This window comes from Lipophrys pholis, assembly GCF_963383615.2.
Source record: "Lipophrys pholis genome assembly, contig: SCAFFOLD_24, whole genome shotgun sequence".
NCBI classification, from domain to species: domain Eukaryota; kingdom Metazoa; phylum Chordata; class Actinopteri; order Blenniiformes; family Blenniidae; genus Lipophrys; species Lipophrys pholis.
In genome coordinates, this window is record NW_028291924.1 from 1,805,291 (window position 1) to 1,877,379 (window position 72,089).

The 72,089-nt window shown below is 42.8% G+C and overlaps 3 protein-coding genes and 1 long non-coding RNA gene across 4 annotated transcripts in view; all 4 read right to left on the minus strand.

Annotated features, from left to right (window-relative positions):
• Positions 1–28,783: 28,783 nt before the first annotated feature.
• LOC308128363 (ribonuclease inhibitor-like) lies at positions 28,784–35,979 on the minus strand (the record flags this gene model as incomplete). The annotated part of the gene is made up of 3 exons (XM_080494064.1): positions 28,784–30,913; positions 31,218–31,391; positions 35,963–35,979. The coding sequence occupies 3 exons, from the start codon at positions 35,977–35,979 to the stop codon at positions 30,844–30,846; spliced, it is 261 nt and encodes an 86-aa protein (XP_080350190.1). The 3' UTR covers positions 28,784–30,843.
• Positions 35,980–38,581: 2,602 nt separating this feature from the next.
• Positions 38,582–41,513, minus strand: LOC308128384 (protein NLRC3-like). Its single transcript, XM_080494095.1, has 3 exons — positions 41,324–41,513; positions 39,162–40,965; positions 38,582–39,081 (listed from the first exon to the last, which is right to left on the minus strand). Exons 1-3 carry the CDS (start codon positions 41,502–41,504, stop codon positions 38,901–38,903), a joined length of 2,166 nt encoding a protein of 721 aa, XP_080350221.1. The 5' UTR covers positions 41,505–41,513; the 3' UTR covers positions 38,582–38,900.
• A 337-nt stretch (positions 41,514–41,850) lies between these two features.
• Positions 41,851–44,524, minus strand: LOC308128390. Its single transcript, XR_013936563.1, has 4 exons — positions 44,448–44,524; positions 43,022–43,141; positions 41,999–42,100; positions 41,851–41,922 (listed from the first exon to the last, which is right to left on the minus strand). It is a non-coding gene; the product is annotated as an uncharacterized lncRNA (long non-coding RNA).
• Positions 44,525–71,411: 26,887 nt separating this feature from the next.
• LOC308128385 (uncharacterized protein) overlaps positions 71,412–72,089 on the minus strand; it is a 7,797-nt gene continuing 7,119 nt past the window's right edge. Inside the window, exon 6 of the mRNA XM_080494096.1 lies at positions 71,412–71,687. Within this exon, the coding sequence (XP_080350222.1) occupies positions 71,549–71,687 (139 nt within the window). The 3' untranslated portion in view covers positions 71,412–71,548. The remainder of the gene's footprint in view (positions 71,688–72,089) is intronic.

Genomic DNA, 72,089 nt, shown 5'->3' on the forward strand with positions numbered 1-72,089 from the left:
CCGCCTCATTTTAAAACGTGTACGCAGTGGGGTTACACTGTTTTCGGTTCATGTTGTTGTGGTTGACTTTCTGTTGTTATGTTTATTGTTTTGGTTTAATGTTCAGTTTGTGTAGATAACCTCATTTTGTTTAGTTAAAATATCATTTCCTTTGTACTTGCTGTATAATATGATAGGTGGCTGTTTGTCATCTATCATATGGTCTTTGCTTTTCATTTCTTTTCTTTTCCTGTGTTGAGTGTTCCCTATTCATTATATCCCTCCATTTCAGACACTGAGCCCCTATGGTGGTGGACTAGAGTCCGTGGTGGTGGTACCCCTCTTCTTGTGTGTGCTGTGCCAGTCCCGGGCCCACTTTTGGTTTCTTCCCGTCACGTGTGTGTGTGTGTGTGTGTGTGTGTGTGTGTGTGTGTGTGTGTGTGTGTGTGTGTGTGTGTGTGTGTGTGTGTGTGTGTGTGTGTGTGTGTGTGTGAGAGAGAGTGTGTGTGTGTGGGGCTAGCGTTCACCCGGTGACCTCCCCCTGGGATCCACTCACCCCCGTCGACACACTGCCCCGAGGTAAGCCGGCTCTGATCTGGAACACCTCCCCCTTTATTTTACGAGTGTTTTTATGGGTGATTTTGTAAATTGTTAATAAAAAGATATTATATTGTCAAGGAACCACGTCTCTTGCCTCTTGGTATAACGGACCTGTGTGCCTCTGAAGAAGTGATCAGAAGTGGAACAATTCCCGGGGTGAAATTCCCCGGGTGGCGTTTGTCAGCAACTTGCTGAGTCTTTGGGAACAAGTTTCCACTCGGCTCTAAGCTCCCCCACAATCTTAGTGATCTAGCCCCCATTTGGCCACATGAAGCTTGCAGTTCTAAGTCTTACAGGTACAGAGGTCTCCACGGTACGTCTCTGACCCCGTTGTGGATGCTTCACCTTGTCTACAACTCCTTCATATTCATTGTGTTTGAAATAAACAAATGTCTTGTTTCCTCCACTCAGTATGTGTCAATATGTTATGATACACTTCAGGTTTTCATGTGTTTTCACTGACTAAAGTTGTGGATCGTACCGAAAGTACCGTATCAAACAGTTACCCTCCGTGGAGGTACCTGGCACCTTGGGGGGACGGGGTGTCCACATGATCATGCTTGATGATGTGGACTTGTTGGGTTTCTCCTGTAAAAACACCAAGAAATGACTGTGTTGTATTTGATGCTATATAAGTAAAGTTAAAGTGAATTGATGTCATGAGGCAATGCTGGGATTTGAACCCAGGACCTCCTGTTTACTAGACAGGTACTTTGACCAGCTAAGCCACAGCGCCTCCTTTGGTGCACTTTTAGTGTTGCATTACCTGGTGTCAGATGTACTGCAAACACATCCTTATATTCAATAACAGTCTGAAAAATCAGAGTCCATCCATCTATCCATCTGTCATTCATCCGTCATTCATCCATCAATCATCTGTCATCCGTCCATCCACCCATCCATCCATCAGTCCATCCATCCATCCATCCATCCAACCATCCGTCATCCATCCGTCATCCATCAATCCATCTGTCATCATTCCATCCATCCATCCAACCATCCTTCCATCCATCTATCCGTCATCCATCCATCCATCCATCCATCCATCCATCCATCCATCATCAATCCATCCATCAATCCATCCATCAACCCTTCCATCGATCCATCGATCCATCCACCCATACACCCACCCATCCATCAATCCTTCCATCGTCCATCCACCCATCCATCTGTCATCCATCCATCATCCATCCATCTGTCATCCATCCATCCATATTCAGTCTTTTATCGTTTCATCCATCCATCCATCCATCCATCCATCCGTCATCCATCTGTCATCCGTCCATCCGTCATCTATCCGTCATCCATCCATCCATCCATCCGTCCATCATCCCTCCATCCATCCATCCATCCATCCATCCTTCCATCCATCTATCCACCCATTCATCCATTATCCATCCATTAATCCATCCATCCATCCATCCGTCATCCATCCGTCATCCATCAATCCATCTGTCATCGTTCCATTCATCCATCCATCCATCCATCCATCTGTCATCCATCCATCCATCCATCCATCATCCAACCATCCATCCATCACCCCTCCATCCCTCCATCCATCCATCCATCCATCCTTCCATCCATTTATCCACTCATCCATCCATCCATCCATCCATCTGTCATCCGTCCATTCTTCATGTTTCCATCCATCCATCAATCCTTCCATCCGTCAATCCAACCATCCATCCATCCATCCATCCATCTGTCATCCATCCATCCATCCATCCATCCATCTGTCATCCGTCCATTCTTCATGTTTCCATCCATCCATCAATCCTTCCATCCGTCAATCCAACCATCCATCCATCCATCCATCTGTCATCCATCCATCCATCCATCCATCCATCCATCCATCACCCCTCCATCCCTCCATCCATCCATCCATCCATCCTTCCATCCATTTATCCACTCATCCATCCATCCATCCATCCAACCATCCTTCCATCCATCCATCCGTCATCCATCCATCCATCCACCTGTCATCGATCCATCCATCATCACTCTTTTATCGTTTCATCCATCCATCCATCATCCATCCATCCATCCATCCGTCCATCCGTCGATCCGTCGATCCGTCCGTCCATCCATCCATCCATCCTTCCATCCATCTATCCACCCATTCATCCATCCATCCATCCATCCACCCATCCATCCATCCATCCTTCCATCCATCCATGCATCCACCCATCCATCATCCATCCATCCATCCATCAATCCTTCCATCCATCCATCCATCAATCATCCATCCATCCATCCATCAATCATCCATCAATCCTTCCATCCATCCATCCATCCATCCACCAAACCATCCATCCATCCACCCATCCATCCATCCATCCATCCAACCATCCATCCATCATCCATCCGTCATCCGTCCATCCGTCATGGTTCCATCCATCCATCAATCCTTCCATCCGTCCATCCACCCATCCATCCGTCATCCATCCATCCATCTGTCATCCACCCATCATCCATCCATCTGTCATCGATCCATCCATATTCAATCTTTTATCGTTTCATCCATCCATCGATCCATCCATCCATCCATCCATCCATCCATCTGTCATTCATCTGTCATCCGTCCATCCGTCATCTATCCGTCATCCATCCATCAATCTGTCATCCGTCCATCATCCATCTATCCATCATCCATCCATCCATCATCCATCCATCCATCCGTCCATCATCCCTCCATCCATCCATCCATCCATCCATCCATCCATCCATCCTTCCATCCATCTATCCACCCATTCATCCATCCATCCATTCATCCATCCATCCTTCCATTCATCCATCCTTCCATTCATCCATCCATCCATTATCCATCCATCTGTCATCCATCCATCGATCCATCCATCCGTCATCCATCAATCCATCTGTCATCGTTCCATTCATCCATCCATCCATCCATCTGTCATCCATCCATCATCCATCCATCCATCTGTCATCCATCCATCGATCCATCCATCCGTCATCCAGCCATCCATCCATCCATCCATCCATCCATCCATCCATCCATCCATCCATCCATCCATCCATCCTTCCATCCATCCATTTATCCACCCATCCATCCATCCATCCATCCATCCATCCATCCATCCATCCTTCCATCCATTTATCCACCCATCCATCCATCCATCCAACCATCCTCCCATCCATCCATCCGTCATCCATCCATCCATCCATCTGTCATCGATTCATCCATCATCAGTCTTTTATTGTTTCATCCATCCATCCATCATCCCTCCATCCGTCATCCGTTTATCCGTCCTGTTTCCATCCATCCATCAATCCTTCCATCCGTCATCCATCCATCCGTCATCCATCCATCCATCCATCCATCCGTCATCCATCCATCCATCCATACATACATACATCCAACCATCCATACATCATCCATCCGTCATCCGTCCATCAGTCATGGTTCCATCCATCCATCAATCCTTCCATCCGTCCATCCACCCATCCATCATCCATCCATCCATCATCCATCCATCCGTCCATCATCCCTCCATCCATCCATCCATTCATCCATCCGTCATCCATTTATCCGTCCTGGTTCCATCCATCCATCAATCCTTCCATCCGTCCATCCACCCATCCATCCATCCATCCATCCATCCATTCCACTGTCTTCGTTCCATCCATCCATCCATCCGTCATCCATCCATCTGTCATCCATCCATCCGTCATGGTTCCATCCATCCATCAATCCTTCCATCCGTCAATCCACCCATCCATCCATCAATCCATCCATCTGTCATCGTTCCATCTATCCATCCATCCATCCGTCATCCATCCATCCGTCATCCATCCGTCATCCATCTGTCATCCATATGTCATCCATCCATCCATCATCCATCCATCCATCAATCCTTCCATCCATCCATCCATCCATCCAACGATCCTTCCATCCATCCATCCGTCATCCATCCATCCATTTGTCATCCATCCATCATCCATCCATTTGTCATCGATCCATCCATCATTTGTCTTTTATCGTTTCATCCATCCATCCATCCATCCATCATCCATCCATCCATCATCGATCCGTCATCCGTCCATCAGTCATGGTTCCATCCATCCATCAATGCTTCCATCCGTCCATCCACCCATCCATCCGTCATCCATCCATCCATCTTCCATCCATCCATCATCCATCCATCTGTCATCGATCCATCCATATTCAGTCTTTTATCGTTTCATCCATCCATCCATCCATCCATCCATCCATCCATCCATCCATCCATCCATCCATCCATCTATCATACGTCCATCCGTCATCCATCCATCATCCATCCACCAATATGTCATCCGTCCATCATCCATCCATCCGTCATCCATCCATCCATCATCCATCCATCCATCCATCATCCCTCCATCACTCCATCCATCCATCCATCCATCCATCCATCAATCCATCCATCGATCAATCCATCCATCCATCCATCCATCCATCCATCCATCCATCCATCCATCCATCATCCATCAACCCGTAATCCATCCGTCCGTCCAATATCCATACTTCTGTCATCGTTCCATCCATCCATCCATCAATCCATCCATCCATCCAATATCCAATATCCATCATCCATCCACCCTTCCATCCATCTATCATTCATCCATCCATCCATCCATCCATCCATCCATCCATCCATCCATCCATCCATCCATCCATCCATCCATCCAATATCCAATATCCATCATCCATCCACCCTTCCATCCATCCATCCATCCATCCATCTATCATTCACCCATCCATCCATCCATCCATCCATCCATCCATCCATCCATCCATCCATCCATCATCCATCCGTCATCCGTCCAGCCGTCATGGTTCCATCCATCCATCCACCCATCCATCCATCAATCCATCATTCTGTCATCGTTCCATCACTGGACCTTTTGAAAGCAGTCAGACTCTCATACTGTACCAGTAGCATCTGTGTTATTCACAACCCGTCTACATTTTAACTGGACTTTCTGTGGTGGACAAAAAATCAAAATCATGCTATTTGGAAAATATGAAATCAATAAACAGGTAAAGGTTCAAGTAGAGGGTGTAGATAGAGAAAAGGTGACTGAAGACAAATTTCTAGAAAAATGTAAGGATGAGTACGAGCACATTACAAAGCTGATTTCCTTTGATCAGAGCGTCTCCATGGCTCCAGTGCTGATCTCCTATCAGATCAAAGGAGATCAGTGCCTTTTGCCATGGAGATGCTCAGATCCAAGATTTCCTCCGGCTTTGATCTCTGTTGATCTCCATCCGGTGCCTCTCCCATCCACTTTGTGATGAAAGGCTCATTATTGTTCTTTTTCACAACCTTGGTGATGACGTCATCATTAGAGTCTTAATGTCAGTAGAATGATCAGCCACCAACTAAGAAAGCAGGACTTCTAGTCCAGGATATACGGTAATGAACAATAGAAAACATTGTACCGGGACTGAAACATGTTTATCCTGATTGATCACAGAGTAAAAGAAGGATAAAAAATGTTAAGAGAGTCTTCAAAACAAAAGGAGAAATCTATGAAAGCACTCATGTGTGTTCTTTAGAGACTGAAAGACAGAATGTTTGTCACAAGACGTGGGGAAGATCCTCTAACTTCCTGACATCCCAGCTGCTCTCTAGTTGCTTTGTCATGTTAGAGAAACATTGAGTGAAGGAGCTGCAGTGTGATGGTGACAATGAGCCTCTTCAACCAACACTTTAGCCTCTATCAATTTCAACACCCCAGATGGGACTCCAACCCACAACCCCTGGACATTCTGACCTACAAACATAGCAAAGCAAAGATAAGTTCTAAGTCCAGTGGGTGATGTTGCTCTCAGACCCTCCTTGTGATTCCTGCTCTGAGCAGAGTGGAGCAGTGGAACCCTGCTGGGCCCAGAACCCAGAGCTCCATGGATCCAAACCTTCCTCTGCTACTGACACTTTCTGGACTATGTCTTCCAGAACTTTCCCAGGGAGGCTGTGAAGTGTGATACCCTGATGGTTCTATCTGCTAACTCTGTTTGGTGATGTCACAGTGATGTCATAAAAGAATAGAAAAGATCAAAGGAACAACATTTCTTTCTTCAATTTGATCTCCACTCTCTCTCTCTCTCAGCAACAACATTTCACATATACGGTACAAATCCAGCTTTTAGACCTTTGACACCTCACTTGGGTTTGAGGGAATCACATCCAGAACAGGATGGAACACAGGAGCCATCTTGGATGGTTCTACTGTCCTTCACAGAGATCTGGAAACTTTTGCATGTGTTATTGTAGAATAATGTGAAGGTTCCAACAACACCAAGGGAAATGTTGTCTGTGAAGTTTGCTAGAGGGTTATCAAGGTAGCCAGGAGTTGAACCTGGAACCTTCTGATCCATAGTCAGACGTGATCTCAATTGCACCACTAGCTCCTCAGTCAGGTAAGTTTCCACATGTTTAACTGTACTGGACAACATTGACATCATTAAGTTGCTGGTTCAAATCTTGCTCAAAGGAGGACTTTTCATAAAACTGAGTATGAATTATTTCGAAGAGAAACTTGACTTTGTGACATAAATGTTGAGTTGAAAGGTCAAACTTCAGAGTCACGACATCTTACCACAGTCCTCAAGGCTTCAAAGGAAGCTCTCTGAAGTGATGACATTTATCAATGATGCACTTTTAATCTGAGGATCCACCGTTGAAATCCAGAGGCTTTTCAGAAACATGAGTCAGCACAATGTAAATTATTGATGTGTGTCTTTTCCACTGGAATTATTTCTCCCCTGCTAGGAAACACAGTTTACACCCTTCGATAGCTCAGTTGGTAGAGCGGATCCTGGATTCATTTACCAGAATGACTCTGAGCCGATGTTCATTCAAGACTTTTGAGGCGTTACAATGGAAGGAAAGTCCTCCTCAGGACTACATCAACCAGGTGGATGGAGAGTCTTCACAGGTAGTTGAGGAAGTATGAGTTAGCACAATGGAAACCAAGCTGATCCTGTGGTGATCCAGTAGTTAGTACAGGGGTTCTGATGTTAAATTTTTATATCTTCATGAGAAATCACCTCATGTAGGCCGAAATAGCTCAGCTGGGAGAGCGTTAGACTGAAAATCTAAAGGTCCCTGGTTCAATCCCGGGTTTTGGCAAAGATGAATTGGTACATAACCAAACAAAGTTTTCGTAGTATCTAGTCATATTGACCCCCAGTATGGGTGATTTATTAAAAGTTGATAGTTACTGTACTTAACTTGGAGAAACACAGCAGGAAGATCTACAGTTGTCTCCTCTCCAGTACTGTCTTTTGTTGAGGAAATCAAAGTTATTAACAATATACTGTAGTCAGATTCAGTGCTCTCAGTATACACTCAGTAATCTCCGTCTGATCTCTCCCTACATGTACTTGCCGGCCAGGCAGAGAAAAACAATCAAAATGTTTCTACGATGAACAAGATGGTCTGGATACTACTGAAATAAACAACACAACAGTTGCAGGTCACTGGGTCTGGTTCTTCTTCTGGTGATCCCTGATGGTTCCTGGTTCTTCTGGATCAGTCATGTGATTGGCTGGTTAGCTCAGCTGGTCAGAGTGTGGTGCTAATCACACCAAGGTCTTGGGCTCAATTCCCAAACTGTCCTTAGAGCTGACTGCTAACAAGTAAACCTATGGAGTTCAGTTATCTCAGCTCTGTAATGAAATATTAACTTTTCTTTTTTTTAACATGAGGAACTAATGTGAAAGAAACTTTTGGACATGAACAGTCTGAGAGTCCAAACTCCTTTGTGCTCACATCTTCAGCTCTGTAATGAAAGAGGGACTTTTTTCATTGATTGATTTATTTTTTGTTGACATCACTGGTGTTGCTCTTAACAAGTTTTCCTGGTATTTATCAGACAGATCATTTTCTGTTCAGCTTGGAGAGACCTCTTCCTCTTGTGCTGCTCTTTGTTGTGGTGTCCCTCAAGGCTCTGTTTTGGGTGGCCTTAATGTTAACTTTCATTTTTATGAAGACGACACACAACTGAACTTCCCTATAAAGCCTTGCTCTACGGACTCTGCCTCTATCCTGTCCTGCCTCACAAAAGTAAAGAACCAAAGTCCAAAAACTTTTTACAGCTGAACGGTTTAAAACCTGAAATCATTTTGATCGCCCCCAATGGACCCAGTTCTGCTGGTTTTAACAACCTTTGCTCTAGTCTTGGTAGCTCATTGAGCAATGTTTGAAAAGAGGTCCACGATTTAGGTGTGGCGTTCGACTACGACCTGTCCTTTGACTGTCAGGTGACCAAGGTAGTCCAATCCTGCTTTGCTCAGCTGAGACAACTCGTCAAGATCAGGTCATTCCTCTCCCAAGCAGACCTGGAGAAAGTAATAGAAGTCTTCATCTGGTCCAGGCTGGATTACTGTAACTCCCTTTATTCTGGCATCAGTAGGCTCAATGTTAAAAGACTGCAGTTTCCAGAAGAAAATGCAAGTGTGAATGCTGAAGGTTGAATAAAGCTGATTTCCTTTGATCTCAGTGTCTCCATGTCTCCAGTGTTGATCTCTTATCAGATCAAAGGAGGTCAGATCCTTTTGCCATGGAGATGCTCAGATCCACTTTGTAATGAAAGGCTCATTATTGTTCTTTTTCACAACCTTGGTGATGACGTCATCATTAGATTCAGGTATGCTGAAGCAGGCAGAGAACTAAAACATGCAGGACACCAGCACTCTCTGACCCAGTTTGGACACCCTGTCGTAGACCATCAAGAGACAGCTTAGTTTTATCCTACTGATGACGTGTTGCTGCAATAGTCATCCTGCTCTGTTTCAAGTTTGTTCCCACAGACACCAGAGCACTCTGTAACAGGATTTGACAGATAGTGACGGGACTTTTTGATGCTTTAAATGTGCTGTGGTGTTTTTGTTCCTATTACAGACTGTCCTGCCTTAGAACACAGTCTGTAATCTGCCTTTTCTTTCTCCTCTTCTCACCTCTCGTCGTCTCTCTCTTCTACAAGCTTCACATGAAATTTCGCTGTACTTGTACAATGACAATAAAGTGTGATTGATTGATTGATTGATTGATTGATTGATTGATTGATTGATTGATTGATTGATTGATTGAGTATTTAATAGTCCACAATGAATTAGAATTTACCATTTGAAGTCCATTTTTTCTAAATAGAATCCACTCTCTCTGTTCTGCCTTCTGTCTCTGTTTCCATTATTAATCCTACTAATTGATCAGCTGTGTCATTACAGGCTGTCACGGTCACAGTTTCTAATGTTGGATTGACTTTGTTTTAAGTAAAATCTGGTCCTTTACCAATTGCTTTTGATGGTCCATGATTTTATTTCATATTTTGATGGTTCAACGTGTGAGAGTTCATTTTTATTTTTGAAGTTAAAGCCGTTGATTCAGTCTCTTTTTGGCAGCGACCAAATTCAGCTCAGATCCAGATCAGATCCATAATGTGATTTATTAACAAGTGAAACAGGAAATGGTCTGTAAGGTGCAGTACAGCATGGCTCCGCCCCCTCCACAATGTGACAGGGTCTCAGTTATTTGGTGTATAACTAGTCCTGCACTGCTGGAGCACAGATACAAAAAGCTCATCAGGAACAGGTTGCTAGGACTTTTGTTAATGATTCAGATAACCGCTTACCAAAAAAAACTGCAAAACAATGTCCCATACAAAGCAGATGGGAGAGGTTCCTCAGGGAACAGATGAAAGGAGATTAAATGAGATTAAAGGGGATCAGCGTATGTTGCCATGGAGATGCTGAGAACAAAGGAGAGGTAAGCACACATTATTTCATCTGGAATGTTCTTGTTTTAAGCACCTAAGGTATTTTAAAAACCTCAAGTGAGAACTGAGCAGTGTTGCCACATTAACCTTGAAAAGTAATCTGATTACCGATTACTAGTTACGCATTTAAATGTAACTAGTTACTTTACTGATTACTTGTTTTTTCAAGTAACTAAATTAAATTATAAGTAACTTTTACTTACTTTCAGCATCTGCTGACAACACACCCCCACCATCTCAAGATACAAATGACAACTGTTTTTCTAAAAACTCAGTTCTGTTCACTGCCTGGCCTCCTGCTGATACATATTTAACCTTTGACCTTCATTCTTTGTTGTATTTATATCTGACTCACGCTTTTATTATCACATTTTTACTATTACTGCTATTTATTAGTACCAAGTTGTAGTCTGTTGTTGCACTATTTATCTATTTATTTATTTGCACAACCTGCCTACCTGCTCTATGTGACCTTTTAGCCCCCCCAACCCCCCTCAATGGGACAAATAAAGCACTTCATTGATTGATTGATTGATTGAAAAAAGGGGGCTGATTCCAATGTTAAAGTTTATTGATGACAGTAGTTTGTTCTCATTCGTTTGTGTCATCTGAACGCACGTTAGAGTGAGTTGGCCTGTGATTGGCTGAGAGTGACGAAGGGGGCGGGTCAGGTGAGTGTGCAGACTGCATCATGTGCTGCTTGTGTCTCTGTCAGTTTGGAGGAGAATGGAGGAGCAGCTGGTTCTGTTTAATAATAAAATAGGGATTTACCGATACTAGTATCGGGTATCGGTTCGATACCAGGCATGAGGATGTTACCACTCTGGATCTAGAGCAGAGGTCTCAAACTCCTGGAGGGCCTCAGCCCTGCATGTTTTCTATGTCTCCCTTCTTTAACACTCCTGAATGGTTCATCACCACATTCAGCACAAAGCTCCATAAGGAGCCACTCATTGCAATCAGCCATGTTGAAGCAGGGAGACGTGGAAAACATGCAGGGCTGAGGCCCTCCAGGAACTGAGTTTGAGACCCCTGATCTAGAGCATGATCTTTGACCCCATCAGCTCCCTGGGAGCTTCACCCTGTCACCAACTCTTTCATACTTATCCTGTTTGAAATAAATGGTTCAATCAGGGAGGAGGCATTTGACAGGATATCCATTCTGAGCAGAGTGGTGCAGTGGAGCAGAGAGCCGTCTGCACTCTTTGAGAAGGTAAAGATGGTGTTGAGGTCATGAGGTCACCTTCAATGACTGGGAGGAAGTGGATCTGTGTGCTCTGCTCTGCATCATATGCATGGATTCTCTTCATCCAGCCAGTTGGAGTGTGGGAACTCGGGATGGTGGGCTTTGATTAGCCCCCCTGCTGCCCAGAGTGAGGAGTGACTGCTCATGAGCCAGGCAGGAGGAGAGAAACATGATGCTGTTTAATCCTATCTGTTTCCTGATGGCAAATGGAAGAATGTTGACTTCAGCTCCTCTCAGGATCTTAGCTTTGTCCATTTAGTTGGCAGATTTTCATGTTTCTCTTACTATTGACAGTTTGACTCTTATTTTCCAGCAGGAGACAAAAAGTGTCCGGTCACAGTTTGGTTCAGTTTCACTCAGTGACAGTGAGAATCACTCAAACTGTGGGGGAAGGGTTCATGGAGCACTGAAGGTGGAACGCTTCACATTTCCTGGCTGGAATGAGCTGAAGTTTAAGCATTGGTGGTTCAGTGGTAGAATTCTCTCCTGCCATTCAGGAGCCTGGGTTCGATTCCCGGCCAATGCAATTGAGCTTTTCTTAACCCTCCTCATTTGTGAGCTTTCACAACCCAGTCACATGTTAATGGGTCGCTTTTGAAATTTAGAAATTTTGTTGGGCTGTGCTAACCATCTGGACCAAAGTATGTCTTTACCCCACTGCCAAACCTTCAGCACTGCCATGTGCTGCACGTACACTTTCCAGCTCACTAATGACTGTATATCAATCATGTTTAGCATGTAGCCTCGTTACTATATGAGCCCTGCAGCTCATTAACATGTTGGAGGGTAAATTTCCGTGATGCCCCTGAACGCATCACTCAAAGCTCTCTGCTCCTGCAGTTAAAACCAGACCAACCTCATGGCCCGGACACAACAGACAAAATGTATTTGTAAAAACATTGAAATAGGCTGTGCAGTTGAACATTTAAAACTGTGCTTCACAGTAATGTGACTGCTGTGAGGGGGCGTGGCCTGTGAGTTTGACAGCTTCTTCTCAGAGTATGAACTCTCCTGCCTAACAAGCATTTCTTCAGCAGCTGGCTGACGTCACGGCCCAACTGTTCTTGTTCTTGTGGGTTCTTATAGGACTATGCAGGGTTCGTTTCCAAGCCAATCCAAAAGATCCTTTCTCAACCATACCAAAAGTACCAACCAAACAGTAACCCTCCGTTGAGGTACCTGGCACATCGGGGGGAGGGGTCAAACATGATCATTCTTGATGATGTGGACTTGTTGGGTTTCTCCTGTTAAAACACCAAGAAATGACTGTGTTGTATTTGATGCAATATAAGTAAAGTTAAAGTGAATTAATGTTGTGAGGCACTGCTGGGATTTGAACCCAGGATCTCCTGTTTACGAAACAGGCACTTTGACCAGCTAAGCCACAGCGCCTCCTTTGGTGCATTTTCAGTACTGCATTACCTGGTGTCAGATGTACTGCAAACACATCTTTATATTCAATAACAGTGTGAAAAATATGGAGAAAAAAACCCATTTGATTGTATGATCAGAATAATAATGTAGAACTCAGCCCGTCACAGTACTAATATCAATACAAGAGAAGACTGACTCCTCACTAGAACCCAAAGGTTTGGTTCTATCTGCTGACTTGCAGTGGTGGACACACTGATTTCTAGACCTTTGAAGTGGAAGATATGCAGTTCATATACCATCCTACAGGGGGAGCTGCAGCACTCTCAGCTCTCCTACTTGCCTCTGCCTTCAATCTATTGGTACCAAGTGAAGTCCAGAGTTTTGATGGATGAAGGTTCTCATAATATCTGAGTAACAACATCTCCTCCTTAGTAGAGTGGTCTGCAGCATCTGACCAATCACAATCATGGAGAAACTCTGCAGCGTAACATGCTTGTTTTTCACATCTTTTGTGAAAATGCCTTGCTCAAGTTTTTGACATTGAGAATAAAATGAATTCATTCTTTGTAATCCAACAGTTCAATCTGAGTCTGTATTGCTATTTGAAACTTGAATACCTTCTAGAACTGACTGATGGATATTTCCAATGACTGGATATTCTGGAGAAACACTTCATGGACTAAGTCCACTGTGGATTTAGTCGACTAAACTAGACTAAGACAAGACAGATTTCTGATGACTAAACTAAGACTAAAACTAAATGGCGAGTTCCTCAAAAGACTGAGACTAAATCAGAGTTTGTTGTCAAAATGACCACTGTACAGAAGTTTTGAGCAGAAGTGTCTCCTCTGTCATTTAATACCATGTTTGTATGTTAACGATGTTAAAATGTTGTTTTACATTTTCTTATAGTCTGCACCAGTCCTGATGTGCTGGTTCACATCTGGTGAGTTTTGGAGAATGTTTTCCCTCCACTGTCAGACAGGAAATGACCACACATTTAAAGCGCAGGCGCGAGCTACATGGAGGTAAGTTGCTCCTTTTATATGTCCTGATAAATTTATGAATGTGTGGTTTCTTGCGCGTGCTCAGCGTTGATATACCTGCTGTAAACTAACATATATTGTTGATGCCAATAGCAGCGTGTTCCACCAGTGGTTTAGGTTAGGTGTCATGTTAAAGCTGAGTCATGCTAACGGTGGATAGCATTAAAACTCCATACGTTGAACTTGTTTCAGTTCACAAAGTAAAGTAACTTCATATATCCGATGAGTGAAACAGTTTGTAAAGAGTACAGCAAGATGAAGCCTCCATGCAGTAGCTAATGCATTGCAATTAAGTTGAAAAGGTGTTTTTCTCAGCTTGTGAAGGTTTTAGAGAAGCGTGGTTCTCACAGGTCAAAGTATCAACAAATCATGTAAAGCAACATGATTCATTACTGTACTTCATATTAGGATCTAAAGTTGTTAAAAATACCTCAACCTTAAAAGATGAAGGGAAGATTCTGGTGGACAAAGATCAATTAATAATGGATCCAATGTCCTCACCTGTCACCTGTCTGATCACGGAATTAAATGTTTTATGAATAAATCTAGGATTGTTTAACTCAGTGTAATCCACACTCTCTCTGTTCTACCTTCTGTCTCTGTTTCCATTATTAAGACTACTAATGGATCAGCTGTGTCATTACAGGCTGTCACTGTCGCTGTCTGGCTTCTTCTTCCACCACAGTGTGAGTGTGTGTGTCGTGGCACTGGTCCTCTATGTTGCTATAGGAGTGATCTTCTATTGGCCTGGGAGGAGAGGTTACCAGCACATCACTCCGTGTGTTTTTCTGTGTGCAGTAATCAGTGCTAACGTGTTAGCGAGGTATGGTCAAGCCTATATGACCTCAGGGGAGAGGTTACCAGCACATCACCCTGGAGGTTTTCTGTGCATCAGACGGGCCTAAAGTGTCAGCTTGGTGTGGTCAAGCTGGTTGGTGAGAGCTGCAGTCGGGTCTGGAACCGGATCATGGGGTTCCGGAACCTTTCTGCAGTGCGATGCGTGAACCCACCTTGTCCTTTCAGCGAACTTTATGGTGGTGTGAGTGGTCAGCTGGATCTGGAATGGCCCCAACTACCTCCAACGGAGGTGCTGTGGCTTAGCTGGTCAAAGTGCCTGTCTAGTAAACAGGAGATCCTGGGTTCAAATCCCAGTAGTGCCTCACAACATCAATTCACTTCATCTTTACTTATATAGTACCAAATACAACACAGTCATTTCTTGGTGTTTTTACAGGAGAAACCCAACAAGTCCACATCATCAAGCATGAGGGTGACGGTTTGGTACAGTACTTTCAGTACGATCCACAACTTTAGTCAGTGAAAACACATGAAAATCCATACTGTATCACAAAGTACTGGCACATACTGAGTGGTGGAAACGATTTATTTGAAACAGGATAAGTATGAAAGAGTTGGTGACAGGGTGAAGCTCCCAGGGAGCTGATGGGGTCAAAGATCATGCTCTAGATCAGGGTTCTCAAACTCAGTTCCTGGAGGGCCTCAGCCCTGCATGTTTTCCACGTCTCCCTGCTTCAACATGGCTGATTGCAATGAGTGGCTCCTTATGGAGCTTTGTGCTGAATGTGGTGATGAACCATTCAGGAGTGTTAAAGAAGGGAGACATAGAAAACATGCAGGGCTGAGGCCCTCCAGGAGTTTGACACCTCTGCTCTAGATCCACAGTGGTAACCACCTTACTTTGAGATTTACTTTGATCTTGACTCAAATTAAAGTCAACATCAAAGTGACAGTAGAATTTATTTTTCAAATTAAAGTGAACATCAAAGTCAAAATGCGATCTTTTTTTTCAAAATAAAGTGAACATCAAATTGAACATAGTATTATTTTCAAATCAAAGTGAACATCAAAATGGGATTTTTTCTTTTTTTTAAATTAAAGTGAAGAGTGTCAACAACAGTCCTTGTCAGGTGGAAGTGGTCAAGCTCAACTGTTATCAATGAATGAAACAGATCAAATCTTGGTCAGGAACAACAGACTGGAGCAGCGTGTTGTCTTGTCCCACGCACTCGTCCAAAGATATAGTCTCTAGTCAGACAAGCGAAGCTTCCTTCAATTGGCTCTGATGCCATGGGTCTTCTCTTGACAAGATGTCCTCAAATAACTGTGTCTTCTCCTTGAGGTGTGACGAATTAGCTCATTGTCAAGCAGTGTCTTGTCGTGCGTCTTACTTCCAGATGTTTAGCCTCATGTTCAGACAGAGGTCTGTGGTATCCATAGTGTTTTGTATCAATCACCTTGCTTTGCCTGCTTGTAGGAACAGACCAGTTTGACCCCCAAGGTTCTGCTGGGGTGAAAGTTCACAAGGGTGGAGCAAGTCTCCAACATATCAGGAGCAGAACTGATGGCAGTGTCTCATTACTTGCTGATCTGAGGAAGTAAATCCATCTAAAGCTGTGAAATTGGTAGTGGTGGGATTTGAACCCACTCCTCCTGAGAGACTGGAGCCTTAATCCAGCACCTTGGACCGCTCGGCCACATTACCTGCATTACCTTAAATTGAGTGCTCATCCAAGCTCATCCTCTCCTCCCTCGTCTTCCCTGCTTGCTGCTCCTGTCTTCTTCTGTCTCGTGTCAATCCAGACTGGAAAACATTCAGCTCCTTGTTTTGAGCCATAAAAGCATTAAGTTGTGTAAAAAGCACCTTTTCAGTAATCTGACTTAAGAAAGGTTTGATATGGGCCTGGAGTTACTAATTCCTGAAGCATCCAGATTACTGTTTTTTAAAAGAGGTTTGATAACGGCTGTCTTTAGAGTTTTAGGAAAAACACCCGTCTGAAGAGAGCTGTGTTCTCTGTAGTACATCTGGAGCTAAACAGTTAAAAACATCTTTAAAAAACTTTGTGTACAGAGTGTGGAGGCTGCATGTTGTGGGTTTGAGCTGGTGAACAATGTGTGTTAGTGCTGCTCAGTCTAACGGGAGAACATCTGCCAGATTAGACAGAACATCTTTGTGTGGAGGCTCCGGGGTTCCAGTCGTAATGCCTGAGCTCCACTGACCGACTCTCAGTCGGATCTGGAAATAGGATGAAAATCAATCCAAGATGCATCTGAGAAGAGTTCAGGAGGTCCTGATGGTGAGGGACTGCTCAGTCTGTCCACCACACTAAACAAAGTACGGGTAATAGCACTGTGTTTGTTGATGATCTCAGAGAAGAAAGATTGTCTGGCCCTTTTTAATTCTACATGCGAAGCCTTTCTTTGTAGATGTCATAATGAAGGTGGAGCTTAGATTTTCTCCACCTGCGCTCTTGGCTGTCTACACTCTCTTTATTGGGCCTTAACCAGACTATATTTCCTCCATGGAGCTGTCCTCCTTTCACACTCTACTTTAGCTCTGACTGGCGCTATGGTATCAATGAGGTTCTAACTTTAGAGCTGAAGTTCTCTACAAGGTGGCTGATAGAAGCTGCAGCAGAGCTGCATGCTAGAGAATGTCTGGCTGAAGACGCGACGTGTCTTTTTATCAATGTGACCTTTTCTGATTAGCACTGATCTGACCACGTCGGCTCGTTGGTCTAGGGGTATGATTCTCGCTTCGGGTGCGAGAGGTCCCGGGTTCAATTCCTGGATGAGCCTTTTGGTCATCAACCATTATCCTTTGTGTTAAATTTCCAAAGAGGTTCTGGCTTTGTGTGTGAGAATCCTCCTCCCAGACCAACCAGCAACATCTTCAAGAAGCAAAAGGACTCAACCAACAGTATCGGGGCTTTATTCACTTTGAGGAGCTTTCAAACAGCAACGCCGACACATTTCATGATTGGACTTGGACTTGGACTTGGACTGGAGTGGATTAGTCTGGAGGCCCAGGCACATGACCACCTCAGCTTCCACTCAGAGCCCAGACCAGCTGTTCAGATTTTGGACACTTGGAGCTGAGGAGGGGGAGGCTCCATGATTCCTGTTCAGGCAGAGGTTTTATTTCCCTTTGCCACTGAAGGCAACACACTCACTAGTCACCAGACCACAGATGAAAACACAAAATCATATGTGTACACAGAAAGTCCAGTTAAGATGGAGACGGGTTGTGAATGACACAGATGCTACTGGTACAGTATGAGAGTCTGACTGCTTTCAAAAGGTCCAGTGATCATACAAGAGTATCAGTCAGTGAGTTAGTTTTACCACTAACTGGCTGCTCCATCTTCCCTTCTCCTATAACCAGCCCCCACCTCAAACACACACACACACACACACACACACACACACACACACACACACACACACACACACACACACACACACACACACACTCACACACACACACACACACACACACACACACACAACAGCCGGGCATCCTGGGGGTCGTTTGGAGGGTCATAATTTATTTACACATGTTATAGATAATATCAAAGTAAGTGGTGTATTAGTCAATGATATCAGTGATTTCATGTCTGTTTGTTTTTGTTTTTTTACTGTTTTCAATAAAGAAAAAAGAAACATTAAAACAGACAACAGATAGATATCAGCACACATGAGTCAGAAGAGAGGAATCCCTGGAAAAACTAGTTATTGAGGTACAATCAGATGACTGGGAACTCATTTATAAATACAAGAGAAAGTGAAATATAAAGATGTTTAATGGATGACAAAGGGCTTAAAAAATGCATCCAAGAAGAAGAATACATGACATAGAGAATCCAATAAATGTAGAACGAAGGAGATGGAAAATAAATACAAGAAATGTAAACATAAGTTCACTCATATAATGAGAAAATGTAAGAAGAATTATTTTAAGAAAGTACCAGAAAACAATAAAGACCATGTCAGCAGTACATAGAAGGTTCTACATAGTATCATTCAACAGGCTTCCAGTAAGGATACCGTTATTGAAAACAGACACACTTCACAGACACGGTTCCAATCTTCAGAGTTTCTGTTTTCATCAGAGTCGATGTCTCCCTTAGTTTTCTGTTGAACAGCGTGCATTTTTTGTGAATCAGTTATATTTCTGTTGTGAGATTTTTCCGATTCTTGAAGTTTTGGGTTTGTTCCTTTCAATGTTGGAACCATGTCATCATCTGAGGCCTCAGAAGACAATGGGACATAATTACTGTCCTCACCATGACTGCTTTCTGAAGAAATATCTGCTGATATGCAATCCTCCTGAAATGATACCAAAATATGATGTTTGTCAGATGTTCAATTCAATTCAACTTTATTAATATAACTCAGGGGGGTCCAAACTGGGTCCTGGAGGGCCGGCGTCCTGCAGGTTTAGCTCTCTCCCAGTTGAAACACACCTGATTGCAATGAAGGGCTCCTTATTGGGCTTTTTCACAACCTTGGTGATGACATCATCATTAGATTCAGGTAAGCTGAAGCAGGGAGGAACTAGAACATGCAGGACACCGGCTCTCCAGGACCGGAGCTGGACAACCCTGATATAACTAGTTAAGTAGGATGAATCAGTCACATTTGTGGTCTTTGCTGTTGCATTTTGAGTTTTTACTGTTGTATTATGGCTTTTCCTGTTGTATTGTGATGTTGGCCCTTCTGGGACACCGTGAATTTATTAAATAAACTCTATGTCCATTATTTTGGTACGATCCACGTCAAAATGAGAAATAAGACTTAAAAACAATACATACCACTTCATCCACTTCTTTCTCCTTTTCCTTGTTCTTCATCTTCTGTGAAGACAAATTGGGAACATTTCACATAAACAAAAAACAATGTTTCAAGTAAACTTACACAAATAAAACAAAAATAAAAATCAATTTAACTGGTGGTGTTATCCTGAAACACATTCAGAAACAAGTAACCACACTCTTAAATCATTGAAGACAAAAACATACACTTTTGAAAACTGATATAAAAGTACTGAACTCTATATTTTGTCTACTTACTGGGTTATATCTTAGTAATACTTTTAGTACTGATAAGAACTATCAAATGCTAATCAGAACTTTAACTCTCTAAATGCTAGTAAATCAGCCTTTTAAATCTTTAAAAGCCTTTAAATTTTAATCAGTCTTTTAAAATGAAGAATCAAATGGAGCTGAAATTGTTTCTTGCTCTTGAACTGATCACCAAAACGTGTGCGAGCTCAACAGTTGTGTAGTTTTATGCAGAAAACGTAGTGAGTTTGGTAACCCAGTAATTCCCACGCTCAGTGAATGCAACAGCAGCAATACTGTGGCGCAGACAGAGCAGGTGTTTAATTGATGGCTCCCCTCCCCCACCTCAGACAGCCCGACCTGGAGCTGAACTGAACTCACCGTCTGACATGAATCCTCCATGAAACCATCCAACTCAACCTTCATCACAGACATTTTTACCCACAGTACTATGAGGTTGACTACACATAAATATATTTATATATTGTGTATTTTTAAATAAATTGATACATTTTTTGTTAGTTAGTTAGTTAGTTAGTTAGTCAGTTTGTTCGTTACTTAGTTAGTTACTTAGTTACTTAGTTAGTTAGTGAGACAAAATGTAAGTTCATAACATCTGGAGTACAAGGCCTGATACTCTTTAAATGTAGCATGTAGCATCTCTGGAGTTGGAGGTCTGAATCTCTTTAAATGTAAAGATGCTACATGCTACATTCAAAGCGTATCAGGACTCCAACACCAGAGATGAGGCCTGAAACTCTTTAAATGTAGCATGTAGCATGTAGCATCTCTGGTGTACGAGGCCTGATACTCTTTAAATGTAGCAGGCAGCATCTCTGGAGTTTGAGGTCTGAATCTCTTTAAATGTAAAGATGCTACATGCTACATTTAAAGAGTTTCAGGCCTCTTACACCAGAGATGCTACATGCTCCATTTAAAGTGTATCAGGCTTCACACACCAAAGATGCTACATGATACATGCTAAAGAGTTTCAAGCCTCAAACACCAGAGATGAGGCCTGAAACTCTTTAAATGTGGCATGTATCATCTCTGGAGTACGACGCCTGATACTCTTTAAATGTAGCATGTACCATCTCTGGAGTTTGAGGTCATAATCTCTTTAAATGTAAGGATGCTACATGCTACAGTTAAAGAGATTCAGGCCTCTTACACCAGAGATGCTACATGCTACATTTAAAGAGATTCAGGCCAATTACACCAGAGATGCTACATGCTCCATTTAAAGTGTATCAGCCTTCACACACCAAAGATGCTACATGATACATGCTAAAGAGTTTCAAGCCTCAAACACCAGAGATACTCTTGAAATGTAGCATCTATGCTTTGCAAGGTCTGAATCTCTTTAAAAGTAGCATGTAGCATCTATGGTGTGCAAGGACTGATACTCTTTAAATACAGCATGTAGCATCTCTGGAGTACAAGGCCTGATACTCTTGAAATGTAAAGATGCTAAATGTGTGACCCAACTGTGTTGTTTGGTCCACCACAGAAAGTCCAGTTAAGATGGAGACGGGTTGTGAATGACACAGATGCTACTGGTACAGTATGAGAGTCTGACTGCTTTCAAAAGGTCCAGTGATCATACAAGCGTATCAGTCACTCTCATACTTTCTCATGGATCTATTGACAATGAGAAGCAACAACACAACACTACTGCTTGGACATGTTTGCTGGATCACATCATGGATGATGGATGGATGGATGTAATATACAGACATGACTTATGTTCACTCTGGAGGTGAGGGCTGATGTTCCCTTCCACAGGGAGAAGCTGCTGGTAGCTCACTCTCTATGTTCCTCTGGAGGTGAGGGGGGAACTCCTGTTCTCACTTTCATTGTCACTTTAATTTGAAAAAAACATATATTCTATTTTCACCAAGATGTTAGTGAGTTAGTTTTACCAGTAAATGGCTGCTCCATCCTCACTTCTCCTATAACCAGGCCCAAACACACAAACACACACACACACACACACACAAACACACACACACACACACACACACACACACACACACACACACACACACACACACACACACACACACACACACACACACACACCAACACACAACAGCCGGGACTCCTGGGGGTCGTTTGGAGGGTCATAATTTATTTACACATGTTATAGATAATTTCAAAGTAAGTGGTGTATTAGTCAATGATATCAGTGATTTCATGTCTGTTTGTTTTAGTTTTTTTACTATTTACAATAAAAACCACAGAAACATTAAAACAGACAACAGATAGATGTCAACACAAATGAGTCAAAACAGAGCAGTCCCTGGAAAAACTAGTTATTGAGGTACAATCAGATGACTGGGAACTCATTTATAAATACGAGAGAAAGTGAAATATAAAGATGTTTAATGGATGACAAAGGGCTTAAAAAATGCATCCAAGGAGAAGAATACATGACATAGAGAATCCAATAAATGATGAACGAAGGAGATGGAAAATAAATACAAGAAATGTAAAACAAAGTTCACTCATATGATGAGAAAATGTAAGAAGAATTCTTTTAAGAAAGTACCAGAAAACAATAAAGACCATGTCAGCAGTACATAGAAGGTTCTACATAGTATCATTCAACAGGCTTCCAGTAAGGATACCGTTATTGAAAACAGACACACTTCACAAACTACAGACCCACAATTCTCCCAAATCCTAGAAAAACTCTTCAACGACATACTAGATACATTCAGAGAAATGAAATCTAATTCATTAAATCTAGGTCAAACCAAAATCATGATATTTGGAAAATATGAAATAAATAAACAGGTAAAGGTTCAAGCAGAGGGTGTAAATAGAGAAAAGGTGATTGAAGACAAATTTCTAGAAAAATGTAAGGATGAGTACGAGCACATTACAACTCTACAAAGCTGATTTCCTTTGATCTGAGCGTCTCCATGGCTCCAGTGCTGATCTCTTATCAGATCAAAGGAGATCAGTGCCTTTTGCCATGGAGATGCTCAGATCCAAGATTTCCTCCGGCTTTGATCTCCGTTGATCTCCATCCGGTGCCTCTCCCATCCACTTTGTGATGAAAGGCTCATTATTGTTCTTTTTCACAACCTTGGTGATGACGTCATCAGTAGATTCAGGTATGCTGAAGCAGGCAGAGAACTAAAACATGCAGGACACCAGCACTCTCTGACCCAGTTTGGACACCCTGTCGTAGACCATCAAGAGACAGCTTAGTTTTATCCTACTGATGACGTGTTGCTGCAATAGTCATCTTGCTCAGTTTCAAGTTTTTTCCCACAGACACCAGAGCACTCTGTAACAGGATTTGACAGATAGTGACGGGGCGCGGCCAGCAGGGGGCAGCAGCGAGGCTGACTTGCTCTTTGACCGTGTGACTGTGGTGACCAAATCCAGGGGGCGTATTACATGTGTTATTGATGTAGCTTAAAGAGGTGGAACAGATTAGACATTCAGATGAAACAATCAGCAAATAAAAGTCAAATGAAGAAAACGTACAAGGGCTTATTAGTCAATGATATCAGTGATTTCATGTCTGTTGATTTTTGTTTTTTTTACTGTTTACAATAAAAAACACAGAAACATTAAAAAGGACAGCAGATAGATATCATTACAAATGAGTCAGAAGAGAGGAATCCCTGGAAAAACGAGTTATTGAGGTACAATCAGATGACTGGGAACTCATTTATAAATACAAGAGAAAGTGAAATATGGATCTGGACTCTGGGAGTAGTGGGTGGAGCTGAGGTTACACCGTGAGAGAGAGAGAGAGAGAGAGAGAGAGAGAGAGAGAGAGAGAGAGAGAGAGAGAGAGAGAGAGAGAGTGCACCAAGAGAGACTGAGGCTGAGTTTTACACTCGGACTTGGACTGTTCACTTTAATTGACTTTGATTTTGACAGAAATATCTTTTTAAAATCAAAATGAAGATGTAACTAGGTAGACCAGGTCGCTACAACACTGAGCGGGGAGCATCTCCATGGCAACAGACACTGATCTCCTTTGATCTCCATGAGGTGCCTCTCTCATCTGCTGATTTGAATCCACAGGCGGTAATGAGACATTGATGGACTGTGCCGCTCTCTGATTATGTAACTAAACACACCTGTGAGCTAAGTATTTCAGGATTTTCATCATTTTCATCTTCTAAAGAGTCCATTTTTTTTTAGTTTGGGATTTTCTTACAGTTTGAGAGAGAGTATTGAGAAGAAGACAAACTGTCTGAGGTATCTTTTCATAAATGATAGTGAAGTGTTGTTATTTCCAGTGTTGGACAGTGTATTCATTGTACTCCATGTACACCCACCAACGACCCCTTGTATACTAGAAATGACAACTCCAGGTACATTTGTGTGGTTTTAAGAGTGTTGATAGTCTTCCTGGGGAAAACAAGTCAAATCAGGCTGCCTGCACTTCACACAGTCTGTCCTCTTCATGCTGACTTTGTCCTCTTCTAAATGGGACTAAACTGCTCTGTTGTCCGTCTCCTGTTTCAGTCTGATGTCTTCACCATCAGGAGGAAGAGTGTGTGTCCTCAGAAGCCTGGTTGTTTCCTTTAATGAAGATCAATACACTCTCCTTCAGGAGGACCTGCTAAGTTGATCACTGGATATTGTCCATGTAGCAGTGTTACCTGCTTCTTCTTCAAATGGAACATTTATTCTGAAGAGTCTCCATAAGAATGAAAAATACATTAATATCATTTTTAGTCTGAAGATAAATGACAAATGAAAATATTTGAACTTTTTAATACTTATGTTCTTTGAAAGAGAAATAAATGTTGACATTTATTTTAATGCATACAATATTTGCTACTTACAATGTAAAAAAAAAAGTAAAGTTTCTAGGTACTTTGAATCAAGTTTAAATATCGCATGTTGGCCTGTTAGGTTTAAGAAAATAGAACTTTTTCAAGACTTTGTGATTTGCAGCTTGATCTTGATAACTCAATAGTCTGTTCATCCTGACATTTCCATCAGAACAAGAGTGTTGACTTGAGTTTGTACTGTAGGCAGATATACTGTGTGAGAATTAGGCCCTGAATATCCCAAAAGTTTTTTTTTTTCTAAATGTGTAAAGCTGTGTACTCACATTTTTACAGGTGTTAGAGAAATCTTCTCTATCATCATTAATTCATGTGTTTGTAGACATTGTTGTGCTGCATTAATCCTATCTGCTGGTGGAGAAACACTGGGTGTAAGGACCATGTGTGTGTGTTCTTAGATAAACCGCTTAATCTGCTGGAACTGTCTGTGCAGACTGACGCCCGGGGGATAGAAATGCATTGCGAGTCACTCATGATTACTAGATCAGGAAACGCCTATGCTTGTGTGAACCAACTGTGTGAATAAAAGCTGCAGGGAGACTGAAGCTGGACGGAGATATTCAGGAAGCTGAGTGAGTCAGACTTCATCTCCCCTTGCAAGTCAAAACTGTATGATGTGTGTGTTGTTCTTCACTCATCCGTATATTTGTCAGACTGCTATCGAAGAGTATTTTTCTGACACCTTCCTGTGTCCTGCTGCCTGGGCTCTCAGTCAGCTGGGACTGAATATTCTCTTGTAGGGCTTTTCCACCAAAAAGAACCAGGTTCTAGTTCAGGGCCAGTGCCAGAGCCAGTTCTTAAATGAGCACCACCAAAGAACCGGTTCTTTTTCCACCCTTAACGGAGCCAAGTGAGAGCCACGTCATTGCGTCACTCCAAAACGTGATACGTCACTGATTTCAACTATATTGCGCATACAGCGCTCATCCAGGAACCAGGAGACGGACTGCATTCATTGGTTTAGTCCGGGTCGCTCCATCTAGTTTGGCCTGAACCTCTGATGCACCAAAGAGAAAGAAAACATTGAGTCTCTTCTTGTCTCTATTGGAGTTTTTTCACGTCCGTCTTGTTTTAGTCCGGAGCCCCAGAGTGGACATAGAGGGGGAAAAATTAACACGTGTATGAGTTTGGGGCTTATTTTTCAACATTTGGGCGTTACATAGTGAATTTCTGCTCCTTTCACTTTATTTCTGGACGTGTCTGAATCAAAAGCTTCAACATCAGAGAGGAATGGAGGTTTACAGTGATAGAAAGAAGCTGTAAAACTGTTTCCATTGGCAACCTCTGTAAACACACTGATTAAAGGTCTTTCACATGAAGCCGTTTAAAGGCTCATTTTATGTCTATAAAATCCAAGCTTTCATTTACAGTAGTATGTAGTTTGTTTTTTAGTTGCTGATGAACCAAAAGTATTTATCATAAAGAAGTTCTGTGGTTATAAAATAATATTGGAGTGTCTCGGAGCGGAGCGCAATGGAGCCGTACACCATTGCTCAGCATCTGCAGCACCTCAGCCTGCGGTCAGAACACTAAATAAGACCTGGACGTGACGTTAGTTAAAATAGTGTCACCATGAAAAGTGTGAAAAATAAATGACAATGGAAAACTGCTTCTAAATTATAACCGACGGAGCTGACTGACAGCGGAGGAGCGCGGCAGCGCTCTCAAGAGCCGCGGCTCCGCGAATGCGAATTAAATAATCCCGTTCCCTCGTATTATTAACTTCAAGGAACGACTTATTATATCGTTCCCAGCATATTTTTAATTTTTTTCTCTATAACCACACCGGGGCTCCGTGTTCGCTGGAGTTTTCAGAAAGCCGGTTCAGCCTCGCTTCCGTCTTTTAGGTAGCGATACCTCCAGAGATAACTCCGCCCCCAGCTGATGACACTTATGGTCCCAGTCCGGCTCCTCTCTGGCCCAGCAACGAAGTGGGGCCAGCGTAGCACCAGTTTAGCCCCTGTTTGGCCGGGGCTTTGGCAGTGGAAAGACAAAGAACTGGTGCGAAGACTCGCCCTGGCTCCGAACTAGCACCTGGTTCTTTCCGGTGGAAAAGCCCCCGTATAGTACTATCCCCCTTTTAGCACCACTGTTTGAGTTCATCATGAAATGTGTCGGCGTTGCTGTTTGAAAGCTCCTCAAAGTGAATAAAGCCCCGATACTGTTGGTTGAGTCCTTTTGCTTCTTGAAGATGTTGCTGGTTGGTCTGGGAGGAGGATTCTCACACACAAAGTAAGAACCTCTTTGGAAATTAAACACAAAGGATCATGGTTGATGACCAAAAGGCTCATCCAGGAATTGAACCCAGGACCTCTCTCACCCTCAGCGAGAATCCTCCTCCTAGACCAACGAGCAGACATGTTGAAGAAGCTAAAGGACTCCAGTGATTATCATAAAGCTGCAGGTTTGGAGCATTTCCACACTTCAAGTCAGGGCCGGCTTGGAGTTTGTATGTTCTCCTTGTTCCTTCTGGGTTTTCTCCAGCTGCTCCAGTTTTCCTGAAAACCTCCAAACATATATTTCAGGCTCATTGGTGACATAATTCCTGAATCTCAAAATATCAAAGAAACACATTTTAAACCAAAGTTCAAGTGTTGAAGTTGATTGAGGACAACTTGTGTCTGAAATGGAGGAACCAAGTGTTCTTGTGGGTAATATGGGACTAAGAGCTCTTTAAGATAGGATGGAGCCTGGTTGTTAAGAGCTTTAGAGGTTAAAGAAGGATTTTAAATTCTATTGTAGATTGAACAGGAAGCCAATGAAGAGAAGCTCTTATTGTGGTGATGTGATCTCTCCTGCTGGTTCCTGTCAGGACTCTCACTGCAGCTGTTCTATCAGTTCAACACTTCTCATTTGGTTCTGCTCGTCATGGAGGAGATACTGAGACTGATGACATCACAGTGATGTCAGAAAGGAGCTCTTGCCATGTATCCATGGTTACTGAATTCATTCTATGATGCAACACTCAGCTAAGCACAGCTTTACCTCCTGTCTGGTTCTTCTGTCTGCCACAGACTTTAAACACATTGTTGGAGATGTTTTTTAAGAAGCTCAGACCAGCTGGTTATTACAGAAGAGTATTAGAGCCTCTCATGAGAACAAAAGAGAGGAGTTAGTATTGTTTATTTCATCATCGCCCCTTTTATGTGAACGAGCTCTGATCGGGATGGAACAGCCTGGTTGAAAAACTGAGTTGATCACCTGCTTCGTAGTAACGCTTATCAAGGAATGAAAATGTTTGTCAATCCAGATAACGGAGAGAGATCTGGATTGGTGGAGTTGGTGAGGAACCAGAGAGCTGATGGGGTCAAAGGTCATGCTCAGGGAGCCACAGTGGTGAGTGGTCAGCTGTAGGATTCATCACTGTGAACCACTGCCTGAAAAGAGAGCACCGCCCAACGTGGGACTCAAACCCACAACCCTGAGATGAAGAGTCTCATGCTCTAGCGACTGAGCTCATCAGGCAACTTGTTGTGTAGTGATGAAGGACGACTGTAATGTTGACTGTGGCTATTAGACGCTCCATCCACAGTTGCTATGGATACAGGAGCAGAAGCAGAACTCTTTCAGAACCATGACATCATCACAAGAACAGCTGATGTAAGACAGGATGATAAGAATGATAAGAAGATGATAAGAAGTGGAGGAGTTTGTTTTGTCAGACAGAGAAGTGACTCAGGTTTCTGAGTGAGTTCTGTCAGAGCCTCTTCAGCTTGTGTGTCTCATCAGGTCTTTCTGGGCCGTTCACACCTGGTTAACATCTGTTTCAGCTTGTTGGGATTTATGGTTGGTTATTAGCATTAAATTACTGTAAGTAATAGATTACTGAAAGTAATAAATCACTGGAAGTAATTTATGATTACAAATAATAATTATACATTTATTCCTTAACATCTAAAGTAATTGAGTAATTACTTAAAAGTTAATAAATTATCAAAAATAAGTTAGTAATGAAAAAGTATTAATTTGAATAAATTTGTTATTTAATTATTAATAATGAATGGGGCACCACCAAATAAACTGGAAATAGCTAATACCAGAATAAATATCAGTCTTGTTTGTAAAAGGTTTATTTAAGTCATATAATATTTCTGTGTAAAAATATAACAATCTTAAATAAAAGAGAAGGTGTGAGATCCGAGCACAGACTGTTACAAACCAGTGAATTGTCAACAATAAATACACAATAATCACCAAGAATCGTTCAATTCAGCTAACAGGCGTTTATTAACTAAATGTATTAATTCATAAATAATTCTGAAATCATTTCATAAATCAACACATTCAAGTAGCAAACGACATCTAACATGGAGATCTAATCTATTAAACAGCAAACACTATGTACAAAGAGTGTGTGTGTGTGTGTGTGTGTGTGTGTGTGTGTGTGTGTGTGTGTGTGTGTGTGTGTGTGTGTGTGTGTGTGTGTGTGTGTGTGTGTGTGTGTGTGTGTGTGTACGTGTGTGTCTGGCCTGGAATGATAACTGGAATTGGTGTAATGACTTTGAATGTCCACCAGGTGGAGGCAGACGTTGGTAGGTCAATGTCAGTAGGTGTAGCGACCTCAGATGTCCACTAGAGGGAGGCAAATGCTGGCAGGTCAATGTGGTGACCGTGACGACCACTAGGGGCGTGCAGCGGCGCACAGAGGGAGAGCGCAATGGCCTGATGTGTCCACCAGGTGGACGTCAAGAGGTATTGCAATGACCCACGTGACTACTAGAGGCGTTTGACTCATTCTTTCTGGGGGCCACAGTGGTTGCTTAGCGACTAGATAAACAAGACGCTCGTCACACGAGTATGCGTGAGGGTGGTCTTGGAACGACGCGGTCTCACCTACTCCCGTAAAGACTGGTGGACTTTGTCGGCCCGGTTCTGAGCGGCGGAGTTCTAACAGGACATGCAGTTAGAACTCTGGTGATGGATGTGGATGTGGTTTAGCAGCACCAGATAGCAGTTTGGCTGCTAAATGTGACTGTGTGTGTGTATGTGTGAGCTTATCTGATCAGATAACAGGAGTGGCGGCGGATTAGTGAAGGAGGGGGAGAGAGAGAAGGGAGTTAAAAAGTTCTGGGCCGGTCCACGTGAGTTAACACGCGGCTCCTTGTGTCTCCGTACGAAGTCCTGCGTCTGGATGGACGTGAATCCGTCTTGGAGACGGTGTGTCTTCACAGGTCGGACTTTTATACCGGCGCATCATGGTCCGGCTCCCTGCTGTGCTCACCATGGCCTTGGCCAATCAGAGCGGGGTTGGCTTCAGAGTTTCCGGGGCGTTTTCTACGGCTGTGGATGGAGTTGGTGGATCCCCCTGGTGGTGAGGTGCAGGGATGCAGCTTCCAGGTGGTGGCCCCCTGGACGGGGGTCACGTGACCAATGGTGAATTTTTCCAGTGGCGACCACATGTTCCTTTGTCCGGAGGGGGTGAGCCATGGAGGCCAGGAGGAGGAGGAGGAGGTGGAGCAGGAGGAGGAGGAGGAGGAAGAGGAAGAGGAAGAGGAAGAGGAAGAGGAAGAGGAAGAGGAAGAGGAAGAGGAGGAAGAAGAGGAATAGGAAGAGGAGGAGGAGGAGGAGAAGGAGGAAGAGGAGGAGAAGGAGGAGGAGGAGAAGGAGGAGGAGGAGAAGGCGGAGGACGAAGAAGAAGTGCAGGCCAAGGAGGAGGAAGAGGAGGAGGAGCAGGAGGATTAGGAGGAGGAGCAGGCCGAGGAGGAGGAGGATGAGGAGGAAGAGGAAGAGGAGAAGGAGGAGGAAGGGGAAGAGAAGGAGGAGGAAGAGAAGGAGCAGGAATAGGAGGAAAAGGAGGAGGAGGAGAAGGCAGAGGAGGAAGAGGAAGAGGTGGAGCAGCAAGAGGAGAAGCAGGCTGAGGAGGAGGAGGAAGAGGAGGAGGAAGATGAGGAGGAGGAGGAGGAGGAAGAAGAGGAGGGTGAGGAATAGTAGGAGGAGGAGGAGGAGGAGGACAAGCAGGCTGAGTATGAGGAGGAGGAAGAGTAGGAGGAAGAGCAGGAGGAAGAGGAAGAGGAAGACGAAGAGGAAGAGGTTCAGTCCACACAGTCGTGGTTCTGCGTCACATCCAGAAGAACCCTGGTTCGATGCTGGACTCTCACAGTGTCCTCTCTGCTCTCCTCAGTGGATCTTCAAAACATATAGTGTCTCCGACCTGACATGTCCATCACCCAAAAATGCAGAGAGCTCCTCCCCCTCCAGCTGCAGAGAGATGAGAGAGATGAGAGGTGATGAGGAGAGTCTCTGTGGAGCAGCCAGGACTTCAGTCCTGTCCACAGCAGCAGCTCAGAGCTCATGAAGGACCACCACTGTCAGACCAACACAACAAGCCTGAGGCTCCTCTGATTGGCTGACTGTGTCCTCTGCTGTCCAATCCTGAAGCTGCTCAGCGTTCTCCTCTCACAGCCTCACAGAGCAGTCAAACTCTGGATCTTTGTTCTCACACTAACTGTGTTTAGTAGAAACCTGCTGGAAGCAGCATGGACTCACTCCAACATCTACTGACCTGAGAGTCTGCAGGCTGCAGTCTGGACTCTGCTGAAGACCAGCCAGCTGCTGCACATCTGGATCCTCAAGGTCGTTGTAACCCAGGTAGAGCTCCTTCAGGTGGGAGGGGTTGGACTTCAGAGCTGAGGCCACAGAAGAACAGCTGATCTCTGACAACCTGCAGTCCTCCAACCTGAATAAAGAGAGAAAGAAGTGAGATTAGAGGACAAAGTTTGATGTTGAAGTCATTGAGACTGAAGAAGGTTCAGACTGGAAGAGTTTAGAAATGTAAAGTCCAAACAGCTGAAGCCACCAGGAGGAGAAGAGTCTCATCAACATGCTGATCACTAACATGCTGCAGAGCTCAGTCCATCTCTGTCCTCCAACATCTGGATCACAACACACACACCTCCTCCTCCTGATGCTTCCTCCCCCTTCCCCTCCTGCTCCTCCTCCTCCTCCTCCTCCTCCTCCCCCTCCCCCTACTCTTCCTCCTCTTCCTCCTCCAGTGCTATAAGAACCTTTAAATTCAGTGTCTGTAACGAAATTCTCTATATTTTTCCATCAGTTCCTGAAAATGAAGTCAGTTTAACTGAAACTTCTGGTGAAAATCCACTGAAATGTCAAAACAAAGTGTATAAATCCTTTAAAGCTCCTGGCTTGGTGGGACCAGATTGGACCTCTTGGTGGGTTCTGGTCCACGGGCCTTATGTCCTCTGCTGTTATGTGAAAGTCAAACTTAAGGACTGGTGACGTCACACTCCTCCTCCATCCTGTGCTGGAGGCTCCGCCCCTCTGCAGGGATCTTTGGGATCATTATGTTACATTACTGCATCGAAGTGAAGCCAGAGTGTTTTATGAAGTAATCATGGAACCTGATTGGAACTAACTTCACTTCCAGGTCTTGTATGGCGTTCTGACCGCAGGCTGAGGTCTGCATGAGGCAGCAGGGGGCGCTCCGCTATGAGACGCATCATTAATAGAACTTCTTTCTAATGAAGCCAGACTTTTGCTTCATCAGTAACGACTAAACAAACCACATACTACTGGAAAGGAAAGCTTGGATTTGGAGCCATAAAATGATCCTTTTAACGGCTTCATGTGAAAGAAAAGTAGAATCAGAGTGTTTCTGTAGGTTGTCATTGTCCCTCATCACGGTGTGTTAACAGTTAAATATGTGTCTGTGCACAGTGACGTGTCTGCTCAGTACAGGGTGGAGCTCTTACCGCTCCACACCTCACAGGTTCTACTGGAGTCACAAGAAGTTGGAGGAGCATGGAGCGGTGACGTCAGCGTGAACAGGGCCGCTCGGAGGGGCCTGGAGGCTACAATGACGTCATTCAGCCGCACGGAGCCGTACAGAGCTCACGGACATGTCAAGAATAAAACAGGCTTTATGGATCAGTGGCGCCACCTGCTGGAATCCTGGACTCACCGTGAGTACAATTCTTTTGAAGGTGTGGAAAAAGTTAAAGTTAAAGCCTTGGGCTGCTGTTTCTAGAGCTACAGACCAGAACTAATCATAGAGCTACACAGAAAAGAATCCTCAATGAACATACCTCTCTCCCTCGTCACAGTTGCATGTTTACAAACTCTTCACAAGAGGGCAGTGTTGCACCACAAGTCTGTGTGTGTGTGTGTGTGTGTGTGTGTGTGTGTGTGTGTGTGTGTGTGTGTGTGTGTGTGTGTGTGTGTGTGTGTGTGTGTGTGTGTGTATGTTCCGTCTGCAGCCAGCAGCCCTGAGAGAGAATCAGCACTGCCGATGTGGACATCAAGAAGAAATGATTGTTAAAGGAGAACCGTTTCAAATAAAGACAAAATGTCGCGTCATTCAAAGCACAAAACCTTTAAACTGGAGGAGGAGGCGGAGTCTGTGTTTAAAACTTTGACGGCAAATAAAAACAGAACCGCTCCACCACTGAAAATGATATTGGGGATTATTGAGGAGGAGAGTCTCCTCTGTCATTTAATAGGTTTCTGAAGTCCATAGATATTCATTCTCAGAGTAGCTAGTGTTTGAAAATCTTATTTTGAAAGGCAAATTGCGGACTTCCTGTCAGATTTAGGTCAGGGGTCCCGGCATGTGATTTGTCGGGCTCAATGAGACAAACAATTGAGTTTTGGTTTGATCTCACTACGACATTCCTACGGGCTGTGGTCGCCATTTAAGTGTTTTTGGTGGCTGTTGTAGTGTTTGTAGGTGGCGCTAGAGAGCACAGTTTGGCTCTCTGGGGGTTAGTTTTTACATTTTCTTATAATGTTATCCAGTGTTAATTAGCGTGCCAAATTTGGTGAGTCCTTGAGCATGTCTGGGGGTGAAATATATTCTCCTTCAGAGGTTGAGGGCCGTTTTTGGAAGAAGATCATACATTGAAAGGCAAACTGTGGACTTCCTGTTGGATTTAGTTCTGGGGTAGCAGTACGTGATTTTTAGGTCTTGATGAGCCGAACAATTGAGTTGATGTTTGATCTCTCTACGACATTCCTACGGGCCGTGGTAGCCATTTTGGTTTTTCTAGGTGGCGCTAGAGAGACATTTTGGCTCTTTGGGGGTTCGTTTTTACATTTTCTTATAATGTCATCCAGTGCTAATGAGCGTGCCAAATTTGGTGAGTTTTTGAGCATGTTTAGGGGTTTTTATACAGGTTTTTTTTTTACAAAGAACTAATAATAAACATTACAAACACAACAGGGTCCTGGCCTCCTTTGGAGGTCCTGGTCTTTCTGCTCGGTCCTTCATAATGGTCACATCAGCTCAAACATCTGCAATTAAGAAAAGATTTTACTGCCAGAGTGCAGAATACCCGCGGATGTTCCAGCCCTTGGTTTGGCATGCTGCTCTGGTTTTGGCCCTCGAGGAAAAGTAATTGAGGAGCCCCGGTGTTAAGGATGAAAAAAAAAAGGTGCAGCAATTTAAAGCGTATTTAAAAGATGTTAAAAAGTCAATAGGACTAAATTACAGCTCAGGGTTAAAACAATAAATTAAATAAGTTCAAAGTGATTAAATCTAGACCCCCTATTGATATATTACATTTTACTGTGTCTCAAATAGAGTTTAAAAGGCTCAAACAGAGTTGTACTTTTCAGGTGAAAGCAGTAGTGTGTTACTCTAAAAGGCCAGCAGAGGGCGCATGGAGATTGAAGGAGCCTAAAAGCTGCACAGAGGCAGCAGCATATTAAATCCTGCAGCCGAGCCAAACCCCAGCTCAAGTGGTCTGCCTCTTTGTTTCCTATTACAGGATGGAATCACACCCCTACATGACACACACTGGGTCAGGGGGGCAACAATGGCAGAGTGAGGGAGAGTTTGGAGCTCCAGCTGGGAGATCAGTGACTCTTCATCCAGGAGAGATCAGCCTGCTTTGAAAGCTGAAGCTCAACATGGAGCGTGTCAGAGGTTGACAGTGAATTCTCCACTGCAGCACCTTGCTTCTTCTACCAAGCTTTGAAATGTGGAGCTCCACACGGCTCTGCCACAGTCACAGGACTAAAGCCCAGAGAAGAAGTCTCAGTTTCTCATGGAGATCCTCAGTGTGGATCATCTCATATCAGCCTGATGTCTGACCTTTAGTGTCAACACAACTTTCACTGCACACAAACTCAAACATGGAGTCTGACCTCAGAGTCTCCAGACTACAGAGTGGACTCTCCAGAAGACCACACAGCTGCTCAACTCCTGAATCCTGCAGCTCGTTCCTACTCAGGTCCAGATGTTTCAGATGTTTCAGGAGGGAGAGGTTGGACTTCAGAGCTGAGGCCACAGAAGAACAGCTGATCTCTGACAACCTGCAGTACTCCAACCTGAATAAAGAGAGAAAGTTTCCAGATGTGAGTCAGTAGTTTGGAGATAAACTCAATCACCCTCTTTACTGGTTTCATCTCCATTTAGTCTCAATCTGAAGATTTGGTTTTACATTTGATAATAATTTCTATGATTTCTTCCTTACTAATGAAATGTCTCTGGGTCTTTCTCTTTACACTCTTTAATAGATTCCATGTGTCTTTAATAGGATTCTGCTTTTCTTACATTTCACCACTTTTATTCATATTTATTTAAATCATTTCTTAGTTGTAGTTAACTTATTTTTGTATTTCACATATTTATGTGCCACTTCTTTAGTTTAGTGTTTTATAGATTCTCTGTATCCTGTATTTTTCCTTTTGACAGAATCTTTTAATCCTTCTTTGATCAATAGAAGATCTTTGTTATTGTTTTCTTTGTTTAACATTTCTTCCTAATTCTGCATTTCTTACAGCTTTATTCACATTGTTGTCTAGATATTCTGATTCCCAGTCACTTGTAATAAATAGCTCTTTTCCACCAGCTCCTACTCAGCCTTACTCCACTTGACCCTACTGGCCTTGCCTCTACTCCACTCAGCCTCACTTGTTTTCCATTACAATAGAACGACCACGGCGTGGGCGGAGTCATCGGAGCTTTCTCCGTCATGCACAAGTAATCACCCCGATGTGATGCTTCACTGTCCGGTGTTTCGGTTTCACTGGTGCTCCTGTTAACTGGTGACTTCTGCCACAAGCTGTTAGTAGCTACTGATGTTAAAATAAGAAAAACAAACCATACGATACTTTAAATTCTAATAGAAATGTGGTTAAACAGCGTTCACCAGAACAGCTGCAGACTTTGGTCCTTTTTGTTTTTCATTGTGTTCAGGTTTAAAAAATGGCGGGTGAATGAGCAGCCTGCCGTCTTCTCGTCTTCGCTCGCTTGGAACCTCAGTGTACTACGGTGTACCATGAAAGTACCTGGTAGCAGGGACCATCATGTAGTGGAAAAGTGTCAAAAGTGAGTAGAGTCAAGTGGAGTAAGGCTGAGGAGGTGGAGCAGCACCTTAACCTATTTAAGGTGCCCCTCTGGTGAGGACAGGTAACTTGTTTAGAACGTATTCAGGAGCAACACTGATCAGGTCCAATCAGCAGTTTTTACTTTGGACATGTCAAAGTATTTATTTGATATCCACAGTCCAATTGTTGATTCCTGTCCTCAATGACTCGCCCAATACTGAGTTCCTCTACCACAATAAATGTTTCCTCCTACTGCCACTCTCCCTGGCCCGGTTCACAAACTGTGTCTGCACACCTGGCATCCATTAGGTGGAGGCTTTAGAACCTCCACCTTGCCCTAGCTCTGTACTCTGGACTGTCTGTATTACAATCTGTTGTCCTGATTGTTTTGTAAACAGTTGATGTTGTTGGGAACACTGGTTGTACATCAGGCAGTTTGACTGTTGATGATGATGAGTAACAGTGATATGAACACTTTATTCAGTAATGAGTAATCTAACGCGTTACTATTTCCAAACCAGTAATCAGATTAAAGTTACTTCTCCAAGTCACCATGCATTACTATTGTAGCATTACTATTGTTGCATTACTATTGTAGCATTACTATTGTAGCATTACTACTGTATTATTACTATTGTAGAATTACTTTTGTAGTGTTACTATTGTAGCATTACTACAGTAGTGTTACTATTGGAGCGTTACTATTGGAGTGTTATTACTGTAGAGTTACTATTGTAGCATTACTATTGTAGTGTTACTATTGTATCATTACTATTGTAGCAATACTATTTCAGCATTACTATTGTAGTGTTACTATTGGAGTGTTATTACTGTAGATTTACTATTGTAGTGCGTTACTACTGTAGCGTTACCACTGTAGTGTTACTAATGCAGCGTCACTAATGTGGCGTTACTAATGTAGCATTAATATTGTAGCGTTACTGTGGTAGCATTACTATTGTAGCATTACTATTGTAGCAATACTATTGTAGCGTTATTTTTGTAGCATTACTATTCTAGCGTTACTATTGTAATGTTACCACAGTAGAATTACTACTGCAGTGTTACTATTGTAACTTTATTATTGTAGTTTTACTATTGTAGCATTACTTTTGTAGCGTTACTATTGTAGCATTACTATTGTAGCATTACTATTGTTGCATTACTACTGTAGCGTTTCTATTGTAGCATTACTTTTGTAGCATTACTTTTGTAGCGTTACTATTGTAGCATTACTATTGTAGCATTACTATTGTAGCATTACTATTGTTGCATTACTACTGTAGCGTTTCTATTGTAGCATTACTTTTGTAGCATTACTTTTGTAGCGTTACTATTGTAGCATTACTATTGTAGCGTTACTATTGTAGCAATACTATTGTAGCAATACTATTGTAGCGTTACTATTGTAGCATTACTTTTGTAGCATTACTTTTGTAGCATTACTTTTGTAGCATTACTACTGTTTTGTTACTACTGTAGCATTACCACTGTAGCGTTACTAATGTAGCGTTACTATTGTTGTGTTACTATTGTAGCGTTACTATTGTAGCGTTACTAATGTAGCATTACTTTTGTAGCGTTACTATTGTAGCATCACTATTCTTTTATAACTACTGTAGCATTACTTTTGTAGTGTTACTAATGTAGCGTTACTATGGTATGGTTACTATAGTAGCGTTACTATTGTAATGTTACTACTGTAGCGTAACTATTGTAGCATTACTTTTGTAGCGTTACTATTGTAGCATTGCTATTGTTTTGTTACTACTGTAGCATTACCACTGTAGCGTTACTAATGTAGCGTTACTAATGTAGCGTTACTATTGTAGCGTTACTATTGTAGCGTTAATATTCTAGCGTTATTATTGTAATGTTACTATTGTAGCATTACTATTGTAGCATTACTATTGGAGCATTACTATTGGAGCATTATTTTTGTAGCGGTACTATTGTCGCATTACTATTGTTTTGTTACTCTTGTAGCATTATAATTGTAGTGTTACTATTGTGCCATTACTATTATAGCCTTACTACTGTAGCATTACTATTGTAGCATTAGTATTGTAGCATTACTATTGTCTCGTTACTATTGTAGTGTTACTATTGTAGCGTTACTATCGTAGCAGTACTACTGTAGCATTACTACTGTAGCGTAACTATTGTAACGTTACTATTGTAGCCTTAGTATTGTAGTGTTACTATTGTAACATTACTATTGTAGCGTTACCATTGTAATGTTACTACTGTATCGTTACTACAGTAGCGTTACTATTGAAATGTTACTGTTGTAGCATTAGTATTGTAGCATTACAATTGTAGCATTAGTATTGTAGCATTACTATTGTAGCATTAGTATTGTAGCATTAGTATTGTAGCATAACTATTGTAGCATTACTATTGTAGCATTACTATTGTAGCATTCCAATTGGAGCATTACTATTGTAGCATTACAATTGTAGCCCGTACAGGAGCTAAAAATGATTAAAATATGACTGATAGTCTAGCCTCTGCTCTCTCATCCTCCTCTCATTCCTTGGTGGATCCTCAGCCTCCTAAGTGATGATATTTTCATCCAGCCACAGGAGCACACCTGAAGTGAGTGTCCTGCTGCTGCTGGGCTTGTCTCATGTGTGGTGTTCTTGCTCGTAGTCGTGTCGGTGTCAGAGTCTGAGGCAGAACTCTGTGACATGGAGCATCACAAACACAGTGAGTGGAGGAAGTAAAGCTGCTGCTCTCCACCTGAACTTACACTGGAAACTTTACTTTGTAGTTTTACTTCCTGATTAATAGAGGAGAAAATATCAAGAGGCTGCAGTGTTCTACTGAGATGTTTTACTGATGTTCTAGAGATGTGAGCAGGAGAACAGAGAGTGGTGGATATTAATGATCAATAATGTCAGAACCTGAGAGCTTCCAGTTTACAGTGAGGACTCTCCAGTCCAGCCGAGAGCCGCTTCACTCCTGAATCCTGCAGCTTGTTGTTACTCAGGTCCAGATGTGTCAGACTGGAGGACTGAGAGCTGAGGACTGAGGACAGAGCTCCACAGCTTCTCTCTGACAGACCACAGCTGCTCAACCTGAAGAAGAAGCAACAATGAAAACCAGTTCAATGTTTGTCATGGACTCAGTTCTACATATTTGTTCATGAACCACGTACACAGCTTTGTTGGAGGCTTTGACCACTGGCAGCAGCTTCAGAAGAGCCTCCTCTGAAGCAGAGTATTTCTTCAGGTCAAACTCCTTCAGATCTTCTTCTGATGACAGTAAGATGAAGACCAGAGCTGACCACTGAGCAGGAGACATTCCATCAGTGGAGAGACGTCCTGATCTCAGGGACTGTTGGATCTCCTCCACCAGAGAACCATCGTTCAGTTCATTCAGACAGTGGAACAGATTGATGCTTCTCTCTGCAGACAGATTCTCACTCAGCTTCTTCTTGATGTACTGGACTGTTTTCTGATTGGTCTGTGAGCTACTTCCTGTCTGTGTCAGCAGACCTCGGAGGAGACTCTGGTTGGTCTGCAGTGAAAGACCCAGGAGGAAGCGGAGGAACAAGTCCAGGTGTCCATTTGGACTCTTCAAGGCCTCGTCCACTGCTCTCTGATGGAGATGGTGGAGATTAACTTTCTTCTTCAACACTTTTGACCTCCGGGAGGTTTGTTGTTGTTTATCCAGGAGGTTGATTCCAGAGCTGATGAAGGTCTGATGGACATGAAGAGCAGCCAGAAACTCCTGAAGGCTCAGATGGATGAAGCAGAAGACCTTGTCCTGGTACAGGCCTTGCTCCTCTTTAAAGACCTGTGTGAACATTCCAGAGTACAGTGAGGCTGCTCTGAGATCCAGGCCACACTCTGTCAGGTCGGAGTCATAGAAGATCAGATTTCCTTTCTGCAGCTCATCAAAAGCCAGTTTTCCCAGAGACTCCACCATCTCCCTGCTCTCTGGACTCCAGTGTGGATCTGTGGCAGCTCCTCCATCATACTTGACCTTCTTGACTTTGGCCTGGACCACCAGGTGGTGGATGTACATCTGGGTCATGGTCTTGGGCAGCTCTCCTCCCTCTCTGCTCTTCAACACCTCCTCCAGAACTGTAGCAGTGATCCAGCAGAAGACTGGGATGTGGCACATGATGTGGAGGCTTCGTGAGGTCTTGATGTGGGAGATGATCCTGCTGGCCTGCTGCTCCTCTCTGAACCTCCTCCTGAAGTACTCCTCCTTCTGTGGGTCAGTGAACCCTCGGACCTCCGTCACCATGCCCACACAGTCAGGAGGGATGTGATTGGCTGCTGCAGGTCGTGTGGTGATCCAGAGGCGAGCAGAGGGAAGCAGGTTCCCCCTGATGAGGTTTGTCAGCAGCACATCCACTGAGGTGGACTCTGTAACATCAGTCAGGATCTCAGGGTGCTGGAAGTCCAGAGGGAGTCGACACTCATCCAGACCATCAAAGATGAAGACCACCTGGAGGTCTTCAAAGCTGCAGAGTCCTGCTTCTTTGGTTGGAGTGAAGAAGTGATGAACAAGTCCCACCAAGCTGAACTTCTTCTCCTTCAGCACATTCAGCTCTCTGAAGGTGAATGGAAATGTGAAGTGGACGTCCTGGTTGCTTTGGTCTTCAGCCCAGTCCAGAGTGAACTTCTGTGTCAGGACTGTTTTCCCAATGCCAGCCACTCCCTTTGTCAGCACTGTTCTGATTGGTGGAGATCTTCCAGGTGAGGCTTTAAAGAGTTCTCCTGGTCTGATGCTGCTTTCTGCTCTGGCTGCTCTCCTGGATGCTGTTTCAATCTGTCTGACCTCATGTTCCTCATTGACCTCTGCAGTCCCTCCCTCTGTGATGTGGAGCTCTGTGTAGATCTGCTTCAGGAGGGTGGACTCTCCTGCTTTAGAGAGCCCCTCAAACACAACCTGGAACCTCTTCTTCAGGGCACATTTCACCTTCTGTTGGCAGACTCCAGCAGAAGTTCCTGAAAAGAAGAAAGCAGGAATGAGTTGAGTGTGTTTGACATTGAATGTGAAGATGACAGTGTGATAGTGGAGATGTTTCTCCTCCATCAGCTCCATCCAGCTCCTCAGTGGAGACCAAACAGCCTCTGATCTGATGCAGATGTTTGCATCACATGAGCAGCAGAGTTCAGGAACTCTCTTTGTGTCTCCTCTTCTCTGCTGCTTGTTTTGGACTTTCTGCCTGTTTCACACTTTCTGTGTCTGACCTGGAAATGACCTGTGTTCTCTGGATGGACTCTGTTTCTGACTGCTTTCTGCTCCAGCTGAGAACATTTCAGCTTCATCTCCATCCTGTGAAATGAGATCAAATCCTCTTACTGCTCCACAGACGCTCAGCCAGCTCCTCCTGCTTCATCCTCCTCAGGAAGTCCAGGGTGATCCTCAGAAATGACTCTCTGCTTCTCCTCTGCTCTTCATCCTCATCCTCCCTCTCACTCTCTGAGCATGCTGGGTAATCTGGACTCAGGAGCTTCTTCATCTTCTTCAGCTCCTTCTTCATGAAAGTCACCATGTTGTCCTCCTGCAGCTGGAACAGAGAAACATCTGGAGTTGACTTTGAGCTGAAACTGAAGCCAGATTGAGATGTGAGTGTAAATCCAGTGCAGAGAGCAGGATGGACAACATGTGAAGCCAAATCACACTTCATGTGGGATCTCCAGCAGAAGCAGCTTCAAGCATCAGTGAAGACTGGAAGCTGGATGAAGGTTGGACTGTTTCACTTTGGACCTGAATGGATCTAATAAGCTGAGTGTCTGTTTCATGTTTCAGCTGGAAGTCACAGCAGCTTCTTCTGTCTCATGATGTGACAGTAAAGTGTTGAATGGAGACGTGTTCTCACCATAAATGTGGAGTCCAGATGTCTTTGATGCTGAGGGGCGGAGCCACCAGGGAGAAGCTGGGAGCTCTGCTGGCTCACGCTGCAGAAACATGTTGACTTTGTTAAAGCTGCTGTGTGGTGTGATGAGGAATCCTGAGACAAACACTGATTCTCACCCCTCATCACCACTTCCTGCTCCACATTGAAAGAGTAATGGTGCCTCCATAGAGCGGTCACTCTTCATGGACACACATCTGGATGGAAACCCAGAGTCAGAGCTAAAAACAAACACAACATCAGGAACAGACTGACTGGAACAATGGAAGATACATGGAAGAACTGAGACTTTGATTCTCTAAGTCAGACTTTGTGAAAATACTGTGAGGATATTTAATAGTTATAAACTGTAGTTCCACATTTAAAGTTACTCTACCAGAAAAACAATCTTCAAAATGTACTTCCCATAAAACATCTCCCTTCTGCAGAGAGAATAAACCAAAACACCAAAACAAGACCATCAACACTCATTTGGACTCGTTTCCAACCTGCAGTTTCCCAAATCGATCCACCAAAGTTGATGTTTACAAACCAAACATCAAACTGTGTTGATGTTTCCTAACTGACATCATCTTGGGAAATCTGCCACAAGGGTTTCTGGGATATCAAAGATGGCGTCGCAGAAGCTGAAGCAAAATGATGAAGATTGGACCGATTCAGCCCAAAATAAAAGACTGGACTTTCTCAGAGAAAGAGGATTAGAACCTCCAGAATATTCTTAAATGTTGTGAAACTGATCATTAATCAGCAAGAGGTCAACACACTGGTATGTTCCTTTAAATTTAAATGCTGGAATGATGTGTTTGTGTGAGTGTCATGACCAATTCCATTCAGAAAGGTATTAATGTATCAGAGATCAACATCAACAACTGAAACTGGATCCTACATGTTTCATGTTTCCCAAATAGATTCTGGTCGAGTAACTTTAAAGTTGAAAGTTAAAAGAAGTTCTCCTCATATGATTCAGGTCCATTAAAGTTCCTAGTTTTTCCACCATCATCAACAGCTCCTCTGGTTCCCCTCCAGAAACTCCATCTGGACTAAAACTCAGTTCCTTAAAATACTGGAAGTGAATCTTAGAGTGAGCACAACTTCTCTCACTCTGGTTTCGAGGAAATAAAATAAAAGAAAGAGTTTCTTACTTTGTGTCTGAAGGTCCAGGTTCAGTACTGAAGGTTGGTGGATCAGCTTTGGACCAGTCACTCTTCATAGACAAGCTGCTGGATACTGAAGACCCTGCTGTGTGTCTGAGCTTCTCATCTCTACACACACACACACACACACACACACACACACACACACACACACACACACACACACACACACACACACACACACACACACACACACACACACACACACACACACACGTCACTTTCTAATCTATTCCCAACCCGTCACCTGACACTGTCCCCAAACCTCACAAAACACCGTCCCCTTACTCTCTTCTGATGTGAGGAGGACAACCAGCCAAAACTACCCAGGAGGGGATTCTAGAATAAAGAAGTAGAATCTTCAAGAAAGGCCCAGTCAGTCACTAGATCTCAATCCAATAGAACCTGAATTTCTCCTCTTACAGATTAAACTTGGATTAGAAAGGCCCAGTCAGTCACTAGATCTCAATCCAATAGAACCTGAATTTCTCCTCTTACAGATTAAACTTGGATTAGAAAGGCCCAGTCAGTCACCAGATCTCAATCCAATAGAACCTGAATTTCACCTCTTACAGATTAAACTTGGATTAGAAAGGCCCACAAAGCAACATCAAGTGAGCGGCTCTGCGGTGAAGCCTGGAAGAGCATTAAAATAGAGGAAACCCAGCGAGCGCCTGCTGACGTCATGAGTTCACAACTTCAGCCAGTCATTGCCTGCAAAGGCTTTTCAACAAGTGTGAGAGATGAAGGATTGATTCTCTCTTATTTCATTGGTTCAGGGACTTTTGAGCCTCTGACATGAAGGGATTGTGTTCAAATCCTTTAGTTCCTCACATTGTTCTGGGATGTTTTAGTTGAAGCCACTGAATTAAAGCTGAAGTCTGGAGGGTTTCATTTCTATTTCCTGTGGTAATATACAGAACAATATGAGACAAACTTTGTCTCTGGACAAATCTTTGTGGACCAAACTGTAAGTTAGTGATGTGGGACGTTTGGACTTCAGTGTCATGTGGAAACTTCCACTTCCTTTAAACTCCCTGTTGGAAAGGTGACACTGCTCTGACCTTGGATCAGGTTAAGAGGAGTTAGAAACTCTGACCTGAAAGACAACACATGATCTTCTAGTCTTTGTCCTTTCTACTGCTTGTCCTTGTGTCTTTCATGATCACATTGGGACTGATCATGGGGACGGTGGAATGTCTCTGCACCTCATGTCCTTTACTGCAGCTCTTTTTCTGCTGCCTGTTGAAATCACTTCAGCTCACTTTGGATGACTTGAAATCACTGAGCCTTGAGACGTGTCAATACAGCAGAGCCACTTTTACTCCATTTCATCTTTCTATGGAGTTTATATTTAGTGTCCATTCTTCTGTTTGCTGTTTGACTGAATGCAGGAGGGGGGGACGTCTCTTACCTGTCCACACACTCTGGTGGGTCTTCTTCATCCATGTCACACATGTTGAGTCAGACAGAGAGAAACACACCAACCTGCTCAACACACACACACACACACACACACACACACACACACACACACACACACACACACACACACACACACACACACACACACACACACACACACGCACATACAGGTAATCATGTGTGTGTTTCAGCAGGAAACATAAACACAGTAAAGAAAATATTTAGTTTGACTCATGACATTTCTAAACAACACTGAACAAATGTAAACATCAAAGAAAAGAACGATGCAGATCAAAGCAGTTGGACTATAAAGGAACCATCATCACAGAAAACATCATAAAGCAAAAGGATCAGACTGAACATCGTCCAGGATATTCTGACACTACATCCATTATTTGGAGTCACCATGTTGCTCCACCTGCAGCCTGACACCATGTTGCTCCACCTGCATTCTGACACCATGTTGCTCCACCTGCATCCTGACACCATGTTGCTCAACCTGCATCCTGAAACCTTGTTGCTCCACCTACTAACATCCTGTAACCATGCTGCTCCATCCACCAACATCCTGACACCATGTTGCTCCACCTACACCCTGAAACCATGTTGCTCCACCTGCATCCTTAAACCATGTTGCTCCACCTCCATCCTGACACCATGTTGCTCCACCGGCATCCTGACACCATGTAGATCCACCTAAATCCTGACACCATGTTGCTCCACCTACATCTTGACACCATGTTGCTCCACCTACCAACATCCTGACACCATGTTGCTCCACCTACTAACATCTTGACACCATGTTACTCCACCTACATCCTGAAACCATGTTGCTCCACCTACCAACATCCTGAAACCATGTTGCTCCACCTAGGTCCTGACACCATTTTGCTCCATCTGCTAACATCCTGACACCATGTTGCTCCACCTACCAACATCCTGACACCATGTTGCTCCACTTACATCCTGACTTCATGTTGCTTCGTCTACCAACATCTTGACACCCTGTTGCTCCACCTACACCCTGACACCATGTTGCTCCACCTACCAACATCCTGACACCATGTTGCTCCACCTGCATCCTGACACCATCTTTCTCCACCTACATCCTGACACCATGTTGCTCCACCTGCATTCTGACACAATGTTGCTCCACCTACCAACATCTTGACACATGTGTCTCCACCTACATCCTGACAGATGTTGCCCCACTTACCAACATCCTGACACCATCTTGCTCCACCTACATCCTGTCAACATTTTGCTCCACCTACCAACATTGTGACACCAAATTGCTCCACCTACGGACATCTTGACATCATATTGCTTCACCTACCAAGATCCTGACACCTTGTTGCTCCACCTACCGTGGACACACACACACACACACACACACACACACACACACACACACACACACCCTCTGCTTTACAGGACAAACCCATATCTGGAGGACATTTTGTGTCTTATTGTTTTATTACAGTTTTTACTGTTTCAGATTGTCTTGTGTTGACCAGACTTATCTTTTATCTCATCTTGCTCTTTGACCTTTACATTTCGGCTCCTCACAATGTTCAAATGTCTCCTTCTGTGATTGGTTGAAATATGCTTCACACACACACACACACACACACACACACACACACACACACACACACACACACACACACACACACACACACACACACACACACGCACACACATGCACAATAGAAGAAGACGTCCCCATAACGTGTGCTGGACCGACACACGGACACACACACTCGAAGAAGATATCCCCATAACGTGTGCTGGACAGACACACAATAACAAGACGTCCCCATAACGTGTGCTGGACAGACACACAGACACACTAGAAGAAGACGCCCCCATAACGTGTGCTGGACAGACACACAGACACACAGACACACAGCGAGCAGCCACATTGGAATCAGACAGACAGCGTGATGAAAGCTTTGTTAGGAGCTGACAGAGATTCTCACCTGCTGAACTCTTCACTTCTTCTCACAGACACTTGGAGAGAAGAAGCTGCTCTTCGTCCCTCGTCAGTCCTTCTGTCACTATTTGATCTGAGGACGCCGTCACACCCTCATAGATCACAGTGTCAAAGTCCATGTTGTTCAGCTCGGACACGCCCTCATGACGTCACCGTCCATCTGAACTGAGACAAACTGATCTGGAGAGCAGCCTCCAGAAACAAGTCAATGATTGATGAGACGTCCTGGCTTGGCCGTCAGCAGCTTCATTTAGGGCCGTGATGAGAGCAGTGGATCCTCCAACAAGGGGAATTAAAGGGAGTTTACAGAAACAGGAGCTAAATAGGACTCTGTCCCGCCACACAGCTCCAGTCATAAGCTGGCTTTTCTGCTTCATCCCATTCAGTCCAAAAGACTTGATCTCTTCTGTTCAGCTCTCTGTCATTGTCCACTCTGTGGACGATGCAGGAAACATCCAGGAGGGCTTGATTGGATTAGGATGTTCCTGTTTTTCATGTCTTCAATGAGAACATTATTACTTCATTCCATCAGTCCTCAGAGGAGCAGAGGACGTCCACACAATGACACCACTCCGAACCGTCTTGAGCTCATCTGGACATCTTCTGCCAGTCTGACCCTGTTTGAACCACTTCCTGTTCCGCTGATGGTTTCCAGCTCAGTTTGAGGCTCGTCTTCTCTTGGCCAAGAAAGAAGAAAACATTTTGAATGAATCTATTAAACCAAACCATTGATACAAAGACAAGTGAAGATGTATGAAAAGGAGGAAGCAGAAGCTGATTAAATCTTCTCCAGTCAACCTGTTTGTTTGTTGTTTCTTTATCCAGTCACACACTCCTCTCCTCAGGAGCCCACAGTCAATGAAAGACAGTACAGGAGTGTTTGAGCCACGATGGAGACAACCAAACAATCCACAGAAGATCTGGACCACACTAAAAAGTCTCTGGACTTCCTGTCAGAGGAGGTTTCTGCTGTCAGGACCACAGAGGGTACTCCGTCTGATTGGGTGGAGCGACAGGTGGTCCAGGGGAATAGAGGTGGAGCAGAACACCCTGGAGGTCCGTCACCTGCTGCCCAGGAGGAGCAACAACCACAAAGCAGCCATCATCATGACGTTTGTCAAGACAAAACATCAGACTGAGCTCCTGAAACAAGGGAGGAAACTGAGAGGAGGGGACGTCTACATCAATGGACTTTTGACCAAAAGGAAGGGGGACATCAGCAGGAAAGCCCGCTTCCTGAAGAAACAGGGGAGGATCCAGGCAACGTGGACCTCAGATCTTCATCAAGCTGAACGGGACACCGGAGGAGGAGAAGGTCCTGGTGATCCCAGACATGGAGGAGCTGGAGAGATTTAGCTGAGTACTGGACAAAAGGTCAAACTACATGGACTCACCACGTACTGAAGACACTCAATATGAGGACGAACTCATCATCAGCTGCTGACTGATCATCAGCTACAATGACTGACAACTACAATCATCTAGAAGTGAAATCATTTCATTCCACTGAACACAAACATCAGGACATGGAGGACGATGTTGACGGACAATACCTTCTACTAGGACATCACTGACAACTGCTGCTCCGACTCTGAAGATCAATTCAAACAGACAATAAACTTTCTGTGATACATTTCAACAGCAGGAGCTTTGGAGTCAAACTTTAGTCCAACCAAACAGTATGGAGGACATTTCAAACAACCTTCAGTGTTTTTACCGTCTCTGAAACGTGGATCTGCACTGAGAAGGAAGCTGATTGGACCTGATGGACACGAGTTCAGCTACTTGAACAGAGAGAGGAGGACTGGTGGAGGAGGAGCTGCATATGTGGAGGTATTATTGGTGAAAAAGGTTTGTGTACTTGTAAAAGTGAATTTGTAGTTGTGTACCGTGAGTTGTGTACCTGTATAATTGTTTGTGTACCTGTAGAATTGCTTTATGTACCTGTAGAATTGTTGTTTGTACCTGTAGAATTGTTGTGTGTACCTGTAGAATTGCTTCATGTACCTGTAGAATTGTTGTGTGTACCTGAAGAACTGTTGTGTGTACCTGAAGATTTGTGTACCTGTAGAATTGTTTTGTGTACCTGTAGAATTGTTGTGTGTACCTGTAGAATTGTTTTGTGTACCTGAAGATTTGTGTACCTGTAGAATTGTTTTGTGTACCTGTAGAATTGTTGTGTGTACCTGTAGAATTGTTGTGTGTTCCTGTAGAATTGGTTTGTGTACCTGTAGAATTGTTGTGTGTTCCTGTAGAATTGTTTTGTGTATCTGTAGTATTCTTTTCTCTCCACAAATACAACACCACACTTACAAAGTCACAACTTCTTCATTACAGGAGCACAAATCCTGTTTTACAAATCACAGATTAAAAAACCTGTCTTGCTGATATTTTTCTTCCAATTGTTGCAGTACATCTGGTGAAAAACATATTTGTGCTCCTGTATCGAGGTGAAGTTCTTCCACACAAGTCACAGATTGTTTTCTTCATCTACTAATCACACATGGCGGCTCTCAGCTGAGATATGTGGTGAAAAAGACCTGTGTGTTCGGTCAGTGGAGAAAAGGGCGGTGCTTATCTGAGATTGACGGACTTCACAGCCAACCAGGAGAGAGGGTTTTGTCCCGTCTCATAGAGCCACATCAATAGATCACATATTCACAAACCTGATAGACAATAAAACTATAAGTGGATTATTGATTAACAATATCAACAATCATTTCCTGGTTCGTCTACAGAACTGAGAGTCTGTATGAAGTGAAGACAACACTGATAAAGCATAAGAATCGTTTTTATATACCTTCAAACTGTTTTATGATAAAAACTGTCCAATAAAGAAATACACTGAAATAAATAAGTATTAAGACACACCATGGATCACAAAGGAGTATAGAATACCTGTAAAAAAAAGAACACACTTTAAGTAGAATTCATTAAATATAGAACTGAAACAGCAGAAAATAAATACTAAAAATATATTAGTAAATGAACAACTATTTCATGGATATCTAAACCAGAATACTATAGATATTATTAGATAAGAATACAAAGAAGATGAAAAGCATTTGGAATATATTGAATAATGTCATTAGAAACAGATCAAAACAAAGTAGTATTCCACACTTTTTTACTAATAATGAAAAGAACATTGATGATATGAATAATAAACCTTATATTTGTCCAGAGCTAACAAATGCAGTATTTTACCAAATTGCAGACAAAAACAAAGCTCTGAAAAAGTAACATGAGTACATTTTATGTTCCTTTTCTTTTCTTTGGACAGACGTCAGGTCACATGACTGCAGAGTTTCTCCTGACAGGAAGACTAAACATGGAGGACGTCCCTTCTAATTTCAGAAATTGTTTTATTTATTTTAAGATCGATTGTGGTTTTAGCTTTATTTTGAAAGCTTTTCTGGTGAAAGGATTATTTTTCCAACTGAATCAGCTCCTGAAAGACAATGAGTCCAGGTCCTGAGAAGCAGATCTTCCTGTCCCACAGTGAAAGCAGTGATTGTGTCTCTGCTTGCTAAGTGGTGTCCTCATCAGGGGCCGTAAGCTGTGTACTGAACATGTGTCCTGATGGGGAGACACAAGACAGACAGGCTCTGACACGTCTCACTCACAAACATGAGACACTTTTCTGTCCCATTCTACAAACTTCAGGTGAAGCCACTCAAAGTAGTGATGGTGTTCTAGTGGTGAGCATAGCTGCTGAGGTGACTCAGGTGGTGATGAAGAGAATGAAAAGAACTTCACTGATGCCGTCTTGCGTGCACATAGAAACTATTTCGTATCAAATTGGTGACATCAGAATCACAGACGATGGAATGAGTCTGTGGGAGCAGCGTGTCAATATGCTTCTCTCCCAGAGCTGAAGTTCTGGCTGATTATATACCGTTAAGAGATGGTGAACATGTGATTTACCTGTGAGGTGCAAAACAACTGATATGATCAGAACATCAAGATAAAAACAGAACATGGATCTTTGCTCAGAGGCCCTTTACAAGCCGCACCCATCATACCAGGGTGAATCATTAACCTGGAGCCTGATCTTCTCAACGCCAAGCTCCAGGGTGCGGAATAAGTAGATAAGAAAAGAACTTTCATATGGAAAATATACTTCACTGCCTTCCAAGCAGTGGACCTGGGTTCGATTCCCGGCCGTCACAGAGGAGTGACTTTACAAGCTTGTATGTGTGATCTTTTCCAGTTCATTCAAATGATCCTCTCATGATCATCAAATGTCCAGGTAGAGCAGGGGTGTCCAATCTCAGTCCTCCAGGGCCCCTGTCCCGAAGGGTTTAGCTCCTCCCAGTTCCAACACACCTGATATCAATGAGGGGCTCGTTATTGGGCTTTTTCACAACCTTGGTGATGACATCATCATTAGATCCAGGTATGCTGAAGCAGTTGGTCATTGTGGTATCGACGTCTGTTACCAACTGAGATCGGATGTCCCATGTGTTGTTTTGCCCGGAGACGCTTACCAAGCAAACTGAGTCTGGGATGTTTCAGTCGTTCTAATCTCAGGTCAGTGACTCTGAGAGACTCCTGCAGGTGTATCACGGAACTGCTCCGGGTTCTCCACGACTCACTGGTGCAGGCATTTTTTATTCCAACTCAGAGGAGCATTGAAACTCAGTTACACATATTATTTTCCCTCCCTTCACCCCCTTCTAATGTGAGCCCTTCTTCCCAGTGCAACCACAACACAATGTTGATTTCAGTGTGGTTCAGTGAAGCTTCAGGTAGCCGCTACAGAGGAGCTGAAGAGCCACATGTTGAACAGCTGTCATAAGAAAGAGCAGTTAAAGGAGCAGCTTCTTCTCTCCACAAGTTTCCTCACACGTGGAAAAGTGTCTGTAAGAAGAAGTGAAGAGAGTTCAGGTGAGAATCTGTCAGCTCTTTAGAAGCTTCCACAACGGAGCAAAAGACTTTCTAACTTCTCTTTTTCTCTTTCATTCACACCATCACAAACCTCTGACACCTGCTTTCTTCTTCTTCACCTGTTGGACAATCATCTCGTTATTTATCATCCAGATGCTTCATTTTCTCCCTGAAACCTCCATCTGACATTAATCCTATTGATTGTTGTATTTTTCATGTTTCTATATTTTCTTCTCTCATCTTATTTCCTCTTGTTTGTTCATTATTTATGCTTCATGTTTTTCTTCTGAGGTGCAGTACGACAGCACCGTACCAATGGTACGGTATGGTAAAGTACACCCAGAACAAATCTGTGGCGTGGTTCCACCACAGAGAGTACGGATAAAATGGAGACGGCGTTGTGAATGGCAGCAGAAGGAAGCAGGGATGTGACATCATCACACAACAGTAAACGCAGGACCAGCGAGGGACACAGTGGAGGACGTACTCTGCGTCGTGTTCTGGACACAACTTGGATAACCTTCTCTTTCTGAACAGCAGCGTCCAGCTCCTGCTGAATCTCCTGTTATGGAGAGGAGCGTCTGCACCTCGTCAGAACACCAGGGGGCAGTGTAGTGCTGATATTTCAATAAACCCACTTAACTAAACAACCAGTGAGCACACAGTGGAGTATGTGACCAAAGGGAGGGTTTATACTGCCAGTGAGATACTTGAATATTCTGCTTGGTGAGAGTGACGATCGACCAATCAGCAGACTGATGAGTTGCAGTTCCTCCTTATAGAACCGTACCGATGTACCAGGTACCTCAATGGAGGGGAGACGGTTGGGTTCTTTATTTTCGGCATGATCCACAACTAAACATGATTAAAATACGACTGATACAGTCAGTGAGATGGAAAGTGCATGTGCAGCACATGGCAGTGCGGTACCGACATACTTCAACCTGGACGGTCGGCACAGCAGAACCGAATTTCAACATTATTGAGGTTAAATGACCTCATTTTGTTCGACAGGAACCCGGAGTGCCCAACTTTGTTCTCATGCAGGATGTATCAGCCTGAGACTCAGGTCAAAATCGACCCGTTAACATGTGACTGGGTTGTGAAAGCTCACACAGGAGGAGGGTTAAGAGAAGATCTGCTGCATTGGCCGGGAATCGAACCTGGGCTCCCGCATGGCAGGAGAGAATTCTACCACTGAACCACCAATGCTTAAACTTCAGCTCATTTCAGCCAGGAAATGTGAAGCGTTCCACCTTCAGTGCTCCATGAACCCTTCCCCCACAGTTTGAGTGATTCTCACTGTCACTGAGTGAAACTGAACCAAACTGTGACCGGACACTTTTTGTCTCCTGCTGGAAAATAAGAGTCAAACTGTCAATAGTAAGAGAAACATGAAAATCTGCCAACTAAATGGACAAAGTTAAGATCCTGAGAGGAGCTGAAGTCAACATTCTTCCATTTACCATCACGAAACAGATAGGATTAAACAGCATCATGTTTCTCTCCTCCTGCCTGACTCATGAGCAGTCACTCCTCACTCTGGGCAGCGGGGTAGCTGATCAAAGCCAACCACCCAACTGAAATGGCTGGATGAAGAGAATCCATGCATATGATGCAGAGCAGAGCACACAGATCCACTTCCTCCCAGTCATTGAAGGTGACCTCGTGACCTCAGCGCCATCTTTACCACTCTCAAAGAGTGCAGACGGCTCTCTGCTGAGTCGCTATGGTGACCTTTGATCTTCCATTTGGCTGAAGGCTGTGGACATCATAAAGCAGGTCAATCTACCTGTCATTGCAAGGTTGGGTGGATTCTCTTGCCTCAGCTGCACCTCGACACCCTGTCCATGAAAATCACAAACAGAAGGGCTGACAAGACACAACCTTGGTGGAGTACTATGTCTTCCAGAACTTTCCCAGGGAGGCTGTGAAGTGCGATACTCTGATGGTTCTATCTGCTAACTCTGTTTGGTGATGTCATAGTGATGTCACAATTGGTCATCAAACATTTGGAAAAGATCAAATTGACAAAATTCCGTTCCTCATTTTGATCTTTCTTGACTTTGATCTTTACAAAATTATTATTTATTGGTATTTTATTTATACCTTTATACTGTTACTGTCTTGATATTTTTCACTATTGATAGTATTTTCTTGAATTTGTTTCACTATTACTGTTACTCTATTGATACTTTATGACATAGCATATGATAGTTCACATAGCACATGTCTGCTTGTTCACATATCACACGAGCCTGTTAGCTTTGGTGCACGGATGCAAAAAACACGTTAAAAAAATGCAGAAAATTTGGGCTATGACTCACATATGACTTTGTACTATGACTTCAGTTAGTGATTCGGCTCACCGTTTCTGAAAAAATTGTAAAAAACTAAAAACATTTTGCATACAGACCTTTTATACCTTTTTAAAAGTTGCTGCATCCGTCCCCTATTATGGACAGGATATGGACCCCCTTTTTTCAATCAATCAATCAATGAAAGACTTTATTTGTGCCCAGGGGGCAATTAAAGGGTTGGATCAAGCAGGTAGTGCAAATAAATAGATAAATAGTGCAACAACAGACTGCAACTACATCACGGGCAGGGTAATCAGTAAAGTAACTCATTTACTTTTAAAGGAGTAATTGGTAATAAGATTACTTTTTCAAGGTAACTGTAGCGACACTGTTTATCACATCCTGACACAACTCAAGACTTAATTCCTCCGAGACGTTGGAGCTGAAGACAATGGACAAGGCGTGCTTTCACACAGAGTGTCCATCCTCAGTTAACACTGGGCGCTCACGGCCAGGGGCCAATGAGTTCCGTCACTTCAAAGACATTCTAACAAGAAGAGTGGCGACGTTCACCAGGAGCCTTGGTCAACTCCTCTACAACAACATGTCAGCGGAGATCAAGCCTCAGAAAGCATCACAAACACCTGCTGAGCCTTCCACTACACAACTGCTTTCACACACACGCCATGGTTTGCTTGCTGACACTGAGGACAAGCTGTGGCGTTTCCGTGGACTCATGCAGAGGTGGTTGAGCACTCAGACTCTCAGCCACAGTAATGCTGTGCTGCTGCTTTTCCAGCTCCAAGCACAGTTTGACACAGTGGCTCCTCCTGCTCAGGCCGTCCATCACACAGAGGAGCAAACAGAGCAGCAGGAAGATTCCAGAGCCGGTGTTGAAGAAGTGCTGCACAAGTTGATGTCACCCAGATCTGGAGTCAACTTCTTCTCCAGAAAACTCTGAACTGGCTGCTGCAAGACGTCTGGCCTTAAGTCCAGGCTGCAGCTTGTTCTGTCCCACCTCAACATGTTGAAAAGACAGACAGGCACATTTTCAAGGCGTCCTGCAAACAGTGGGACTCTAGAGACAAAGTCATGATAGCGATGGTGTTCCAGGAGAAAGACGTTTCACAATGTGTCTCCTCTTCTCTGATTGCCAGCGTCACTTCCCAAAACATCTTCAGGAGGCTCTTCTCTGCTCTGACAAAGGTCGTCTGCTGGGCCTGATAATGAGAATTACTCATCACTTGTCCTCAATCATTATTTATTGTCCATGCAAGGTTCTTACTATTGTGGTAAATGTTGACCACAGCAGAGCAGCACCAGTAAAGTCTGGTTCCACTGAGATTTGAACTCAGATCACTGGATTCAGAGTCCAGAGTTCTAACCATGACACCATGGGACAACAGAGAGCAGCTCAGCATGGTGCATTCATGGACATCTAGTCAATGAAAACACTTCAACTACAGACGCTGCAACAATTTTCTGAGCTTTTTTAAGTTTGTCTGCAAATTGTGAATACACAGACACTTTGAAATGTACATGGTGATTTAATTTAAATGCATGTTATTTTTTTTTTTATCTCTTTACAGCAGCCCACTGGTTGTCAGAAGAGTTGATGATTTATTTGTTTTCAGGAGAATTTTGCAGTAAAAACATTGAAGATTTAAACTTGGATCTTTGGAGTCAGAGTGTGTTTCTTTGACCTCAACTCCCTCCTTCATTTAACTCAAGTCACTGGACTCATTCATCCTTTACACCACGAGTCTCCTCATCAGTGTTACTCAGGAACTGGAATCTTTACTTGATACTTTATTTTTATTACAGAAGGTTTTAATAAACTGAGAGAAAGTATCAATAAACTACTAATAAATAATATTTTTGTCAAAATCAAAGTCAAAAAGGATCAAAGTCAAGAAAGGAATTTTGTCACTTTGATATGTTCCATTCTTTTATGACATCACTATGACATCACCAAACAGATTTAGCAGATAGAACCATCAGGGTGTCTGCAAATCTTGAATACACAGACACTTTGAAACTTACAAGGTGATTTCATTTAAATGCAACTTCTTTACAGCAACCCACTGATTGTCAGAATAGATTATTATTCTTTTGTTCTCTGGAGGATTGTGCAGTAAAAACACTGAGGATTGAAACTTGGATCACTTGCAGGTTGCAGGTCACTGTGTCTGGTTCTTCTTCTGGTGGTCCCTGATGGTTCCTGGTTCTTCTAGATTAGTTATGTGATTGGCCGGTTAGCTCAGCTGGTCAGTGTGTGGCGCTAATAATGGAAAGATCTTGGGTTCAATCCCCGAACTGACTGTGACGAAGTATATATTCAGAGTTCAGGTTTCTGAACTCTGTAATGAAAGAGTAACTTTTTTTTTTTTTTTTTTACATGAGGAACTCATTAGAAAGAAACTTGTGGACATTGAACAGTGTGAGAGTCCAAACTCCTTTGTGGTCACATCTTGTTGTGGTTTCAATCTCTTCAAGAAATCCGGGTCGTGCAGTGAAAAGAGACAATATATTACATAAATGTCCTGTGTACAATACATACAAATTAAAACTTAACATAGTGAGCAGAACATAGTTCATTCTAGATCCTTTCACTTTGAATGCTCATGACAGAGATCATGAATGCATCAGTAACTAATAAAACATGACTAAACCCCAGAACCTGAACACAGTTACCATACATTTGACAAGGGTACCAATCCTACACACCATGTATTATACACAGAACTGCAATAGAACACTGAATTCCATCTCAAATGCAGTACAACTCTCTTTCACCGTATTTATGATGGATTGAAACATTATCAAACAAATTTGAACCGGGGTTGCTGCGACCACAACGTAGCTTACTAACCATTATACGATCACAGTCACAATCCAGAGTACTAACCACTATACGATCATAGCGACAACACAAGAGTACTAACCACTATACGATCACGGCCACAACACAGAGTACTAAACACTATACGATCACGGTCACAATCAAGAGTACTAAGCACTATACGATCATATTGACAACACAGAGTACTAACTACTATACGATCATAGCGACAACACAGTGTACTAACCACTTTACGATCACGGCCACAACACAGAGTACTAACCACTATACGATCACGGCTCCAATGTAGCAAACGAACCACTATACGATCACTGTCACAACGCAGAGTACTAACCACTATACGATCTCTATACCAGGTTGTGTTTAATGTTGCTTCCTTCACTGTCCACAGTCATTTAGTATTTGAGAGTACTGAAAACAAGGACAAGAGTTTCTGCTGCTGGTTCTAAGCTGGTCACATTAAACAGATCAGGAAAACAGGATTTCCTTTACAGACTCATGATATCAATGATGACATTCCATCCTGATTTCCAGACTGAAGCCAGTGTTTGCAAAGGAAGCCAATCAGGGAGGAGACATTTCTGTGCAGGACGTCTCCTTGAAAGTTGTTCAAATTGGACTAAAATATTTAAGCCAGAGTTCAACTGTGTGTTGAAGTTAAAAAAACCTTTCTTTGTGTTTCCACCCGGTTTCAAACAGGAGACCTTCAGTATGAGAAGCAAACACGACAGCCACTATGCTACAGAAACTGTGTGACAGTCCAGCATGGTAGTGTGGACACGTTTAGCTTGTAGCAGAATTGACATTGAGTAAATGATTTGGGACACTGGTGCATGTCCTAACCCAAGCTCTGGTGTCATAAGTGGGATTCAAACCCTCACCTCCAGAATAGACTCCGACCTGAACACAGAGCCTTGGACCTCTCGGCCATTCTGACCTGAAAAGGAACACGGTCACATGTCCCAGAGACCTTGGTCTTTCCTTGCTCCACCCGTCTCACAGCCTTGACCCTGATGAGCTTGTTTGCTTGTTCAAGCCTCTTCTATCCAAGCCAACACTGTCAACAAGGCCAACAACACCCTGGAAACTAATCCCACTGCAGGACATGGAAGGTGGAATTCCTTTCAAGTCCACTTTTATGTCCCCCATAAACCTAAACAAAGACCTCAGTGGGAAGAAGATCCTACAAGTCACCTTGTTTGGAAAAAAGAATGTTCAACAATAAACCACAGAGGGCCTCTTCCTGGTGAAACAATGAGTGTCCTTGTCCAACATAGAGCACCATCTGATGTTGCGCACGTCCATATTGGATGATCACTCAATTTAAGCTGCTGCAGGTAGAGTGGCCGAGCGGTCCAAGGTGCTGGATTAAGGCTCCAGTCTCTCAGGAGGCCTGTAAAATAAGCCAGGAGGAGTTGCAGGAGGATTCGCAGGAGGAGGCGCAGGAGGAGGCGCAGGAGGAGGCGCAAGATGTGTGCAGGAGGAGGTGCATAATTGTGCAGGAGGCACAGGAGGAGGTGGAGGCACAGGAGGAGGTCCAGGAGGAGGCGCAGGACGAGGTGCAGGAGGCAGAAGAGGAAGCACAGGAGGAGGTGCAGGAGGATTCGCAGGAGGAGGTGCAGGAAGATTCGCAGGAGGAGGTGCAGGATTTGTGCAGAAGGATGTGCAAGATGAGGTGTAGGAGGAGGCACAGGAGGGGGTTCAGAAGGAGGTGGAGGAGGAGGCACAGGAGGAGGTTCAGAAGGAGGTGGAGGAGGAGGCACAGGAGGAGGTGCAGGATGAGGTGCAGGAGGAGGCGCAGGATTGTGCAGGAGTAGGCACAGGAGGAGGTGCAGAATGAGGCACAGAATGAGGTGCAGAAGAAGGCACCAGAGGAGGCGCAGGAGGAGGCATAGGAGGAGGTGCAGGAGGCGCATGAGGTGGCGTGGGATGTGTGCACGAGGAGGTGCAGGATGTTTGAAGTAGGAGGTGCAGGAGGAGGCACAGGATTGTGCAGAAGGAGGAGCAAGGTGGAGATGCAGAAATGTGCAGGAGGAGCCGCAGGATGAGGTGCAGGCTCCTTCTTATATCAGAGATCTGATCCAGCCTTACACCCTGAACGGCTCTGAGGTCTGTGGATCAGAACCTGCTGAAGGTTCCACGCTCTCATTTTCTCACTAGAGGTGACCGATCCTTCCAGGCTGTTGCTCTGAGGCTTTGGAAGGATCTTCTTGCCTCTTTGTGCTCAATTGACTCTGTTGACACCTTCAAGAACAAACTTAAGACTCGTCTATTAGTTCAGGCTTTTAATTAACGACCTTTGTGCTGCTAGGATTTTGTCTTGTCTTGGTCTTTTATATTCTGTGTACTTTCTGATGTTTTTGAACTGTGTTGTGAAGTACTTTGTGGCTTTTTGTCTGTGAAAGCTGCTATATAAATATACCTTATTATTATTATTATATGATTATAGTGTGGGCGAGCGGTCCAACGCTCTGGAGTTAGGCGCCAGTCTCTCAGGAGGTGTGGGTTCAAATCCCACCACCGCCAGTTAAAGGGTTTTGGGTTGTTATATTTGCTGAAGTAACAAGACGTCTTCGTCCATTAAGCTCCTGATATGTTGGAAACTGTGTTGATGAATTTCAAAACCTTTCTTTTTGTTTCTGCCCAGTTTCAAACTGGGGACCTTTGGCGTGTGAAGCAAAGGTGATAACCACTACACTACAGAAACTCTGCTGGAGGTTAACAGGGTCGTGTGAAAACATTTGACTACAAACAGCAACTCAATCCAGAAGAGACTGGAACAAGAACACAGCTCCTTGGACCGCTTGGTTTCCTCACTCAGCTCATCTCACTCTGAGGGAAAAGTTGTTCTTGATGATAAAAAAGCTCTTCTGAGAACATCAGTCCTCATCACTTTCTACAGAGGAACATAGAGAGTGAGCTACCAGCAGCTGCTCTCTGTGGAGGAGAACATCAGTCCTCACCTCCAGAGTGAACATAAGTCATGTTTATATATTACATCCATCCATCATCCATCCATCATCCATCCGTCCATCCATCCATCCATCCATCCATCCTGATGTGATCCAGTAAACATGTCCCAGCAGTAGTGTTGTGTTGTTGCTTCTTATTGTCAATAGAACCATGAGAAAGTATGAGAGTGACTGATACTTTTGTATGATCACTGGACCTTAGATAGATAGACATAGAAAACATGCAGGGCTGAGGCCCTCCAGGATCTGAGTTTGGACTCCCTGATATAAGAGTAAGTCTCCAATGTACCAGGAGCAGATTTTTGCTAATTTGAGGAAGTAAATCCTCCCAAAACTTTGAAAGTGGCAGGATTTGAACCCCTACCTCCTGAGAGACCGGAGCCTTAATCCATCACCTTGGACATCTCAGCCACACGACCTGCAGTTTACCAACAATGTGCTCAAACCTGGTCAGATAAAAGTCGCGGCTAACGGTTGTTCATTAATACTGTGATGTCTGCTTTCTTTCAGATCAGAATCAAACGTGTATTTTTTTTGTTTTTTTAATGTTTTTATCAGACTGCTATCAAATGTAAATATTTTCCTGCAGTACATCTGACACCAGGTAATGCAGCACTATAAATGCACCAAAGGAGGCGCTGTGGCTTAGATGGCCAAAGTACCTATCTAGTGAGCATGAGTTCCTGGGTTCAAATCCCAGCAGTGCCTCATGACATCAATTCAATTAATCTTTATTTATATAGCAGGAAGTGAAACAAAGTAATTTATAGTTTCTTTTTACTGTGAGAAACTCATTTTGTACTATAAAGTTACAAATCCTCCAATAGCAGTTGTACTTTCACGTTCATTTCTTCAAGGTCGGCCATGACTAATGTTTTCATTGACTTTAGTCAGGATGTGGTCATTCCATGAGCTCTGTCAAGGCTGTCAGGAGTCCTGATCTCCTGCCTTATTTAGGACAATCAGTTGCAGTTCAATTCCCGGATGAGTCCTTGGAGTGACCATGTCGTTCCATGATCAGTCCCCAAATAGCAGGTTGAACAAAATCACAGCCACCTTGAAAGGACAATTCCTGCTTCATCAGCTCACTAATCGATTACTGTAATGCTCTTTATCAATCCTCATGACACAACTGGAGCAAAAGTCACGTGAAAACAAACAGACGATTGTGAAAGTGCTCCTCTGGAAACTGGTGAGTTTTTCGTATTTTCATCATTTGAAGATGAAAACAAACTTTTCAACTCCAAAAATATCTTCGTATGTATTGATAACTCTTTGTACGACTGACTAATCTTATTACATGTACAAGTTCTAATACAGAGGAGCAGATTTTATACACATTTCAATATCTAATTACAGTAAAAACACAAGATGACTTCTGCAGATTCAGTTTGAGTTTGTTTCTGCACAACAATCTAAAAACTCCTCCAACTAAATGTTTTCATATTTTACCAAAACAAACCAATCACATATACCTCAGCTAATTTATTTGCTTTAGTGCCATTCAATTTCAATTAAAGACAGTTTCAACTGATTATTTGCGTTGCAGTAATTCTATTATTTTTCATTTGGTTTAACCCAAAAAGACATAATTGAGAATTAATTAGGTTTTCTTAGATTATAAAGAAACACCAGTGAAGCTGGCTCAGTTTTTTATTTATTTAAATGTAATAAAATCTTAACAGGAAGTACAATGGAGGTCACATTTTAAAGAACCGACAATGTAATGAAGAACATTTCAATAACAGACAAAAACAGGAGTTTGACCTTATACACAATTTTCCAAAGAACAATATAACAGAACTGGTATAAAATATTGTAATTAGTTGAAATATTAGAAAAAGAATATATATATATATCTTTTTCTAATATAATAGATTTCTCTCTCTCTCTCTCTCTCTCTCTCTCTCTCTCCCTCTCAGCTGTTCCCGATCAAGTCTTTTCACTCCTTCCCTGGGAACATGTGTAGTTCACTGCCGTTCGGATTTCTCAGCCACATGAAGCCCGGAGCCCAGTGACGTCACACTATCCCAGGCAGAGTGCGCCAAACGCCTCTAGTGACCGTGTGGGGAATTACACCCATTCCCCACTCAATCACACTCACACTCACACACACACACACACACACACACACACACACACACACACACACACACACACACACACACACACACTCATACATTGTGTTGTTTGATGAGATGTGACTTGATGTTTATTGATCAGATGTGATTGGTAGATTGATGATTTAGGACTAGACGTTTGTTAATAAACACTTAGTAGTTGAATTGAAGGATTCTTGGTGGTTTTGGTGTTTTTCTGTGACGATTGCTGGTTGGAACAGTCAGTGCTGGGATTCCCAGCCTTCCTTCCCTGGTTCATTTAACCAGGAAGAAGAACTTCACTCATTTAATAAGACTGATGTTTAGTTTAAGATCCTAACTTCAGCTGGAGCCCCGACTCTCTGCTTAAGTAACGGTAATATTAATGGATTAATAGTTTGAACGGTTTAAATCAATTTCCATGATTTCAAGGCTTTGAGTAATTTAATACACTTCAGGGTTGTTGGCTAATGAATGCAGGTTTATTACTTGAATAAGCCGCAGTGCTTTTAAATCATTTTGGTGCTTCTCACACTGTTATTGATTGATTTAATACTCAGTTAATTTAATCACAACTTGAATTTCCTCTAAAGCTATTGGTCGGTGACTTCATTGCAGATATATAATTAGTATTCCTTATTAGTTAATAAATTAATCAATTTATTTAATTAACAATCAAGATTGTTTTTAATCATTTTCCAGTGTTTTCTTTCATCTCAGGATCTAATTATCCAGAATTATTAATTAATAAATCACAAGTTTATTTAATTAATATTCCTGCATTTAATTCAGTTTTAATGGTTTAGTGCATTTAAGTAATTCATTGTATTAATTAATAAATCATGACTTTACTTAATTAATTCAAGTTCTTCTGGATTACTTCTGATTGTTACTAAATAAATAACACAATTAGTTTAATTAACAATCTAACCTAAATTACCAGTGGATCACCCTCAGTGATTCATTCCACTGAAGTAGTTTAACCTCCCTTCAACTATTAATTTATAAATCCCAGATTTGTTTCATTGATAACTTGAATCATAAATTACTTCCTGTACTTTAGTCGTCACTGGTAATCAAGTACTGTTGATCATTGATTGGTCAATAACCATTTGTGACTCCGAGCAGTTTGAGTTCTTCCCAGGTTGCTTCAGCGAGTCGCCTCCTGTGGCTCCACAGATGCTTCGGTAGTTCACACCAGGGACCCGCGGTTGTTAACCAAGGAGTGACCAGTCACTCTTATTGACCGGTCACTCCTATTGACCAGTCACTCCTATAGTTGACCAGTCACTCTTATTGACCAGTTACTCTTATTGACCGGTAACTCCTACTGACTAGTCCCTATGTCTGTTTGTTTTAGTTTTTTTTACTCTTTACAATAAAAACCACAGAAACATTAAAACAGACAACAGGTAGATGTCAACACAAATGAGTCAAAACAGAGCAGTCCATGGGAAAACTAGTTATTGAGGTACAATCAGATGACTGGGAACTCATTTATAAATACAAGAGAAAGTGAAATATAAAGATGTTTAATGGATGACAAAGGGCTTACAAAATGCATGCAAGGAGAAGAATACATGACATAGAGAATCCAATAAGTGATGAACGAATGAGATGGAAAATAAATACAAGAAATGTCAAACTAAATTCACTCATATGATGAGAAAATGTAAGAAGAATTATTTTAAGAAAGTACCAGAAAACAATAAAGACCATGTCAGCAGTACACAGAAGGTTCTACATAGTATTATTCAACAGGCTTCCAGTAAGGATACTGTTATTGAAAAAAGACACACTTCACCAACTACAGACCCACAATTCTCCCAAATCCTAGAAAAACTCTTCAACGACATACTAGATACATTCAGAGAAATGAAATCTAATTCATTAGATTTAGGTCAAACCAAAATCATGATATTTGGAAAATATGAAATAAATAAACAGGTAAAGGTTCAAGTAGAGAGTGTAAATAGAGAAAAGGTGATTGAAGACAAATTTCTAGAAAAATGTAAGGATGAGTACGAGCACATTACAACTCTACAAAGCTGATTTCCTTTGATCTGAGCGTCTCCATGGCTCCAGTGCTGATCTCCTATCAGATCAAAGGAGATCAGTGCCTTTTGCCATGGAGATGCTCAGATCCAAGATTTCCTCCGGCTTTGATCTCCGTTGATCTCCATCCGGTGCCTCTCCCATCCACTTTGTGATGAAAGGCTCATTATTGTTCTTTTTCACAACCTTGGTGATGACGTCATCATTAGATTCAGGTATGCTGAAGCAGGCAGAGAACTAAAACATGCAGGACACCAGCACTCTCTGACCCAGTTTGGACACCCTGTCGTAGACCATCAAGAGACAGCTTAGTTTTATCCTACTGATGACGTGTTGCTGCAATAGTCATCTTGCTCAGTTTCAAGTTTTTTCCCACAGACACCAGAGCACTCTGTAACAGGATTTGACAGATAGTGACGGGGCGCGGCCAGCAGGGGGCAGCGGCGAGGCTGACTTGCCCTTTGACCGCGTGACTGTGGTGACCAAATCCAGGGGAAGTATTACATTGGTTATTGATGTAGCTTAAAGAGGTGGAACAGATTAAACATTCAGATGAAACAATCAGCAAATAAAAGTCAAATTAAGAAAACGTACAAGGGTGTATTAGTCAATGATATCAGTGATTTCATGTCTGTTTGTTTTTTTACTATTTCCAATAAAAACCACAGAAAGATTAAAACAGACAACAGATGGATATCATTACAAATGAGTCAGAAGAGAGGAATCCCTGGATAAACTAGTTATTGAGGTACAATCAGATGACTGGGAACTCATTTATAAAGGAAAAGACGTCCTGTCACTATGAGTGTACGATCAAAAATGACAAGATAATGTGAAATATGGATCTGGACTCTGGGAGCAGTGGGCGGAGCTGAGGTTGCACCGTGAGAGAGAGAGAGAGAGAGAGAGAGAGAGAGAGAGAGAGAGAGAGAGAGAGAGAGTGTGTGAGAGTGTGAGAGTGTGAGTTTTACACTTGGACTTGGACTTGGACTGGAGTGGATTAAACCAAACTAAACTAAACTGAACTGGAGGCCCAGGCACACGACCACCTCAGCTTCCACTCAGAGCCCAGACCAGCTGTTCAGATTTGGACACTTGGAGCTGAGAAGGGGGAGGCTCCGTGATTCCTGCTCATGCAGAGCTTTTATTTCCCTTTGCCACTGAAGGCAACACACTCACTAGTCACCAGTCCACAGATGAAAACACAAAATCATATGTGTACACAGAAAGTCCAGTTAAGATGAGTCTGGACTCTGGGAGCAGTGGGCAGAGCTGAGGTTGCACCGTGAGAGAGCGAGAGAGAGAGAGAGAGAGAGTGCACCAAGAGAGAGACTGAGACTGAGACAGAGTTTTACACTCGAACTAGTAGACCCACTATTTACCACGGTGGAGGTGCACATGCTCAGTAACAGCGCTCCGTAGCCTCTGCCTGTCCCTGTGGGGGGAGTCGGGAGTGTGAACAAAAAGTTCCACCTTGAGAGCCGGGACCAAAAAGTGACGGTTGCAGTGGATCCGAGCACCACTGTCGTATAAACGGAGCCCAAATGTGACTAAAGTTTTGTGGTTCCACTTGTTTTTGTTGTGGTGTAAACGGACCTTAAATCATCTGTAAATTAGAACCCTGATTGTTGTGGGCTGACAATCTTTGAATAAAGAAGAGAACCAGTGAAAATGCTCCACTGTATCACCTCAGCATGACCAACAAGAGATTAGCAGCGATACAAATATGTCAGAAAATAGACTCTGTAAATGACCTGGATATTAAGTTCTTTATTGCAATGGTTCATGAATAGGTTTTTTTATGTTGTAATGGTAGTATAGTGTTTATGCTTTTACTTTGAAAGAACTCACAGACAAGATGTGGTAAATCAGAAGTAACTGTTGTAAATCAGATGGAAGTACCAGGAACGTTGATGAGCAGTAAAAGCCATGCTTAGTGTACTGTGAGTTAAATTTTACAGTTTAATTGTAATGTAAAGTAAAAGGTCATTTATATTATTTCATGGTACAGACATATGGTTAAAAAGGACAAAGTTGTAAATATACACGGAAATTACATATGAAGAGCACTCAAAGTAGAGATTGTCAACGGTTAATAATTAAAGCCAATTCATTTAAGGTAGTAAATATGGTAAAAGTTTAAAGGTAAAACATGCTGTTAAGAGTTGCTCATGGTATTTTTCTGTGTACATCATAGTACTTACGGTGAGTTCACCTGCAAGGCTCAATAAAGTAGAGAAGCATCAGTTTGAGAGAGCATCTTTTCTACCGCGGCTGCTCCAGGCTTCACTGATCCACAAAGAGGTACAACTGTTGGCATTCCAAAAGGACCGTCAGGAGGACTGAATACATTCTATTAAAGTACTTTGATCTGATCTATTGAATACTCTGATCTTACCTTTAACACTAAACAAAGAGATTCACAATTCAAGTGTTAAAGTGCAGAGAATCTCACAGCAAATCCACAATGTCAAACATCAAATAGATCCAACTGTCATTGGACACACACACACACACACACACACACACACACACACACACACACACACACACACACACACACACACACACACACACACACACTAGTGAATCAAGCCAAGGAATTGATGAATTTGATGAATTCGTCATCCATCAAACATCCTGTCAGAAAGGGTGGAGGTGAGGACTGATGTGTTCCTCCACAGAGAGAAGCTGCTGGTAGCTCACTCTCTATGTTCCTCTGGAGAAAGTGACGAAGCATTGTGGGTCTGTAGTTTGTGAAGTGTGTCTGTTTTCAATAACAGTATCCTTACTGGAGGCCTGTTGAATAATACTATGTAGAACCTTCTATGTACTGCTGACATGGTCTTTATTGTTTTCTGGTACTTTCTTAAAAGAATTCTTCTTACATTTTCTCATTATATGAGTGAACTTATTTTTACATTTCTTGTATTTATTTCCCACTCAAAGATGCAGCATAAGAGTTTGGACATGAAGGTGGGGTACAGTGGGTGGGCCTCATTTCTACACCCACATGCCAGCGGCCGCATGAAGTGGTAAATGTCCAGTTTCACCAGCCTGGAACCCTCCGGAGCTGAGGTGGCCTCCAGTCAATCCTCTCTCTCTCTCTCTCTCTCTCTCTCTCTCTCTCTCTCTCTCTCTCTCTCTCTCTCTCTCTCTCTCTCTCTCTCTCTCTCTCTCTCTCTCTCTCTCTCTCTCTCTCTCTCTCTCTCTCTCTCTCTCTCTCTCTCTCTCTCTCTCTCTCTCTCTCTCTCTCTCTCTCTCTCTCTCTCTCTCTCTCTCTCTCTCTCTCTCTCTCTCTCTCTCTCTCAGGCTTCCAGTAAGGATACTGTTATTGAAAACAGACACACTTCACAAACTACAGACCCACAATTCTCCCAAATCCTAGAAAAACTCTTCAACGACATACTAGATACATTCAGAGAAATGAAATCTAATTCATTAAATCTAGGTCAAACCAAAATCATGATATTTGGAAAATATGAAATAAATAAACAGGTAAAGGTTCAAGTAGAGGGTGTAGATAGAGAAAAGGTGATTGAACACAAATTTCAGGAACAAAGTAAGGATGAGTACGAGCACATTACAACTCTATTTCTTTACTTCCTGTTAAACTATTCTGGCTTGAACATTCTCCCTGGTCTTGCTCCACCATTTTGATATCAGGGATTCAGAAGGACAAATCATTCTAAAAAGCTTTGAAAGACGGATTGATGTGTTGTTTGAAAATAGACCTCATCTGTTTAAAAGCACAATGATTTTCACCACTAGGGGGCTCTCTCAATCTAAAAGAGGCAAGATTGTTGTAACGTGCTTTATAAAGGAAGTGTATTTAAATGAAGTTAACATGGTCTGAAAACTGAATAATAATGAGGAGTCAACCTAAGGACTTTACCACAAGCTGCCACTGTTCAATTAATTGTACAAACTGCCACTGTAGATATTTGGGAGAATGGATATAACAGCATTGATGTTCAGTAAAGAAAAAATATTGTGTGACTAAAAATAAAGTAAAGACAAAGTTGTAAAAGGGGTAGGATCAAATAAGTTTATATTTCTTCCTACCCCCTTTTGAACATGTAAAGCCAGCTTCTGGTTCTTCATTTGGAATTGTTTTTTTTTTTTCTTTTCTCTTTTTACTTTGGAAGTTTGTTTGCTGTACATGTTCAAAAATACATTTTCAATCTATTCAATACTCGGACAAGATCCAGATACAGCCCGGAAGTGAAGTCTGCGATGAGGAGATTCTTTAGTATGAATGAGTGACAAAAGTAGACCAAGACAAAATATCAAGCGTAGGAACAAGATAGTCCGTCCAACACCAGCAACTTGTCCACCAGAGACATTTGGACCACCAGAGTTAGAATGATGTCACTCAGTAAAACTGCTCAGCTCGTAACTCTGTGTGATGCTACATGCTACATGCAACATGTGAAAGAGTTTTGGGGCTCACACACCAGTAATGCTACTGGATGTACCAGAGAAGGTTCCAGGTTCAACTCCTGGCGAGCTTGAAAACCCTTTAGCAAACTTCACAGACAACATTTCCCTTGTTGTTGTTGGAACCTTCACATTATTCTACAATAATACATGCAAAAGGTTCCAGGTCTCTGTAAAGGACAGTCGAACCATCCAAGATGGTTCCTGTGTTCCATCCTGTTCTGAATGTGATTCCCTCAAACCCAAGTGAGGTGTAAAATGTCTAAACGCTGGATTTGTACCGTATATGTGAAATGTTGTTGCTGAGAGAGAGAGAGTGGAGATCAAAGTGAAGAAAGAAATGTTGTCACTTTGATCTTTTCCATTCTTTTATGACATCACTCTGACGTCACCAAACAGAGTTAGCAGATATAACCATCAGGGTATCACACTTCACAGCCTCCCTGGGAAAGTTCTGGAAGACATAGCCCAGGAAGTGTCAGTAGCAGAGGAAGGTTTGGATCCATGGAGCTCTGGGTTCTGGGCCCAGCAGGCTTCCACTGCTCCACTCTGCTCAGAGCAGGAATCACAAGGAGGGTCTGAGAGCAACATCATCCACTGGACTGAGCACTTCTCTCCAAGAGTGTCTGGCTGCAGGACCTCCACCCTCAGGCTTCTCCACCCTCAGGCTTCTCCACTCTCAGGCTCCCTCCACTGTCAGACAGGAAGTGCTCATTCAAAATAAAATGCCACAGAATGAAATGCTGAAATACTCGTGGAAAATCCAGAAAGCGTTAATTAGTCATCAACGCAAAATTAAAAACGACTTTCTTGAATGCAGTACAGTATTAATGGTTTTCTCCTTTTTATCTATATAGCACGTGTAGACTCAGTATTTCTGCCAATAAATGATGGTATATTATACTATTTCTGAATGTATAATATATGATCAATTATGGCCACAAATGATGGTATAATATACAATCTGTAATAGTATACAGAATGTCCACATGTCCAATATTATAGAAAACAAGTTAAAATAGCTGGAAAAGTGATTCATTTTCTGACTCGTCCAGGAATACTTTGTTACACTAGACTTTGTACTGCAGACCAGCCTTGGTCTGTTCCTGCTCACCTCATGTCCATTACTGAAGGGCCTGTCCCTGCTCCATGTCCAGTACTGAAGGGCCTGTTCCTGCTCCATGTCCAGAACTGAAGGGCCTGTTCCTGCTCCCTCATGTCCAGTACTGAAGGTCTTGTTCCTGCTCCATGTCCAGTACTGAAGGGCCTGTTCCTGCTCCTTAATGTCCTGTACTGAAGGGCCTGTTCCTGCTCCCTCATGTCCAGTACTGAAGGTCTTGTTCCTGCTCCATGTCCAGTACTGAAGGGCCTGTTCCTGCTCCTTAATGTCCTGTACTGAAGGGCCTGTTCCTGCTCCATGTCCAGTACTAAAGGGCCTGTTCCTGCTCTATGTTCTCCTCAACCCACTTTGCTGCACGTCTGCAGTCACCAACAGTCCCTGACTGACACGTGTCCTCTGGAAAAGACAGACAGAAAAATGATCTTTGCAATGCTGCATCAATAGTATTTGACAGACGGAGACTGTGAGACAAGAGTCCTCTTCCACTGTTGTCTCCCCACCTGGTGGACTGACGTCCAATCTGAAAGAAACATTAGTGCACTGCTCTTCTTAAAACAAACATACACACATAAAGACGTTTCAATATTCAAACACAAGCAAGACACTATTAGAGTTTTGAAGTAATACACACTGACATATTAGTCATTTCAGGAAAGATTCATTGTTGCTTCAAAACCTTCCAGACATTAGAACTCAACATGGTGTGAAAGAAGAAGACAACAAAACAAAACAGCACAAAACAGAACCACTTGTATAAAACTAATATTTTATGAATATTTGATAATTATCAATAAAAGTGACATGTCACAGTGAGCATCCTTACTTACAGAGAACAGGGAGTGAGCAGGTAGAGAGAATAACATAGAACGTAGAACAGAGCAACAGGTAGAGAGAATAACATAGAACGTAGAACAGAGCAACAGGTAGAGAGAATAACATAGAACAAAGCAACAGGTAGAGAGAATAACATAGAACATAGAACAGAGCAACAGGTAGAGAGAATAATGTAGAACATAGAACAGAGCAACAGGTAGAGAGAATAACGTAGAACATAGAACAGAGCAACAGGTAGAGAGAATAACGTAGAACAGGATAAGTTTTATAAAAGTTCACTTCAAAGTAAAGAATTTGAGTTTCTTGCTCGTAGTAAGTTCAGACTTATTGTATTTCTTTGTACAGGAAGTGAAGATGTGAGTAATGGATGTGTGCAGGAGGAAGAACCATTCAGAGCTTTCAGAGCACTACTACCCTCTAGTGAGTGGGTTCTAGTGTGAAGTGAAGACACCCTCTGGTCACTGAGAGCTTTCAGAGCACTACTACCCTCTAGTGAGTGGGTTCATGTGTGAAGTGAAGACATCCTCTGGTCACTGAGAGCTTTCAGAGCACTACTACCCTCTAGTGAGTGGGTTCCAGTGTGAAGTGAAGACACCCTCTGGTCACTGAGAGCAGGGCTCTGGCAGCAGACTGTCAGGGAGGCACTGAGCCTGTCTATTAGGAGTGAGACATATCACTTTGATTTATTTTTTATGGCCAGACTTTAACCATGTTATTGGAAAAGAACACATCTTGTTTATTTATTTGCTGTATTGAGTTTCAAACTGAGTAGGTCTACTATACTATCTATTGTTCTACTTAAGTTTTTAGTAAAAGGCAGAGCATTAAGAAGTATAATTATATAATGTTAAAACTTATCATTTTTGTATTTTAATCATCTGATATTGAAAAGTAAATAACTTTTGTCTCAGTATTCGTCTTGTTCTTTACGTGTCAGAGTTGTTACTGAAAGAACCAGTTCAACCAGGAAATACATTGTTTACCACAATCAAATGGATTTCCACCAATAAAACATATTAAAACATACACCTGTGTGTGAGTACTAAGCTTGTGTACTGAAATATTTAGCTTGGTAGTAAGAGTACAATCCTCTGATGACATAATCATTATGCTTTGAGTCCCCAGCCATTTAGTTATGGACGAAGAGGAGACGCAGTTTTTCCAAGTACTTTGAGATGAAGTTCATTTTTGACATTTCTTCGTCAACTCTTCAGGGATCTGTCAGGTTTCCAACATCTGCATTGTAATGTAATACTGCTATACTGCATTGTAATGCTATACTGCATTGTAATGCAATACTGCATTGTAATGCTATACTGCATTGTAATGTAATACTGCATTGTAATGCAATACTGCATTGTCATTCAATACTGCATTGTAATGCGATTCTGCATTGTAACGCTATACTGCATTGTAACGCTATACTATACTGCATTGTAACGCAATACTGCATTGTAATGCAGTACTGTGTCCATGAGCAGTGGTTTGTGTGGAGTGATGAGTCTTCTGTTTGCAGAGAGGCTACATCTCACAGATGAAGTACTGCTTGATGGTACAGCTTTCGTCGTTCCACTCAACGGTCCCGCTGGTCTGGTGCCAGATCTCCACGCAGTCCTGGTCCCTGCCATTGTAGCTGTTGGGCTGGTCTTTACCCCAGAACCTGAGGACAGGAACACCTGTTAGGAGTCTGCAGAACTTCAGAGGATGGTATATGTATCACAGTCAGTACACAATATCTATAAGTGGTATATGTATAAAAATACAATATCTATACGTGGTATATGTATCACAATAAGTCCACAATATCTATACGTGGTATATGTATCACAATGAGTACACAATATCTATACGTGGTATATGTATCACAATGAGTATACAATATCTATACGTGGTATATGTATCACAATGAGTACACAATATCTACACGAGTATATTTGCTGAAGTACTCTGGCCAAATGAAGATAGAATACTAGAAAGGTCCAGACTGTCCATTAATCATTATCATCAGGTCAAATCACTGCTTCCTCATCACTGCATCCTCATCAGTGCCTCCTCATCAGAT

What these genes read in the sequence shown, in the direction of transcription:
- LOC308128384 (XM_080494095.1), bottom strand. Translation starts at nt 41,504, where the DNA reads ATGAAGAAGGAGCTGAAGAAGATGAAGAAGCTCCTGAGTCCAGATTAC. An exon ending in GGCTGAGCGTCTGTGGAGCA is followed by an intron (nt 40,966 to 41,323) that starts GTAAGAGGATTT and finishes TCTTCTTTTCAG; the next exon opens with GAACTTCTGCTGGAGTCTGC. An exon ending in AAAGCCTCCAACAAAGCTGT is followed by an intron (nt 39,082 to 39,161) that starts GTACGTGGTTCA and finishes CTTCTTCTTCAG; the next exon opens with GTTGAGCAGCTGTGGTCTGT.